Source organism: Oncorhynchus clarkii, chromosome 1 (genome assembly GCF_045791955.1).
Source record: "Oncorhynchus clarkii lewisi isolate Uvic-CL-2024 chromosome 1, UVic_Ocla_1.0, whole genome shotgun sequence".
In the NCBI taxonomy this organism is placed as follows: Eukaryota; Metazoa; Chordata; class Actinopteri; order Salmoniformes; family Salmonidae; genus Oncorhynchus; species Oncorhynchus clarkii.
The window spans coordinates 57688123-57741945 of record NC_092147.1 but is presented as its reverse complement, the minus strand read 5'-3'; the positions used below and the strand labels follow the sequence as shown (position 1 = coordinate 57741945).

The 53823-nt window shown below is 41.2% G+C and overlaps 2 protein-coding genes across 3 annotated transcripts; one reads left to right on the top strand and one right to left on the bottom strand.

The window, feature by feature from the left end:
* Positions 1 to 16145: 16145 nt before the first annotated feature.
* LOC139416627 (sperm flagellar 1) lies at positions 16146 to 23878 on the top strand. The gene is made up of 7 exons (XM_071165526.1): positions 16146 to 16310; positions 19945 to 20056; positions 21919 to 22066; positions 22233 to 22278; positions 22900 to 22960; positions 23170 to 23260; positions 23410 to 23878. The coding sequence occupies exons 1-7, from the start codon at positions 16202 to 16204 to the stop codon at positions 23521 to 23523; spliced, it is 681 nt and encodes a 226-aa protein (XP_071021627.1). The 5' UTR covers positions 16146 to 16201; the 3' UTR covers positions 23524 to 23878.
* A 12164-nt stretch (positions 23879 to 36042) lies between these two features.
* LOC139409167 (ER lipid raft associated 1) lies at positions 36043 to 53227 on the bottom strand. 2 transcript variants are annotated; one of them, XM_071153960.1, is made up of 13 exons: positions 53136 to 53227; positions 49954 to 50049; positions 44714 to 44842; positions 44534 to 44615; positions 44378 to 44424; positions 44206 to 44267; positions 43939 to 44064; positions 43769 to 43842; positions 40828 to 40886; positions 40599 to 40690; positions 40357 to 40446; positions 40199 to 40278; positions 36043 to 38485 (listed from the first exon to the last, which is right to left on the bottom strand). In XM_071153960.1, the coding sequence occupies exons 3-13, from the start codon at positions 44824 to 44826 to the stop codon at positions 38324 to 38326; spliced, it is 987 nt and encodes a 328-aa protein (XP_071010061.1). In that variant the 5' UTR covers positions 44827 to 44842; positions 49954 to 50049; positions 53136 to 53227; the 3' UTR covers positions 36043 to 38323. The 2 variants fall into 2 exon arrangements, with proteins under 2 accessions (XP_071010061.1, XP_071010054.1); XM_071153953.1 differs by lacking the exon at positions 49954 to 50049.
* Between the last annotated feature and the right edge of the window lie 596 nt (positions 53228 to 53823).

Below are 53823 nucleotides of genomic sequence, written 5' to 3'. Positions count from 1 at the left end.
TTATGGCAAGAACAGCTCAGATTAGCAAAGAGAAATGTAGGTCCATCATTACTTTAAGACATGAAGGTCAGTCAACACGGACATTTTCAAGAACTTTGAAAGTTTCTTTAAGTCCAGTCGCAAAAATGGCTCACATCAACACCATTATCCCAGAAACCCTACACCCACCCCAATTTGCATACTGCCCAAACAGATCCACAGATGATGCAATCTCTATTGCACTCCACACTGCCCTTTCCCACCTGGACAAAAGGAACACTTATGTGAGAATGCTATTCATTGACTTCAGCTCAGCGTTCAACACCATAGTACCCTCAAAGCTCATCACTAAGCTAAGGATCCTGGGACTAAACACCTCCCTCTGCAACTGGATCCTGGACTTCCTGACAGGCCGCCCCCAGGTGGTAAGGGTAGGTAGCAACACATCTGCCATGCTGATGCTCAACACTGGAGCTCCCCAGGGGTGCGTGCTCAGTCTCCTCCTGTACTCCCTGTTCAACCACGACTGCATGGCCAGGCACGACTCCAACACCATCATTAAGTTTGCAGACGACATAACAGTGGTAGGCCTGATCACCGACGAGACAGCCAATAGGGAGGAGGTCAGAGACCTGGCCGGGTGGTGCCAGAATAACAACCGCTCCCTCAACGTAACCAAGACTAAGGAGATGATTGTGGACTACAGGAAAAAGAGGACCGAGCATGCCCCCATTCTCATCGACGGGGCTGTAGTGGAGCAGGTTGAGAGCGTCCTGTTCCTTGGTGTCCACATCACCAACAAACTATCATGGTCCAAACACACCAAGACAGTCGTGAACAGGGCATGACAAAGCCTATTCCCCGACAGGAAACTAAAAAGATTTGGCATGGGTCATGAGATCCTCAAAAGGTTCAACAGCTGCAACATCGAGAGCATCCTAACTGGTTGCTTCTCTGCCTCTGACCGCAAGGCACTTCAGAGGGTAGTGCGTACGGCCCAGTACATCACTGGGGCTAAGCTGCCTGCCATCCAGGACCTCTACACCAGGCGGTGTCAGAGGAAGGCCCTAAAAATTGTCAAAGACCCCAGCCACCCCAGTCATAGACTGTTCTCTCTACTACCGCATGGCAAGCAGTACCGGAGTGCCAAGTCTCAGACAAATGGTTTCTCAACAGTTTTTACCCCCAAGCCATAGGACTCAGCGACAAGTAATCAAATGGCTACCTGGACTATTTGCATTGTGTGCCCCCCCAACCCCTCTTTTTACGCTGCTGCTACTCTCTGTTTATCATATATGCATAGTCACTTTAACTAAACATTCATGTACATACTATCTCAATTGGGCCGAACAACCAGTGCTCCCCCACATTGGCTAACCAGGCTATCTGCATTGTGTCCCGCCACCCGCCAACCCCCTCTTTTACGCTACTCTCTGTTCGTCATATAGGCATAGTCACTTTAACCATATCTACATGTACATACTACCTCAATCAGCCTCACTAACCGTTGTCTGTATGTAGCCTCGCTACTTTTGTAGCCTCGCTACTGTATATAGCCTGTCTTTTTACTGTTGTTTTATTTCTTTACTTACTGTACCTATTGTTCACCTAATACGTTTTTTGCACTATTGGTTAGAACCTGTTGTATTCGGTGCACGTGACAATAATACTTTTATTTGTTTTCATTTGAAAAACCATCAAGCGCTATAATGAAACTGGCTCTCATGAGGATCGCCACAGGAATGGAAGACCCAGAGTTACCTCTGCTGCAGAGGATAAGTTCATTCGAGTTACCAGGCCTTCATGGTCGATTTGCTGCAGAGAAACCACTACTAAAGGACACCAATAAGAAGAAGAGACTTGCTTGGGCCAAGAAACACGAGCAATAGACATTAGACCGGTGGAAATTTGTCCTTTGGTCTGGCGTCCAAATTGGAGATTTTTGATTGAAACCACCGTGTCTTTGTGAGACGTGGTGTGGGTAGACGGATGATCTCCGCATATGTATTTCCCACCATAAAGCATGGAGGAGGAGGTGTTATGGTGTGAGGGTGCTTTGCTGGTGACACTGTCTGTGATTTATTTACAATTCAAGGCACACTTAACCAGCATGGCTACCACAGCATTCTGCAGCGATATGCCATCCCATCTGGTTTGGGCTTAGTGGGACTATCATTTGTTTTTCAATAGGACAATGACCCAACACACCTCCAGGTTGTGTAAAGGCTATTTTACCAAGAAGGAGAGTGATGGAGTGCTGCATCAGATGACCTGGCCTCCACAATCCCCCAACCTCAACCAGATAGAGATGGTTTGGGATGAGTCGGATCACAGAGTGAAGGAAAAGCAGCCAACAAGTGCTCAGCATATGTGGGATCTCCTTCAACTGTTGGAAAAGCATTCCAGGTGAAGCTGGTTGAGAGAATCCCAAGAGTGTGCAAAGCTGTCATCAGGCAAAGGGTGGCAATTTGAAGAATCTCAAATATAAAATATATTTTGAATTGTTGAACACTTTTTTGGTTACTACATGATACCATATGTGTTATTTCATAGTTTTGATGTCTTCAATTATATTCTACTATGTAGAAAATAGTAGAAATAAAGAAAAACCCTTGAATGAGTACTGTAGTGTTTCTAAAACGTTTGACCGGTAGTGTATATGATTTGGCTGTATATATTTTTAGATATAGGCCGATTGTAAAAAAACAAGTACAAACATAACTTTAAGCTACACGTTCTTTTGACAGAGGTAATGAACTGTCCATTGAACAGCACAGCAATTGATAAAACAAGACCCGTAACATATACGCACGCACACAATGATTCCACATGGGATGAAACCCTTAATTATCTGCACAATACAAGTGTCACGAAAGCCAAAACAACACAGCACAGGTACTCACACGACCAATGCACATTGTAACAATAATCGACAGCCCAATGGTGAACCAAAGGGCACATTTTTACAATTACAATCAGGGATATGGGGACCAGGTGTGCGTAATGACAAAGTTCCGGAGGGATGCGTGACAGTATTCTGTACAAATCACATTGTAGTAGCTACTGTAGTAGGTCAACACTGTGTGCTGTAAAACCTTGGTAGAGCATGGGTGGAATAGGCGTTGTGGTGTTTTTGGGGTTCAGACCAATGCCTGTGCTTAGTTCTTTTCCATTTTTAGAAAAAAAAACTCCCTAGTCCTTGCCAATGACAAGCATACCCATAACATGATGTAGCCACCACCAAGTTTGAAAATATGAAGAGTTTTACTCAGTGATGTGTTGTGTTGGATTTACATTTGTTTTACTTCAGTCCCTTATTACAAACAAGATGCATGTTTTCGAATATCTTTATTCTGTACAGGCTTCCTTCTTTTCACTCTGTCATTTAGGTTCGTATTGTGGAGTAACTACAATGTTGTTGATCCATCCAAAGTTTTCTATCACAGCCATTAATAACCTCTTACAGCTACCCCCTACTTTTTTCTATTTCCGCCTGAAGACATACCCAAATCTAACTGCCTGTAGCTCAGGCCCAGAACCAAGGATATGCATATTCTTGGTTTCATTTGAAAGAAAAGTTTGTGTAAATGTGAATTGAATGTAGGAGAATATAACACAATAGATCTGGTTTAGATAATACCATACGTTTTTTATTTTTATTGTTGTATCATCATCTTTAAAATGAACAAGACAAAACAAACATTCAGATAGGATGATGGGGACAATTTCAGTGAAAAACATAAGAGGGCAACAGTACTTGTGCAACGTTTCAGAATGATAACTTCCAAAATGAGTGTGCTACATGACATTTATCATGAAGTCACCCAGGTGTCCCACACAAGTAGCCCAAATGTACCCAAGTGGACAAATTGGTGAAGTTATACATTTTGAATGGAATAACTATATACAAAATACCAAAATGGTATTCTAACACACCCCCCCAAAAAATTGAGAAAAAACATGAAAAAATATATACATATTTACAAAATAACACTTTCAATATTTGGAAGACCCTCAGTCCTCTACACAATATTGTGCTGCTAATGCCAGGTGCCATAGCAGTCTCTTTCTGCTGTAAAGCAGAGGGTCACCAAGCATGTGGTGCAGGTGATGGGGGACTTCATTTTGCAAAGAACACAGCGATGCCTCCATGCTGTGCCCTTTTGGCCCTGAGGCACATCCATGCCTGCAGAAATAAATTTGGGCAGATGAACACCTCTTGTGTCAGGAGCAGAAGGGGTAGAGGTAGAGGGGCCAGAACGTGCTGTGGTGCTGTAGCCAGCAAGCTCCTTGATGAGCAGCTCTCTGAAGGCTAGCTGTGAGTTGGGGGGCTTTCCACAGCTCTTAGCCATTTCCTTGTGTAGGATGAATGCATTCACCACAGCAATGTCGATGAAATGATAGAAGAAGGTCTTGTACCATTTCATCGTCTTATGGAGAACATTGTAATAGCCTATCAGCGCATCTGACAGGTCCACACCTCCCATGCTCTTTATTGCAGTTGGAATGGGGACATTATTTGCGGTCCATGCCCCAGTAGCGCTGAGACAACAGGTGTCCGGCTGGATGAACCAGCTTCAGTGGGGGATGGACACCTTGGCACTGGGGGCTCCCATTCAGAGTCAGTGTCACTGTGAAAGAAAACGTTCAGTTAGAATAGTTTCACATATGAGCAGGTATCAACAGGTATAATAAACAGATATATATATATATATATATATATAGAGTACAGGGAACATAAGGTTGAATATATTATTATAGACATGCTAGATCTACTGTCTCATTTATATTACGACAGACCAGCTAGATCTACTGTCTATTTTATATTATGACATTTCAGCTAGATCTACTGTCTTTATTATATTATGACAGACAAGCTAGATCTACTGTCTTTATTATATTACAACAGACCAGCTGTATCTACTGTCTCCATTTCACTTTGGCCATTGTTGTGGGCCCGCCCTCCCCTCAACAACCTCAAATAGGCTATTTCATGTGGGGGTGGAGTGGGGTGGAGCGACAGACAAACGCATCTCGGCCATGCTCCCTCTAATCCACAATATGTATATATACACACACACACAAACATAGGCTATGGGTCATACACATACATACAAACATAGGCTATGGGACATACACATACATACAAACATACCCTCACCCACAATGTATAGCCAACGTGTACTTTACACATTTCATTACATTTTTATATATTGCTACAAAAAAAATTCAATCACAAATAATATTTTATATTATTAATTTCAAACAACAGCATTAGTATGAGAAGAACTTACCAGTCCAAAACGATGTCCTCTCCATTCATATTCAATATTCCTCCATTTGGGAATCAAAGCTATGCTAGGTAAATTAATCGTCCTCCAACAATCTCTGTCTCACTTTCCCGATCAATTTCTTCTAAAATTGTGTGTACATCTTGATATCTAGACTTAGATTTAGCTTTCCCTGACTTAGTCGCCATACTGATTGATATATAAACAGCTGAAGATGCACTTTACCAAAATAGTGCTGTGTGTAACATGCGTGGCTCCTTCTAGTAGGAATCTTCAATGGCGAATGACCCTCTTTACGCCAGAGTTTACTACATGGGTTGGTCTTCCAACACATAACCATTACATATTGCCATTTACCTCAGCTCATTGGCTATCGACCAAGCTAGATTTCAAAATGATCAGTGGTCATTGGGTTAAAATACAGTCAATCAACAAAACAGCGGTCATATCATTGGTGTACAATGATGTCATTACTTGTCTTCAAATCGGTTTCTTTCAGTCAATACGTCCCGCAAAATGACCCATCAAGTTTGGTTGTGTTACAAACAACAAGTTGATTGCAATGAAACCAACTGGATAAAGTCCCGTTTAGTGTGTGTATTTACATCGAATGTGTCGTCGAAAATTGAATGAGACGGAATTCACGACACAAGTGGTTCACAAAATGTTTTGTGTTAGGCTATAAAAATTGATTTGATCAAACAAAAGACCATTCATTGTGTAACAATGAGCATTGGGATTGCAAACAGAGGAAGATCGTCAAAGGTAAATTATTTATTTTATTGCAATTTGTGATTTTGTTACACCTGTGCTGGTTGAAATAGTTTTGGGACTCTGTCCTCAGATAATGGCATCGTATTCTTTCAAAGTAAATCCTTTTTTAAATCGGACAACGCAGTTGGATTAGCAAGATTCTAGGCTTTCGAACCATGTGAGACACTTGTATTTTCATGAATGTTTAATACGACTATTTATGTAGCGATCACCGTATGTTGTCGAATTTAATCCCGCTAAGGGGTTTGGTGAGCAGAGAGGTTAATATATTGCAGAAATGCCCAATTGACTGACCCGTTGAACTCGGGATGGCCGGGCAGTGATAGTGGTTCCTCTCCATCGCTCGTTGGTGTTGATTTAAGCCTGTCCATTTGGTGATGGTTCATCACTGTTGAAACTTATTACAAACGGACAAAAGTCAGCCGTCAAGTCAGCATCCATCAGCCAATAAGATAGCATTCTGACACCAAATTGATACATACTGACACCAAACCCACTTTGTCCAACATATTTAAAAGCCAACTATCACATATTTCAGAGTAGGCCCAAAATTCACAGCGCCTTCTGTTTAAAACTTCTTACGGCTGAAATCCCGCTAACGGCATCGATATGACAACAGCCAGTGAAAGTGCAGGGCGCCAAATTCAAACAACAGAAATCTCATAATTAAAATTCCTCAAACATACAAGTATTTTACACCATTTTAAAGATACATTTGTTGTTAATCCCACCACAGTGTCCGATTTCACGGACGAAAGCGCACCAAACGATTATGTTAGGTCAGCACCTAGTCACAGAAAAACACAAGTTTTCCAGCCAAAGAGAGGAGTCACAAAAAGCAGAAATAGAGATAAAATTAATCACTAACCTTTGATGATCTTCATCAGATGACACTCATAGGACTTCATGCTACACAATACATTGATGATGTATGATAAAGTTCATATTTATATCCAAAAATCTCAGTTTACATTGGCGCGTTATGTTCAGTAATGTTTTGCTTCCAAAACATCCGGTGATTTTCAGAGAGCCACATCAATTTACAGAAATCATAATAAACATTGATAATGCATTGTTATGCGTGGAATTATAGATATACCTCTCCTTAATGCAACCGCTGTGTAAGATTTCAAAAAAACTTTACGGAAAAAGCAAACCATGCATAAAGATACCCGCCATGATGTGGAGTCAACAGAAGTCAGAAATAGCATTATAAATATTCACTTACCTTCATCAGACTGCACTCCCAGGAATCCCAGTTCCACAATAAATGTTTGTTTTGTTCGATAAAGTCCCTAATTTATGTCCAAATACCTCCTTTTTGTTCGCACGTTTAGTTCACAAATCCAAATTCATGAGGCGCGAGCACTAGGTCCAGACAAAAAGTCAAAAAGTACCATTACAGTTTGTAGAAACATGTCAAACGATGTATAGAATCAATCTTTAGGAAGTTAACATAAATCTTAAATAATGTTCCAACCGGAGAATTCCATTGTCTTTAGAATTGCAATGGAACACAGGTCGCTCTCACGGGCGCACGCGTGATCAGCTCATAGCCTTCTGCCAGACCTCTGGTTGAAACAGCTCTCATTCTCTCCTCCTTCACAATACAAGCCTCAAACAAGGTTCTAAAGACTGTTGACGTCTAGTGGAAGCCTTTAGGAAGTGCAATCGGACCAAATTTACACTGTATCTTGGATAGGCAAAGAGTTGAAAAACTACAAACCTCAGATTTCCCAGTTCCTGGTTGGATTTCTTCTCAGGTTTTTGTCTGCCATATGAGTTCTGTTATACTCACAGACGTCATTCAAACAGTTTTAGAAACTTCAGAGTATTTTCTATCCAAATCTACTAATAATATGCATATCTTAGCTTCTGGGCCTGAGTAGCAGGCAGTTTTCTCTGGGCACCTTATTCATCCAAGCTACTCAATACTGCCCCCCAGCCATATGAAGTTAAACCTTAATAAAAACTTAAAACACGTAGTAACGTTCTATCTGCAGGTCCAGTTCAGACATGTGTAGACCTAGCTGAGGCTACCCCAAATCCCGAGTTTCGGCTCGAAAGGAGCCCGAGCTGCGACCTTAGTGCTGAAAATGCACTTTTTCCGGGTGTTGCTACGGGGTCCCTGAAAGATCTATCGGACAGAAACTTTAGGGCCGAGCCGGTTTCAATGCACCTAGTCTTGTGATTCTGGGACTTTTCTAAATGTCTGCATTTTCGCGATGTTCAAAATGAATTGAATTCATTGCAAATGGACGGCCTGAGAACCTTCTAGAACCACATAACTCACCGTGCACTATTGACTTAAGCTCTAGAACATGTATGTAAAGTCTCAGAGCTCTAGGTCTGACGGTTCTTTGATCATTCGAACGCAGGTAACTATTGCAGGCTTTGTGTGTCTGTAAGCCTCACACTATGTCACTCCCCATTGACTATGTGTGTGAGTTCAGAAAATCACAGAAATCATGTAGAGCTCCAAAACCCGCCTTAAAGGATTCGTCTAAACACTCCACAACTGGATTTATAAATAAACAAATTTCTTTAACCATTACCAAAAGGACATTGAATTATTTCTCTTAAAGTACGATAGATAAATGGCTGATTCTTTTTCTCCTTACACCATAGGTTTATGTACTTTGACGTGAACTGGTCAAATTATAGCGCTGTATTACCATTTTTGACCTTTAATCCCAGAAAATGGGCCTTAACTCAGAAAGCGTTGAGTCGTTGACGTCATCTTGTTTCTGGGCTAAAAGCCCATTTGGCCAAACCTGTGGTCACCGAGTTTCGTCTTCGAAGTCTTTCCTTTTGGTGATGTTTTGTCCATTTGCAATAAGCAACCAGTTGCCATTTGGTGGAATTTTCAGAACAGCGGAAACCAAATGGAAACCAGATTTTAAAAATCTGGTCAAAAAGGTAAAGGTAAAAATTTACAAATCTGTCGTTCTGCCCATGAACGAGGCAGTTAACCCACTATTCATAGGCTGTCATTGAAAATAACCATTTGTTCTTACCTGACTTGCCTAGTTAAATACAATTTTAAAAAGTATTGGTTTCATGAGCTGAAATAAAAGATCCCAGAAATGTTCCATACGCACAAAAAAGCTTATTTCTCTCAAATGTTGTGCACAAATTTGTTTACAGCCCTGTTAGTGAGCATTTGTCCTTTGCCAAAAGAATCCATCCACCTGACAGGTGTGGCATATCTAGAAGCTTATTAAAAAGAATAAAGCAAACTGGATGGAATATGGAGAAAAATTCACAAAATTCTTCCTTAATCTCCAATACAGGAACGCTAACAAAAACAATTTGCAGAAGCTCGTTACTGAAGACGGAGTCATCTATGATTTTCCAAATGATATTTTAAAAGAGAAAGCTAATTATTTTAGGCAGATGTTCTCTTTTGCGTCTCGTCCTTTCCCACTGAATGAAGATTATGTTAAGGAATTCTTTCCAAATAATATAAAAAAAGGAGAATTAACAAATGTACAGAAAGATCAGTCCAAAGGCCAAATTACAGAGGAATAACTTTGAGGCTATTAAATCCTTTCAGTCTGGAAAAAACCCAGGGCTTAATGACATACCGGTAAAGGTATATTAAGTATTTTTTGATATACTAAAAGCTCCATTGTTAGATTGTTTTAACTACTCCTATAGAAAATGGTAGTCTGTCAGGTACTCAGCAGGAAGGTCTGATTTCTCTCTTATTAAAACAAGACCCAGAGGGCAAATATATAGACCCAGTCTATCTAAAAAACTGGAGACCCCTTACACCTCAATGTTGTCATACAAAAATACTAGCGAAATGCATAGCACTCAGAATTAAAAGGGTTTTAGGAGGTATTGTTCATCCTGATCAGACAGGTTTTTTACATGGACGATACATTGGAGATAATATACGACAACTACTAGAAATAATAGAACATTATGAAACATATAAAGAAGCCAGGAATGACATTTATAGCGGATTTTGAAAAGCCATTTGATAAAGTATGACTGGATTTTATTTATAAATGCCTGGATTTTTTTTTCCATTTCGATAATTCTCTTATAAAATGGGTAAAAATAATGTATAGCAATCCCAGGTGTAAAATAGTAAATAACGGCTACTTCTCAGAGAGTTTTGAATTGTCAAGAGGAGTTAAACAAGGGTGTCCGCTATTTGTTATAGCCATCAAAAGGCTAGCTATAAAAATCAGATCCAATAACAAATCCAAAGCTTAAAAACAAAGGTATGCTGATGACTCAAGTTTTATATTAAGTCCGCAAGCTAGATCACTGCAATGTCTCATTGAAGATCTGGATAACTTTTCTGTACTCTCTGGACTAAAACCTAATTTTGATAAGTGTACAGTATTACGTATTGGATCTTTAAAAAAGACAACTTTTACATTACCCTGCAGTTTACCTATAATATGGGCTGATGGTGAAGTAGACATACTCGGTATTCATATCACAAAATATATAAATAAGCTCTCCACAATGAATTTCAATAGAACACTTGTGAAAATAGACAAGCTCCTGCAACCATGGAGAGGTAAATACCTGTCTATTTATGGAAAAATTGCTCTGATTAACTCCTTAGTCATATCTCAGTTTACTCACTTACTTATGGCGCTGCCTACTCCTGATGATTCATTTTTCAAATTATATGAGCAAAAAATATTTAGCTTTATCTGGGACGCTAAACCAGACAAAATAAAACGTGCCTATCTATATCATGAATATGAATTGAGAGGTGTTACGATCTACTAGGTGTGGTGGGTGGAATCAGGCGCAGAGAGCAGGGTTCAGTCGTTTTCCTCAGATTTATTCCCCAGCGCAACAAAAACAGTCACGCCAACACACAGGGCGTAAATACGTTGCTAGTCCAAAACAACAACAGGACTAAACAGTCCGGAGAATAAATACAATAATAAATCACACCAACAAAACACAGAGTAACAACAACAAGCCCGCACAAATACCCAGCGGGCCTAGTGCCCCTAAATACCCTACAAACAAATCCTAATACAAAACAGGTGTACCCAATTAACCAATAACCCAAAACAAACGGAAAGGGAATCGATGGCAGCTAATAGGCCGGCGACGACGACCGCCGAGCACCGCCCGAACAGGAAGAGGCACCATCCTCGGCGAGGTTCGTGACAAGAGGGTTGAGATTATGAAATATAAAAGCACAAAACCTCTCTCTAAAAGCGTCACTCATTCAAAAGTTTTATTTGAACCCTATATGGTTCTCAAGTAGATTACTAAGAAAAGCTCATCCATTGTTTAAAAATGTCCTTTTTGCCTTTGTGCAGATTGTCATGTCTCATTTTCGATTAATTGAAAATTATACTTTTTTCAAAGTATCTGTCTTTTTCAAACAAGCATTGCAGAGCTGGCTACAATTTCAATTTAATCCCCCTGAAAATATAGAACAAATATTATGGCTGAACTTAAATGTGCTGGTTGATAAAATACCTGTATTTATGGGAAAGATGTTTGAAAAGGGTATTTTGTTCTTAAATTATATTGTAAATTGGAATGGTATGTCCTTCGTGGAGTTATCTGAATTGTATGGGAAGGTCTGCTCAATCTAACAGTACAACCAATTGATTGCAGCATTACCCCCAAGGCAGGTGGCAGTGGGAGGAGGTAGGGAACTGGTCTGTCTGCCCAATATAAAGGATCAAAATTGGCGGAGGAATAAAAATAGCATAAATAGGAAAGTATACCAGTTTCATTTGAGGACCAGGATGTTGACAACTGTGCCATACAGATTGCAAAATAGTTGGGAAGAGATTTTTGATGTACCGATTCCATGGTACAGGGTGTATGAGTTGATATATAAAATAACGCAAGATTCAAGACTTCGTGCTTTTCAGCTAAAATTATTATATTGAATTCTTGCCACCAACAAAATGTTGAATATTTGGGGCATAAATACATTGAGGCTCTGCAGATTTTGTTGTGAGAATACAGAATCAATAGACCATATATTTTGGTATTGCCCTCAGGTAGCCTCTTTCTGGTCTCAGGTTCAGGAATGACTGAAAATGCATAGCATTGATCTAAAATTGACCCTAAAAATAGTATTGTTAGGAGATCTGGAGAGACCGGGTCAGTCAATTACTAATATACTAATACTCTTAGTAAAAGTATTTATCTTCAACTTGTGGATTCTATTCGATTAGATAGATTGAAATTGTACGTTAAACATCACAGCATAGTTGAAAGATCTATGTTACGTAGAAACCCGAAGAGGGTGGCCAGCAGAGATAGATGGGATGGGCTGAGGGTTGGGATGAAGAATTAGAGACAGGTGGGAGTGGAGTTGCTGTGTGGGAGATAGAATGATGGTCAAATAAGTTTGAATGACACTGAGGGGCAGTGTTTTTACATCTAATGCCTGTTTGCCTGAGGCTGATGCCGTGCAGGTGTTTGTACGCATGCATATAAACACACATATAAAACACATATAAACACGCTCTCATTCAAATAAACACATACAAGAACACATACAGTGCCTTGCGAAAGTATTCGGCCCCCTTGAACTTTGCGACCTTTTGCCACATTTCAGGCTTCAAACATAAAGATATAAAACTGTATTTTTTTGTGAAGAATCAACAACAAGTGGGACACAATCATGAAGTGGAACGACATTTATTGGATATTTCAAACTTTTTTAACAAATCAAAAACTGAAAAATTGGGCGTGCAAAATTATTCATCCCCTTTACTTTCAGTGCAGCAACCTCTCTCCAGAAGTTCAGTGAGGATCTCTGAATGATCCAATGTTGACCTAAATGACTAATGATGATAAATACAATCCACCTGTGTGTAATCAAGTCTCCGTATAAATGCACCTGCACTGTGATAGTCTCAGAGGTCCGTTAAAAGCGCAGAGAGCATCATGAAGAACAAGGAACACACCAGGCAGGTCCGAGATACTGTTGTGAAGAAGTTTAAAGCCGGATTTGGATACAAAAATATTTCCCAAGCTTTAAACATCCCAAGGAGCACTGTGCAAGCGATAATATTGAAATGGAAGGAGTATCAGACCACTGCAAATCTACCAAGACCTGGCCGTCCCTCTAAACTTTCAGCTCATACAAGGAGAAGACTGATCAGAGATGCAGCCAAGAGGCCCATGATCACTCTGGATGAACTGCAGAGATCTACAGCTGAGGTGGGAGACTCTGTCCATAGGACAACAATCAGTCGTATATTGCACAAATCTGGCCTTTATGGAAGAGTGGCAAGAAGAAAGCCATTTCTTAAAGATATCCATAAAAAGTGTCGTTTAAAGTTTGCCACAAGCCACCTGGGAGACACACCAAACATGTGGAAGAAGGTGCTCTGGTCAGATGAAACCAAAATTGAACTTTTTGGCAACAATGCAAAACGTTATGTTTGGCGTAAAAGCAACACAGCTCATCACCCTGAACACACCATCACCACTGTCAAACATGGTGGTGGCAGCATCATGGTTTGGGCCTGCTTTTCTTCAGCAGGGACAGGGAAGATGGTTAAAATTGATTGGAAGATGGATGGAGCCAAATACAGGACCATTCTGGAAGAAAACCTGATGGAGTCTGCAAAAGACCTGAGACTGGGACGGAGATTTGTCTTCCAACAAGACAATGATCCAAAACATAAAGCAAAATCTACAATGGAATGGTTCAAAAATAAACATATCCAGGTGTTAGAATGGCCAAGTCAAAGTCCAGACCTGAATCCAATCGAGAATCTGTGGAAAGAACTGAAAACTGCTGTTCACAAATGCTCTCCATCCAACCTCACTGAGCTCGAGCTGTTTTGCAAGGAGGAATGGGAAAAAATGTCAGTCTCTCGATGTGCAAAACTGATAGAGACATACCCCAAGCGACTTACAGCTGTAATCGCAGCAAAAGGTGGCGCTACAAAGTATTAACTTAAGGGGGCTGAATAATTTTGCACGCCCAATTTCAGTTTTTGATTTGTTAAAAAAGTTTGAAATATCCAATAAATGTCGTTCCACTTCATGATTGTGTCCCACTTGTTGTTGATTCTTCACAAAAAAATACAGTTTCATATCTTTATGTTTGAAGCCTGAAATGTGGCAAAAAGGTCGCAAAGTTCAAGGGGGCCGAATACTTTCGCAAGGCACTGTACATACATGTAATAGTGCCAAACATGCACACAAACATATACAGTTGGCATTGCTGTTATAATGTTAGTTGTCCTTGATGTCCTTTGTTTTAAATGTATTATTTTGTTTTATTATTATTTTTGCATTGTTGTTTGCTGTTTTCTTCTGTCTTTTCCTTTTTTCTCTTTAGTTCATTCTCTTGGTTGTTGATGCATTGGAGGTTTCTTGGGGGTGGGGAATGGGATTAATTGTATTTTTTATTTTCCTCCCCTTGAGCAGGGCATTGACCCTGGATGCTTCTGTGTGTCACTCTGAATGGGAATCTGTTGAATGACTGGTATGATGTAGTTGTTGAGCGGCTTCACTGCAAGTATATTGTATGTTTCGGATATTCAATAATAAATTCAATTAAAAAAAACGTATTAAACAGCATGATCATTACACAGATGCACCCTGTGCTGTGGACAATAAAAGGCCACTCTAAAATGTGCAGTTGTGTCACACAACACAATGTCAAAGATGTCAAAAGTTTTGAGGGAGCATGCACTTGGCATGCTGACTGCAGGAATGTCCACCAGAGCTGTTGCCAGATAATTTAATGTTCATTGCTCTACCATAAACTGCCTCCGACATTGTTTTAGAACATTTGGCAGTACTTCCAACCGGCCTCACAAACGCAGACCACGTGTAACTACGCCAGCCCAGGACATCCACACCCAGCTTCTTCAACTGCGACTAGCCACCCGGGCAGCTGATGAAACTGAGGAGTATTTCTGTCTGTAATAAAGCCCTTTTGCGGGGAAAAACAAATGCTGATTGGCTGGGCCTGGCTCCCCAGTGGGTGGGCCTGGCTCCCAAATGGTTGAACCTATGCCCTCTCAGGCCCACCCATGGCTGCTCCCCTGCCCAGTCACGTGAAATCCATAGATTAGGGCCTAATGAATTTATTTCAATTGACTTATTTACTTAAATGAACTCTAATTCAATAATATCGTTGAAATTGTTGCATGTTACATTTATATTTTTGTTCAGTACAGTAACTGTAACAAATTACATTCGAAAGTAACCTAGCCAAACCTGCAGAGAGGCATGTTTGTTCTACATAGTGTATTTATATCTAAACGTGGCCCTTTGTAGCTCAGTTGGTAAGGCATGGCACCCGTAATGCCAGGGTAGTGGGTTTGATTCCTGCGACCACCCATATGTAAAATGTATGCATGCATGACTATAAGTCTCTTTGGATAAAATACATACTGTATATATTATTAAAATGTTGCATCCTGCTGAACGAACCCAGGGTGAAGGATAGGGAGGAATGGCTTGGGTCAGGTAGGGTCTAAGGGTCCATTTGGACCACTCTGGTTAATCTTGTCATTATTAAAATGTTCAACCTTATTTTACTGTTGGTGTATGATGACTGTATGTATGATGTTGATTGTAATGTTTTGAAGGGTCTATGCAGTCTGCTTTGCATCTCAGTGCACATTTTATACCATACAAAAACATGACAACGAATGTGTAGACATGCTATTTATTGGAAAATATGTTATTATAAAATAATAATATGTCTACACTTTTCAGTGTGTTGTTCTTTCTCTCCCCACTGTCTCTAGCTCACTCCCCCCACTGTCTCTAGCTCACTCATAATTATATTTCTATGGGCTCACTCATTACTGATGAGGTTTGTCTTTTCTCAGTTTCCATACTTGGATATTAGTTACCTAGCAACGAGTTAAACAAACAACCTGTTTCCACTAGATAGCACAGTCACAAAGTTAAAGTTGGCCATATCGTAAATATATATATATTTTTGCTTTTTGGTCTTAATTTTAGATTAGGGTTAGTGATACGGTTATCAGTGAGGTTACGGTTATGTTTAAAATCCGATTTTAAGAAGAGAAATTGTAGAAATGGGCGGGGTTTATGACTTTGTGGCTATGGTAACTAATGACGACCATCGTGGGACGCTAGCTAGCTAACGATACAGGCTAGCTGCAAATCGAAGTGCAAAGTTGTCCGATGAAGGACCGGTATACAGAATGGACAAAGAATTAAACGAAGAAATATTGCAAGACTTGTTTGCCTGGATAGACAAAATACCACTGTCCAGACCTAAGAGGAATATAACAAGAGACTTCAGCGACGGAGGTAGGGTATCTAAAGGAACGACGTCGTCAGGGAGGGGGAGACCCAGTAACAGGAAATTAATCTGCTCTGGCTCCTACTCTGATCTCTAGTTCAATGATGGAAGGCAGATGTAGCTGGGAGGTATGGGAGGATTCTACATGGGGGGGGGTAGTGATCACTCCCCAATCAAGTGTACTGTAAGAATGAGGGTGGAAGATACAGCAGGAAATGGGATGAGGATATATTTTTCAAATTATATTTTCAGGAGTTGAGGGCTGTTGCAGGTGAATTCAAATCAAATTGTATTTGTCACATGCCACTGAATACAACAGGTGTAGTAGACCTTACAGTAAATAAATAAATAAATAAATAAAATAAAATAAAAAAATACAAATAAAAAAAGTTAAAAATAGATAAGTAAAAAATGTAAAATAAAAATAACAACTAATTAAACAGCAGCAGTAAAATAACAAGCGAGGCTATATACAGGGGGTACCAGTATAGTGTCAATGTGCGGGGGCACCGGTTAGTTGAGGTAATTGTAGTAATATGTACATGTAGGTAGAGTCAAAGTGACTATGCATAGATTATAAACAGAGTTTCAGCAGCGTAAAAGAGGGGTCTGGGTAGCCCCTTGATAAGCTGTTCAGGAGTCTTATGGCTTTGAGGTAGAAGCTGTTAAGAAGCCTTTTGGACCTTGACTTTGTGCTCTGGTACCGCTTGAGGTACGGTAGCAGAAAGAACAGTCTATGACTAGGGTGGCTGGAGTCTTTGACAGTTTCCTCTGACACCGTCTGATGTAGAGGTCCTGGATGGCAGGAAGCTTGACCCCAGTGATGTACTGGGCCGTACGCACTACCCTTTGTAATGCCTTGCGGTTGGAGGCAGAGCAGTTGCCATACCAGGCAGTGATGCAACCAGGATGCTCTCGATGGTGCAGCTGTAGAACCTTTTGAGGAACTGGGGACCCATGCCAAATCTTTTCAGTCTTCTGAAGGGGAATAGGCTTTTTCTCTTCACGACTGTCTTAGTGTGTTTGGACCATAATAGTTTGTTGGTGATGTGGACACCAAGGAACTTGAAGCTCTCAACTTGTTCCACTACAGCCCCGTTGATGAGAATGGGGGTGTGCTCGGTCCTCCTTTTCCTGTAGTCCACAATAGAATTCAGTGCAGATATAGAAACAGTGAATGATGTAGGAAGAGGAGCAATAGTAGGGGCTGCAAGGCAGGTGATGGGTACAGGTGGGAGAAGGAGGAATGCAGTTCCCTGGTGGACTGAAGAGTGCAGAGAAGGAAGCTGTGAGTAGGAACGGTGCTTTAAGGATGTTTAAAGGGTCCTAAGCCTAAGCTGTCGTAAGTAGGACCATTAGGACAGTTAAGAGGGAGTATTGGCGTTGGTTTTGTGGAAACATAGGCAGGACTACTCCTCTGGGAGAGGTATGGGGGATGATTAAGAGGATGAGTGGGGTCAGACGAGAATGGGATCTCCCTGTGCTGAAAAGTGGGGAGACTGTTGCAGTGAAAGACATGGAGAATGTATAGATATTAGCCCAGGCATTTGTGAAGGTGCACAGTTTGGTTCCGCTTTAAATGATGTTCAGCTTTTAAAGGCTTCATAAAGCCTTCATAAGCACTACATAAATGTGTTACAAAGCATCTATAACTGTATGCCATGCTTTATAAAGGATTCATAAATGTGGCATAACTGTGTCACATAATCACCAATATGACACAACCCACTATGTCAAATATGATATAATCATGTGCTTTATAAAGGGTGAAATGTTGTGCTGAAGGATGGCATACGCTCTAAAGTGATGTCATGTTAGTCACATTACACCTAATATTGTTCCCAGACACTTCTGCCCAAATGCAAGGAAGGTCTGGTGGACCAACGCATCAAACTTGGCCATCATTAGTTAGGGTAAGGTTTAAAATCACATTTTAAGAAGATAAATTGTGGAAATGGGAGGGTTTAGAAATAATTAAGAATTTTTTACTGTGTTAGCAGGTTTGTTGTGGTGCCATATTCTTTCCATTTTTTAATAATGGATTTAATGGTGCTCCGTGGGATGTTCAAAGTTTCTGATATTTTTTTGTAACCCAACCTTGATCTGTGTTCTCCACAACTCTGTCCCTGACCTGTTTGGAGAGCTCCTTGGTCTTCATGGTGCCGCTTGCTTGGTGGTGTCCCTTGCTTAGTGGTGTTGCAGACTCTGGGGCCTTTCAGAACAGGTGTATATATACTGAGATCATGTGACAGATCATGTGACACTTAGATTGTACACAGGTGGACTTTATTTAACTAATTATGTGACTTGTGAAGGTAATTGGTTGCATCAGATCTTATTTAGGGGCTTCATAGCAAAGGGAGTGAATGCACGCACCACTTTTCCATTTTAAAAAAAAATGACGTTATTTTTTTCATTTCACTTCACCAATTTGGACTATTTTGTGTATGTCCATTACGTGAAATACAAATAAAAAATATATTTAAATTACAGGTTGTAATAAATAGAAAAACGCCAAGGGGGATGAATACTTTTGCAAGGCGCTGTAGTTTGAAGTGAGACAACTTTGGTCATTCATAACACATCCATAAAGACTCTATATTGCATGACCCTGTACTTACAAAAAAGTCTTGCTTCTCTTCCTGCTGGAGGCACTGCATGTTGGTTCCAACATTAAAGTAACTACAAAGAAAGTTAGCAACTCTGTTAGGAAAAGCATTTGTCACACCATCTGGATAAGGGCATTTCTGTGCTGCACCGGAAACTCTAAATGGGAAGATGGGAAACTCCGTTCAATTCATATTACTAAATTCCTCTGGGACACACAAGGCTCAACAGTACATTAAAATTGGTTGGAAAATGTCTGACTGGGAGGTGTGATCATGAGGAGATGGAGACCGTGGAGACACATGTTATTTCAGTGTCAGTAATATGGGAGGGAAAGGGAGAGATTGTTATCAGATTTGAGGAGTAATGGTGTTGAAAAGCCAAGCATAGGTGAACTATGTAGTTATTAGTATTTAGTTTCCTTAATTTCATTGAGGAGACGAGAATAATGGATAGGAGCTATACCTTCCCTGTTTCTGGTCCACACTCCAGTCCAGTTGGTGGCGGTAAAGCATCTTAAAGTTGGTTGCAAAATGCCATATAAAAACCACAGAAGAAGAAGCAGCAGCAGTGGAGCGAGATGGAGGCGGGGTGTGGCTAACAATGATTAGGCCTAGGGTAGAGTTTCCTAAACTCGGTCCTCTGGACTCCAAGGGATGCACGTTTTGTTTTTTGCCCTAACACTACACAGCTGATTCAAATTATCAAAGCTTGATCATTAGTTGATTATTTGAATCAGCTGTGTAGTGCTGGGGCAAAAAAAAACAATATATGCACCCCTTGGGGTTCTGAGGACAGAGGGAAACCCTGGCCTAGGGGATAACTTAGGTACTTGAGTTAACCAACAGCTTTGGTGCTGATCATTTATAAACGATTCATCTATTACAAATAAATGATTTATTCAATGTTTAAATGAATAACTTTTCTTTCTGTTGTCAGTTTCATTGAGCACTGTCCTGTGGTTGTCAACTAAGAAAAGTTAGTCCAGACAGAAACATGTCATTGTAGTGTTGTTTATATCGGCCCTTGTTCCAGTGATGGCTGCCGAGGTCGTCAAGTATTTCTTTCCCAAACTGGTGGAGCTTCACAACTACACCCCAGCCAACTCTATACAGCAAAAACTCAGCAACTGGGGCACTCTCAACAGGCAAGTGTGTGTGTGTGTGTGTGTGTGTGTGTGTGTGTGTGTGTGTGTGTGTGTGTGTGTGTGTGTGTGTGTGTGTGTCTGGGAATCGTAGAGAATTTGATGCTGTATTCTACTTCTAAGCAACTACACAGGGCCGTGAGAACTCCTACTCACTGACCACTGGGTTGGACCACAGCCATTTTGGATCCAGCCATATACAGTTGAAGGTGGAAGTTTACATACACTTAGGTTGAAGTCATTAAAACTTGTTTTTCAACCACTCCACAAATTTTTTTGTTAACAAACTGTAGTTTTGGCAAGTCGTTTAGGACATCTACTTTGTGCATAACACAAGTCATTTTTCCAACAATTGTTGACAGACAGATTATTTCTCTTTTAATTCACTGTATCACAATTCCAGTGGGTCAGAAGTTTACATACACTAAGTTGACTGTGCCTTTAAACAGCTTGGATAATTCCAGGAAATGATGTCATGGCTTTAGAAGCTGCTGATAGGCTAATTGACATCATTTGAGTCAATTTTGAGGTGTACCTATGGATGTATTTCAAGGCCTACCTTCAAACTCAGTGCCTCTTTGCTTGACATCATGGGAAAATCAAAAGAAATCAGCCAAGACCTCAACAACAACAAAAGATTGTAGACCTTCACAAGTCTGGTTCATCCTTGGGAGCAATTTCCAAACGCCTGAAGATACCACGTTCATCTGTACAAACAATAGTACGCAAGTATAAACACCATGGGACCACGCAGCTGTCATACCGCTCAGGAAGGAGGCGTGTTCTGTCTCCTAGACATTAACGTACTTTGGTGCAAAAGTGCAAATCAATCCCAGAACAACAGCAAGGGACCTTGTGAAGATGCTGGAGGAAACCGGTACAAAGATATCTATATCCACAGTAAAAATGAGTCCTATATCGACATAACCTGAAAGGCTGCTCAGCAAGGAAGAAGCCACTGCTCCAAAACCGCCATAAAAAATACAGACTACGGTTTGCAACTGCACATGGGGACAAAGATTTTAAGAAATGTCCTCTGGTCTGATGAAACAAAAATAAAACTGTTTGGCCATAATGACCATTGTTATGTTTGGAGGTAAAGGTGGGAGGCTTGCAAGCTGAAGAACACCATCCCAACCGTGAAGCATGGGGATGGCAGCATCATGTTGTGGGGATGCTTTGCTGCATTAGGGACTGGTGCACTTCACAAAATGGATGGCATCTTGAGGCAGGAAAATAATGTGGATATATTGAAGCAACATCTCAAGACATAAAGTTACAGCTTGGTCGTAAATGGGTCTTCCAAATGGACAATGACCCCAAGCATACTTCAAAAGTTGTGGCAAAATGGCTTAAAGACAACAAAGTCAAGGTATTGGAGTGGCCATCACAAAGCCCTGACATCAATCCTATAGAAACGAATTGACCCAAGTTAAACAATTTAAAGGCAATGCTACCAAATACTAATTGAGTGTATGTAAACTTCTGACCCACTGGGAATGTGATGAAAGAAAATAAAAGCTGAAATAAATCATTCTCTCTACTATTATTCTGACATTTACATTCTTAAAATAAAGTGGTGATGCTAACTGACCTAAGACAAGGAATTTTTTAAATGTCAGGAATTGTGGAAAAACTGAGTTTAAATGTACTTGGCTAAGGTGTATGTAAACTTCCGACTTCAACTGTAGATCCATAGCATGGCGCTAATTGCACACATTAACATATGTTTCCTCTACTCTCGTGCCAGGGGGGGTTCCCTAGCTACAGATCTAGGTACAGCTCCCCTCCCCCCAATCTAACTTTAACCATTAGTGGGAGAAATGCAAAACTGACCCCAAATCAGCGTGTTTCCATGTTGACAGGAAGGTGTTCTCCAAGCTGAACTTCCACATCCCAGAGGAGACTGTGAAGAGGATAGTGGTGAGCACTGCTGGAGTAATAGAGCCTGTCCTGTGTTCGCTCCGAGAAAGGATTGACGACAAGAGACAGCAATGCACTGAAGACACACTGGTGTGTGTGTGTGTGTGTGTGTGTGACCATCTAACATTCGATCAAACAACCTTTGCTGATCAAACATTTCATTCTCATCATGCACACATCCAGTCCCTGTTCATAGGGTAGAGAATAGAACAGAGGTGTAAAATAAAAACACACTAACTATTCTTCTGTCTCCTAGGATGTGGAATACTACAACAACAGAAACCGAGAGAAACCTCTCACAGGTACAGAAACCTGATCCCTGACCTAACCCCTGACTCAGGCAGTGTGTACAGAGCTGTTGGTTCTCTCTCTGCAGTGAAGACAAACACTTGTATAATGTGACACAGTTATACATAGGGTGACTCCTCTGCTGACCCAGATATACTCAGCACCTTCAGTTAGTTGGTATTTAGAGGAGGTGACTGAGTCAGAACTTGGTCAGCTGCACACGCACAGAGACAAAGACACACACACACACACACAAAAGTGGGTCAGGAGCCACTGCGGTCAGTAATGACCTTTAAAGGGCTGAGAATGTATGGGAGCATCCAACAACATCACTGTCTCCATTAGAAGTATCCATGTAACTCTGTCTGTTGTCTGTAAGCAAACCCTAACCCCCCAGACCTCCCATTCAGTCCATAGGATGCCCAGGCTGTGTCCTCTCAGCCCAAAGCCAGTAGTCTCACTGTTCTATCTACCTTCTCCTGCTGACGTACCGATAGACACACGGATAGAGAGGCATCCTTCTACTGCTGACGGACGGGCAGACAGACAGACAAGATAGACAGATTAGATTTGTGGTGCAAATGTAACATCACTCAGTGGATTGTCTCTGTTTCTCCATCTTCTGTGTCCCTCAGAGCCACCTCCCAAGAAGAAAGAGGAGAGGGCACACGTACACCAACACACAGACAAGACAAGGTACTACTAGCACTCACGGTGTGTCAGTCTTTAAATGTAATGGATGTGTTCCAGGTCATCCCACCGTAGTCATGCTGCACAGATTATCAGACCTCAGACATCTGGAGGAGGAACCATATTCATTTGTTATAGTAATCCTCTGAGATGTGCAGCACAACAGCAAAACATATTGTACAATCTGGACTTTTCTATAATGTGTGTGTGTGTAGCACTGTGCTAGGTTCTCAGGTGGACCCAACCATCCGTCTTGTGCTGGAGGAGAAGGAGCAAGCTCTACTTGCCCTACAGGAGACTGTGGAGGTACACACACACACACACACTCTTTGGGCGGCAGGGTTACAGGTGTAATCTGGCCTCTTGAGTGACACTTTCTGAGTGTAGTGTAGTGGGAATGTGTCACTATCCGTGTGTGTGTGTGTGTGTGTGTGTGTGTGTGTGTGTGTGTGTAGATCCTGCAGATCAAGGTGAACAGACTGGAACACTTGGTTCAGCTAAAGGACATGAGACTTGAAGACCTGACACGCCATCTGGAGAGATACAAGGCCAGGGCTAACGTGCCTTGATACACACCGAAGCGGACACACTCAGAAACACACAGAAACTCTCAGACACAACTAGAAACAACAAACACACCTCTCCTTTTTATAAACTAAATTTTTCTAACAACTAATGCTTGTTTTGCCATCAGCCTGTACTTTTCTATAAGCTAGCACTGAATGTTTTGTGAAGTATTTTTTAATTTGTTGCATTTATTAAATCATAACAGATGATATTGTATTGAGAATGTGTGTGTGTTTTCTATCTATAATGTGCTAGATTGAGTGGACTACTAGACTATAAGGTTTGTAGTGTGGATCTTATGTGTGTCTATTGCTGTGCCCTTATAACAGCCATGTGACCACTAACCTCTGAAGCTGTCTAAATAAAACACTGACACTAAATCTGTCCAGTCTCCTTTCTGATCCATGCGTATGCTGTGTTAACAGGAGAGAAGTTAGGAGACGAGAGGGGAAATAAAATAGAGGATATGATGGGAAACTAAACTCTATCACTCAGTCATCTGACATGTCCAAATGTCTCATGTGGATTTAAAATCAGATTAAATTCTCACTCAATTTAATGGGTCAAATCTTACAGCAGTTTTTAGTGCAGCAGATAAGTTATTTCATCAGAACGGTCGAACATCTACCCACATCCAGCCCTAACCACAGCCGCATACAAATTGTATCGGCTCTAGCAATTGAGCCTGGGGAAGACGTTAGTGTGTTTTTGTGACTGGGCTCTCATAGGATTATTCATGATTCTTTGAAACTCAGGTTTATTCTAATAATTATCAACAGTCTAAAACAGGAGAAGTGGTTGATGTGCTCCTGTAACATACAAGGAAGGACATGAGTGTAGGGGAGCCAGCAATCTCACTCCTACCAAAGGCTAATGCTGGGAACAAGGTTAGAGGGGAGTCAGTAGCATTGACCATCGTCATTGTCGTATAACTAACAAACTTATTCCTAGTTGAATTTTAGGGGGAGTGGAGGCAACATTGCTCATGTTCACTGTGGTGAATAACCTGGGGTGGCAGGGAAGCCTAGTGGTTAGAGCATTGGACTAGTAACCGGAAGGTTGCAAGTTCAAACCCCCAAGCTGGCAGGGTACAAATCTGTCGTTCTGCCCCTGAACAGGCAGTTAACCCACTGTTCCTAGGCCATCATTGAAAATAAGAATTTGTTCTTAACTGACTTGCCTAGTTAAATAAAGGTACAAATTAAATACAGGGGATTTTTAAATAAATTAAACTGAAATTGTTACCATTGTTCAAATGGATACAAACCGTAGTCCTCATATTTCTGAGTAATATTCCTTGAATTATGAATGGTGTAAGGGTAAATGTTATTCACACTACACATAGCATATATGCTTGGCCTTGAACTGTGGGAGAGAGACCTCAGAGGGGTTACTCCTTCCTTCCAGTAAGACTCCTGTGCTATGACTGAGTGTGTGATAATATGTCATTTTATTGGGTTTCTTTTTCTTTTCTTTTGTACTTTAGTTTATTTAGTAAATATTTTCTTAACTCTATTTCTTGAACTGCATTGTTGGTTAAGGGCTTGTAAGTAAGCATTTCACAGTCAGGTCTGCACCTGTTGTATTCGGCCCATGTGACAAATTCGGGCACATGTGACCGGCCAAATCGAGCCGGTTGGTCACAAATGTGGAACAAGTCAAGGGGCACTGTAGCTGTTGTTGGCAGAGAGGTTTGTAACTTTCTTTCTTAATGGCTTATAAACTGTCACCAGGCAGTCCAAAACTCCATTCCACCAAAAGAGGCTGAAATTTCAGGCGGCCTTTTCAAACAGTTCCTACACTAAAAGGGCATTATCAACATTTTCACAATTTCATGCTATTATTCCAACCTCGTAGTGTGTAAACATATATAAAACACAGGAAAACAGGGTTTTGACAAGCACAGACCAGTAGGTTTGTCGAGCGGCTGCCAGCCAAGAGTACTTAGCACCTCTGAACAGAGCGCCAGACGTAATTTGCAAACACACTGTGCAGACCAACAATCAGTCTGGTGAGCAGAGGATTAGGGAGAAGGGGCTGTACACACACGCCTAACTCTGAGATAGAAACACACTAACTCACTCTAGCAATCAAGAATTTTGCTGGTGCCGTTAACACAAAACATGAAAGCAGAGTGGCCGGCTGTGTGGGAAGTGGGGAGCAGTAAGAAAACGAAGGTCATCCACCCCACCCTACACACAAACCCTAACCATGACCCTAACCCATATCCTTCCTTCCTCTCTAAACAGCTGATGGTCCAACAGTGCAGAAGACTTACAAGTAGTGAGGGTCGTGTGTGTGTGTGTGTGTGTGTGTGTGTGTGTGTGTGTGTGTGTGTGTGTGTGTGTGTGTGTGTGTGTGTGTGTGTGTGTGTGTGTGTGTGTGTGTGTGTGTGTGTGTGTGTGTGTGTGTGTGTGCGTGCGTGCGTGCGTGCGTGCGTGCGTGCGTGCGTGCGTGCGTGCGTGCGTGCGTAGTCGTCAGATTCTTAAGCCTTGTTCACACTGCAGGCCTTGATCCTCCAATCAGTTTTGTTTTCAAATCCGTTTTGGAAAAGTGACTGTCTCTACAGTAAGTTACAAGTGACCAAATCAGATTTGTGTATGTTCAGACAGCATCCTTTGCTGACATGGCTACGCTAGTTGTCATAGTAACGACGGGTGTGTGCGCAGTGGTATACTGAAGCTAAGATGACAACCATGCCTGCCATGGACGTTTCCCAGTTGCTTTGAATGTTCAAAATCATAGTGTCAAAACCCTTTTAAAGCCTCAAAGGATAAGATGATCCAACTTTCAAAACAAGTCCTTTTTGGCTAGCCACCACAGTCAACTAGCTAGCTAGGTAGCTGTTTAATCTTTCTATCACATTCACAATTTTTTTGTGTTCTTGTCAGGCTACCACATATCTTGTCAAACTGTCAACAGATTAATAAATACTACTATTGTAGTGTGCTGTTTGTCTGTTCAGATTGCAGGAAAAAGAACAGAATCGGATTTGCAATAAACAATTATTTGAGTAATTTCAAACTGCCTGTGTGAACAAGGCTTTAGGGCAGATTTTCTTCATCATCCCAGTGTTGAGATTCTGACATTTCTAGCATTCAGACTCATGAAAAAGGCGTCTTATTTTGGTTGAAATCTAATTAAACTACTGACCAGTTATCTAAATGCTACTCAATTAATAGACACCAATCTATATAAACATGTGCATAGTGTCTTGGGCCATGCACCCATTGGATATACAGTGCCTTGCGAAAGAATTCGGCCCCCTTGAACTTTGCGACCTTTTGCCACATTTCAGGCTTCAAACATAAAGATATAAAACTGTATTTTTTTGTGAAGAATCAACAACAAGTGGGACACAATCATGAAGTGGAACGACATTTATTGGATATTTCAAACTTTTTTAACAAATCAAAAACTGAAAAATTGGGCATGCAAAATTATTCAGCCCCCTTAAGTTAATACTTTGTAGCGCCACCTTTTGCTGCGATTACAGCTGTAAGTCGCTTGGGGTATGTCTCTATCAGTTTTGCACATCGAGAGACTGACATTTTTTCCCACTCCTCCTTGCAAAACAGCTCGAGCTCAGTGAGGTTGGATGGAGAGCATTTGTGAACAGCAGTTTTCAGTTCTTTCCACAGATTCTCGATTGGATTCAGGTCTGGACTTTGACTTGGCCATATCCATTCTGGATATGTTTATTTTTGAACCATTGCATTGTAGATTTTGCTTTATGTTTTGGATCATTGTCTTGTTGGAAGACAAATCTCCGTCCCAGTCACAGGTCTTTTGCAGACTCCATCAGGTTTTCTTCCAGAATGGTCCTGTATTTGGCTCCATCCATCTTCCCATCAATTTTAACCATCTTCCCTGTCCCTGCTGAAGAAAAGCAGGCCCAAACCATGATTCTGCCACCACCATGTTTGACAGTGGGGATGGTGTGTTCAGGGTGATGAGCTGTGTTGCTTTTACGCCAAACATAACGTTTTGCATTGTTGCCAAAAAGTTCAATTTTGGTTTCATCTGACCAGAGCACCTTCTTCCACATGTTTGGTGTGTCTCCCAGGTGGCTTGTGGCAAACTTTAAACGACACATTTTATGGATATCTTTAAGAAATGGCTTTCTTCTTGCCACTCTTCCATAAAGGCCAGATTTGTGCAATATACGACGATTGTTGTCCTATGGACAGAGTCTCCCACCTCAGCTGTAGATCTCTGCAGTTCATCCAGAGTGATCATGGGCCTCTTGGCTGCATCTCTGATCAGTCTTCTCCTTGTATGAGCTGAAAGTTTAGAGGGACGGCCAGGTCTTGGTAGATTTGCAGTGGTCTGATACTCCTTCCATTTCAATATTATCGCTTGCACAGTGCTCCTTGGGATGTTTAAAGCTTGGGAAATCTTTTTGTATCCAAATCCGGCTTTAAACTTCTTCACAACAGTATCTCGGACCTGCCTGGTGTGTTCCTTGTTCTTCATGATGCTCTCTGCGCTTTTAACGGACCTCTGAGACTATCACAGTGCAGGTGCATTTATACGGAGACTTGATTACACACAGGTGGATTGTATTTATCATCATTAGTCATTTAGGTCAACATTGGATCATTCAGAGATCCTCACTGAACTTCTGGAGAGAGTTTGCTGCACTGAAAGTAAAGGGGATGAATAATTTTGCACGCCCAATTTTTCAGTTTTTGATTTGTTAAAAAAGTTTGAAATATCCAATAAATGTTGTTCCACTTCATGATTGTGTCCCACTTGTTGTTGATTCTTTACAAAAAAATACAGTTTTATATCTTTATGTTTGAAGCCTGAAATGTGGCAAAAGGTCGCAAAGTTCAAGGGGGCCGAATACTTTCGCAAGGCACTGTAAGTCACGAGAAACATTACAATGATACAAATTGGTGTTATGTTTTTTTTTCATCAGGGTTTGCATGATTCAGCTTAACACAGTTGGCAAACAACAGCTGGCAGAGCGCACCAAAAGGTGTTCGTACTGTACCCAGTCAACACGCTGAACTTGGGCCTATTCCGAGACTAGGGGCTCCAATGGACTCGGACTCAGGGGGGGCTTCATCCGGGCCGAGCTGTTCCCGAGTCAGTAAAATGAGTCCGGCAGAATCATATCACTCTGGGCCATGGCTAATGGTACTCAGGCCGAGTCCACCTCAGCTTATCTGGCTCGATTAACTATTTCAGGAGTAGGGCCATTTGAGAAATGTGATATATTTAACCTCCAAGTCATCGAATTTGCTATGTCATTACAAGCAGAAAATGACCTACAGCTATCATAGAGGGTCCCTAATTTAAAGAATCTCTGATGCTATTAATGTTTGGCTTTTATTACCCAGTTAGCAAAATTACTCCGGTGCAGCTGTGGGCCACATACTTTGTTGTTCTGACCTAGTACACGCCTGGGTCCTCGGCCCAAAGCTGCTGCACACCTAATCAAATTGCTACCCAGACTATTTGCATTGCCCCCCCCCCCCCCTCTCTTTTACACCGCTGCTCCTCTCTGTTGTTATCATCTATGCATACTCACTTTAATAACTCTACCCACATGTACATATTACCTCAGCTAACCGGTGCCCCCCTGTAAATAGCCCCGCTATTGTTATTTACTGCTCCTCTTTAATTATTTGTTTTTCTTATCTCTGACTTTTTTAAAAACTTTTCTAGGGGGGGGATTTTCTTAAAACTGCATCGTTGGCTAAGGGCTTGTAAAGTAAGCATTTCACCTGTTGTATTCGGCGCATGTGACAAATAACATTTGATTTGCTTTGATATAGCCTCTCTATTGTTATTTTACTGCAGCTCTTTAATTACTTGTTACTTTTATTTCTTATTCTTATCCGTGATTTTATTTTATTTTTTTATTTTTTTATTTTTTTTAACTGCATTGTTGGTTAGGGGCTCTCGTAAGTAAGTATTTCACTGTAAGGTCTACACTTGTTGTATTCGACGCATGTGACTAATACAATTTGATTTGATTTGATTTTATATATTTTATATACAGTATCATTCAAACATTTGGACACTCCTACATTTCTTCATTTTTACTATTTTCTACATTGTAAAATAATAGTGAAGACATCAAAACTATGAAATAACACACATAGAATCATGTAGTGTTAAACAAATCAAAATATATTTTATATTTGAGATTCTTCAAAGTAGCCACCCGTTGTCTTGATGACAGCTTTTCACACTCTTGGCATTCTCTCAACCAGCTTCATGAGGTAGTCACCTGGAATGCATTTCAATTAACAGGTGTGCCTTGTTAAAAGTTAATTTGAGGAATTTCTTTCCTTCTTATTGCGTGTTGTGTTGTGAAAAGGTAGGGGTGGTATACAAAAAAAAATACTTTTTTGGTAAATTACCAAGTCCATTTATGGCAAGAACAGCTCAAATAAGCAAAGAGAAACGACAGTCCTAAGACATGAAGGTCAGTCAATAGGAAAAATGTATTCAGTGTAGTCGCAAAAACCATCCAGCGCTATGATGGAACTGGCTCTCATGAGGACCGCCACAGGAAAGGAAGACCCAGAGTTACCTCTGCTGTAGAGGATAAGTTCATTAGAGTTACCAGCTTCAGATGTTGCCACATCTCAACATCAACTGTTCAGAGGAGACTGCATGAATCAGGCCTTTATGGTCGAATTGTGGCAATGAAACCACTACTAAAAGACACAAATAAGAGGAAGAGACTTGCTTGGGCCAAGAAACATGAGCAATGGACATTAGGCCGGTGGAAATGTGTCCTTTTTGGTTCCTACTGCCATGTCTTTATGAGACGCAAAGTAGGTGAACTCCGCAGAGTAGGAGGTGTGATGGTGTGTGGGTGCTTTGATTTTGACACTGTCAGTAAATAATTTAGAATTCAAGGCACACTTAACCAGCATTGCTACCACAGCGTTCTGCAGCGATACACCATCCCATCTGGTTTGCGCTTAGTTGGAAGATAATTTGTTTTTCAACAGGCCAATGGCCCAAAACACACCTCCAGGCTGTGTAAGGGCAATTTTACCAAGAAGGAGAGTGATGGAGTGCTGCATCAGATGACCTGGCCTCCACAATCACCCAACCTCAACCCAATTGAGATGGTTTGGAATGAGTTGGAACGCAGAGTGGAGGAAAAGCAGCCTACAAGTGCTCAGCATGTGTGGGAACTGCTTCAAGAATGTTGGAAAAACATTCCAGGTGAAGCTGGTTGAGAGAATGCCAACTAGAGCCCTACAGAATCAAGTTCATGTTAGCTAACTAGCTAGCTAGCTACCTTAAAATAGCTTGCAAATGAACTTTACCTAATCAATTTTGGTAGCTAGTATCAGACTACAACACAGGAGTTATAAACTCTTAATAACAATGACTTCCAAAAATATATTACAAAGAATAAAAAAGCTTGCTACTTAGCAATAAAGGAAAGACGAACTTTACAAGCCATGACAGCTAACAGCTGGGATCCATTGGGGAACATGTTTTTGTATTTAAAGAAAATATATATTATTATATATTTTTTGTACAATAATAAATAAATACAAAATAAGATGGGGAAGAATATACAAATGGGCCAGGGGGTACATTAACACATTACACAAAGACCTTAAGGGATATACACACACATTTATCATTCTTGGTCAGAGAATGCCAAGAGTATGCAAAGCTGTCATCCAGGCAAAAGGTGGCTACTTTGAAGAATCTCAATATAAAATTTGGATTTGTTCAACACATTTTTGGTTACTACATCATTCCGTATGTGTTATTTTATAGTTTTGATGTATTCACTATTATTCGGCAATGTAGAAAATAGTACAAAATTAAAAGAAAGACCCTTGAATGAGTAGTTGCGTACTGTATTGGCATGGTTCGCTGGCCCTTGACTTAATCTCGGGCCTAACACCCATCCCTAAATATTCTCCAAATACCAGCTTCGAGGGTATTATCACTTTTATACAAGGGTTACTAGCCCTTCTCTAAATAGCCCATCCAACTACCTCATCCCCATACTGTATTTATTTATTTTGCACCCCAGTATCTCTACTTGTACATTCATCTTCTGCACATCTATCGCTCCAGTGTTAAATTGCTATATTGTAATTATCTCCCACGATGGCCTATTTTATTGCCTTTACCTCCCCTATCTTACCTCATTTGCACACACTGTACATATACTTTTTTTTCTCTACTGTATTATTGACTGTATGTTTGTTTATTCCATGTGTAACTCTGTGTTGTTGTATGTGTCGAACTGCTTTGCTTTATCTTGGCCAGGTTCCATGAGAACTTGTTGTCAAGTAGCCTACCTGGTTAATTAAAGGTGAAAAAAATGAAAACATTTACTTAATATTAGGATAGTTGATAAATAAAATGTTGGAAGCCTATAGAAAGCTGATGGAATCCTCCTATTTTTAATAGAGGCCATCAAAACTCACAATTGCATAGCCTATAGAAATATTGCTCAACATGAGCTTATGGACACTTTATTCGATTTTTGATTACACTTGCATTGATGTCAGAGTGATTAGAGGGACAACACAGTGCTGAGTACCAGGCAGTTAGCAAGTTTGGTAGGCTACTAATGACCAGCAGCAGCATCAGAGCTTGGAGAAGCCTAATTACCGTGAATAAATGGTCACATGGAATTTGACTGCCATCATCAAATCAAATCAAATTTTATTGGTCACATACACATAGTTAGCAGATGTTAATGTGAGTGTAGCGAAATGCTTGTGCTTCTAGTTCTGACCATGCAGTAATATCTAACAAGCAATCTAACAATTTCACAACAACTACCGTTTACAAACAAGTGTAAAGGAATGAATATGACTATGTATATATAAATATATGGATGAGCGATGGCAGAACGGCATAGGCAAGATGCAGTAGATGGTATAGAGTACAGTATATACATATGAGATGAGTAATGTAGGGTATGTAAACATTATATAAAGTGGCATTGTTTAAAGTGTCTAGTGATACGTTTATTACATCAAATGTTTAATTATTAAAGTGGCTAGAGATTTGAGTTGGCAGCAGCCACTCAATGTTAGTGATAGCTGTTTAACAGTCTGATGGCCTTGAGATAGAAGCTGTTTTTCAGTCTCTCGGTCCCAGCTTTGATGCACCTGTACTGAACTTGCCTTCTGGATGATAGCGGGGTGAACAGGCAGTGGCTCGGGTGGTTGTTGTCCTTCATGATCTTTTTGGCCTTCCTGTGACATCGGGTGGTGTAGGTGTCCTGGAGGGCAGGTAGTTTTCCCCCGGTGATGCGTTGTGCGGACCTCATTACCCTCTGGAGAGCCTTACGGTTGTGTGCGGAGCAGTTGCCGTACCAGGCGGTGATACAGCCCGACAGGATGCTCTCGATTGTGCATCTGTAAAAGTTTGTGAGTGTTTTTGGTGACAAGCCAAATTTCTTCAGCCTCCTTCTTCACCACGCTGTCTGTGTGGGTGGACCATTTCAGTTTGTCCGTGATGTGTGCGCCGAGGAACTTTCCACCTTCTCCACTACTGTCCCGTCAATGGGATAGGGGGGTGCTCCCTCTGCTGTTTCCTGAAGTCTGATCATTTGTTTTGTTGACGTTAAGTGTGAGGTTATTTTCCTGACACCACACTCCGAGGGCCCTCACCTCCTCCCTGTAGGCCCTCTCGTCATTGTTGGTAATCAAGCCTACCACTGTAGTGTCATCTGCAAACTTGATTGAGTTGGAGGCGTGCATGGCCACGCAGTCATGACCCCGTGACCTCCGGTGTAGCAGTAATATGGTCACCGTAACAGCCCTAGCAGTGACATACCCATGGGTTGGACGATACTTTCTCGTCAATCATCTTGAAAAAAAATGTACACTTAAAAACGTAAAATAAACCAATCCTCCATTGTTAACACAATGGAAAGGTCAAATGCTTAATTATCTAAATGTTGAACGTTTGTGCATGATAGAGAGAAACAGCAAGAGTGATGTGGGCGCTGGGTGTGAGCAGGTGGGTCTGGGCAGGGGCAATGTTGTGGATGTTTGTGTCTCTGTAGATTGTTGTTTGAATGTGTATGTTTTGTATTGTTAAAATAAAATACAAAAATCTTATAATTTTGTGGGGGATTTTATCATGCAAAAAAAATGACAAAATTATTATTAATCAAAATCAAAACTGCCGTCATCATTGCTTTGCACAAAAAGGGCTTCACAGGCAAGGATATTGCTGCCAGTAAGATTGCACCTAAATCAACCATTTATCGGATCATCAAGAACTTCAAGGATAGCGGTTCAATTGTTGTGAAGAAGGCTCCAGGGCGCCCAAGAAAGTCCAGGAAGCGCCAGGACCATCTCCCAAAGTTGATTCAGCAGCGGGATCGGGGCACCACCAGTACAGAGCTTGCTCAGGAATGGCAACAGGCAGGTGTGAGTGCATCTGCACGCACAGTGAGGCGAAGACTTTGAGGATGGCCTGGTGGGCACCAAAGAAGCCACTTCTCGCCAGGAAAACCATCAGGGACAGACTGATGATATTCTGCAAAAGGTACAGGGATTGGACTGGGGTAAAGTCATTTTCTCTGATGAATCCCCTTTCCAATTGTTTGGCGCATCCGGAAAAAAGCTTGTCCGGAGAAAACAAGGTGAGAGCTACAGGACTGATGTCCTGTGTCATGCCAACAGTAAAGCATCCTGAGACCATTCAGGTTGCTTCTCAGCCAAGTGAGTGGGCTCACTCACAATTTTGCCTCAGAACACAGCCATGAATAAAGATTGGTACCAACACATCCTCCGAGAGCAACTTCTGCCAACCATCCAGGAACAGTTTGGTGACGAACAATGCCTTTTCCAGCATGATGGAGCACCTTGCCATAAGGCAAAAGTGATAACTAAGGCTCGGGAAACAAAACGTTGATATTTTGGAAACTCCCCAGACCTTAATCCAATTGAGAACTTGTGGCCAATCATCAAGAGGCAGGTGGACAAAAAAATAAAAAATCTGACAAACTCCAAGCATTGATTATGCAAGAATGGGCTGCCATCAGTCAGGATGTGGCCCAGAAGTCAATTGACAGCATGTCAGGGCAGATTGCAGAGGTCTTGAAAAAGAAGGGTCAACACTGCAAATATTGACTCTTTGCATCAACTTCATGTAATTGTCAATAAAAGCCTTTGACACTTATGAAATGCTTGTAATTATACTTCAGTATTCCATAGTAACATCTGACAAAAATATCTAGAGACTGAAGCAGCAAACTTTGTGGGAATTAATATTTGTGTCATTCTCAAAACTTTTGTCCACGACTGTATATAAAAAGGTCCCACAGTTGACAGTGCATGTCAGAGCAAAAAACAAGCCCGGAGGCCGAAGGAATTGTCCGTAGAGCTCAGAGAGAGGATTGTGTCACGGCACAGATCTGGGGAAGAAGCATTGAAGGTCCCCAAGAAAACAGTGGCCTCCATCAATTCTTAAATGGAAGAAGTTTGGAACCACCCAAACTCATTCTAGAACCGAGCAGGTTCAGGGAGGTGACCAAGAACCCGATGGTCAATCTGACAGCGCTCCATAGTTCCTCTGTGGAGATGGGAGAACCTTCCAGAAAGACAACCATCTCTGCAGCACTCCACCAATCAGGCCTTTATGGTAGACTGGCCAGACAGAAGTCACTACTCAGTAAATGGCACGACAGCCACTTGGAGTTTGCCTTAAAAAAGGCACCTAAAGGACTCTCAGACCATGAGAAACAAGATTCTCTGGTCCGATGAAACCAAGATTGAACTCTTTGGCCTGAATGCCAAGTGTCATGTCTGGAGGAAACATGGCACTATCCCTACGGTGAAGCATGGTGGTGGCAGCATGATGCTGTGGGGGATGTTTCACAGCGGCAGGGACTGGGAGACTAGTCAGGATCGAGTCAAAGATGAACGGAGCAAAGTACAGTGTTCCTTGATGAAAACCTTCTCCAGAGGACCCCAGACTGGGGCTAAGGTTCACCTTCCAACGGGACAACGACCCTAAGCACACAGCCAAGACAATGCAGAAGTGGCTTCGGGATAAGTCTCTGAATGTTCGAAAGTGGCCCAGCCAGAGCCCGGACTTTAACATCTCTGGAGAGACCTGAAAATTGCTGTGCAGCAACGCTCCCTATCCAACCTGACAAAGCTTGAGAAGATCTGTAAAAAAATTGGAGAAACTCCCCAAATACAGGTTGTCCAAGCTAGTAGCGTCATACCAAAAGAAGACTCGAGGCTGTAATAGCTGACAAAGGTGCTTCAACAAAGTACTGAATAAAGGGTCTGAATACTTATGTAAATGTTTTATTTGAATATAATTGCAAAAATGTCTAAAAACCCACGTTTCCTTTATAATTATGGGGTATTGTTTGTAGATTTATGGGAGAAAAAAATTATTAAATCCAAATTAGAATAAAGCTGTAACAAAGTGTGGAAAGTCAAGAGGTCTGAATACTTTCATAATGAACTGTAATTTATAAACGAAGCATTCGTGTTTAGTGAGTCCACCAGATCAGTTTTAAAATCACACACAGACACACATTGTGGTATCAAAATAGGTTTTATTTTACATATTCGAACATTGTCAAAACTTGAACTTTTTTTTTTGCATATAAATCTTTTAAAATAAGACAGTTCAAATTATGAAAATTGTACAAAAGTAACATTCACAAAAACGTGTTAATTATTTCCATGACAAATTTAATTCCATCCTTTTCTGCATTTTCTAATTTAAACCCACCACCAATGCCATAGGAGAAAGACGATTGGTGAGATCAAGTACAGTAAACAGCAGCCCGGTAGCGTGACGTCACAGGGCAGGATTGAAGGAGTTCGCCAGCTAACTTTCCTAAATATTCTGGATTCATATGTTCAAGTTTATATACACTTGAAATTGGCACAGTAACTGACTCACTCAACATTCCAAACGACTGATAAAGAGTTTCTTTCTTAACAAACCGGAAATTCAAGAGCTAGCCTACATCTGAGCGTTTCTCAAAGTTCGCTGGCTAACTCTGTGAACCCACTGTGTTACACTCCTCCAGAGTAGTTTCCCTGTTAGTGGTGGTTAATCTACTGAAGTGCCCGAGTAGCTTTACTGAACTGAAGTCTATCTCTGTAAGCCTGTCAATTCCTACACCTGTAATTTCTGAGCCTGAAGGTGGCACTACAGCCATTCTGTATAAAGAACCATATAGGGATATACAAGCCATATAGATATACACGTATATGAGATACACGTGTACATATATATATATAAAAAAATACAGTATGACGCTGTCTGCCCAAGTCACTAGTCACCTCAAGCTCTTTCCTGAGAGTTAACACTAACGCTACCTCTCTACCTACTAAATACAAACTAAAAACTACTGAGCTGAACTGAGTGAAGTAAAATCAAGATGTACTGAGCTGGCCTGGTTACACAACCATAGTTGTTGGCCTGGAATTATGCTGAAAACTTTGAAATGGACCATGTGAGAATAAAATATTAGAGCCAGCTCAGTTTGAACGGAACGATGGCGCAAGAAAAGCATCGGCTTTCCGCTCTACCTGTGTCAATGTAGTCGGAGCCGGTTTGTCTGGTTTTGCATTCAATAGCCACACATGGCCGACATACAGTGTAGTGGTTCCAGGCAAACCGTCAACAGCCCTTGTATTAGTAGTCCTGTATTCTCTACTGGAGGTGTTTCACAGTAAACAGAAAGAAAATAAAGGGCAAGTCTGACTTCAGTGTCCTTCTGCCAGCCAGTTTAACTGATCCTAGATCATTTGTTTAACCTCAGCCTCAAACAGAGAATCAACTACATCTAACTACAACTATTCCACTGACACTATATTCCCGACTGAAAATACACACCAAGACTACACTACCCAGAAGCCCTTTAGCTTAGAATGGCAATACAAGCCAGTCCTCTCGCAGCCCTCTACAGAAAAACTATTTTTAATCAGTCTCCCCCCCATACATAGGTTCTAAGAAGAGTTCTAAGGAGTTCCACCGGGTGTTTCTGCGCTTACGAGAAGTCCAACCCATGTGTGCCGACAGACAGACTGAAGGTTTGTAGTGTCTCATTGTCCTGGCTCAGATCTGCTCTGGGGTAAGAATGGAGTATGGGCTCACACACAATTTCTCATTTCCTTTCGCTCTCCCTCAGTCTCACACACACATACCCCTTTCTTGCTCTCTCACACGTGCAAACACACAAACTGTGGATGACTAGAAAGAGACCGGAGTACCAATACACCCAACCCCATTTAGAATCAGAACCAGAAACCCTTTAGTTCAGAATTAGTGTTGCCTTCTTTACATTCTAGTTAAGCTAAAAACAAATTAGACAGTAAGGCTGAACTTAATGTTCAAGTTCAATTTAAATTCATTATTTTGCATAAAGCATCAAACAACAACAAAAATTATACAATTCCAAAAAACAAAGCCAAGAGTTGCATCCGATGCAAAGCTGCACATGTAGAGCAGGGCGACTGAGAGCCACCTGCCTAACACTCAACCCAGGCCAGATATCAGCATTAATGCCTCTTACTGATCCTTCCCACCGACTGCCTGCTCAACACAGGTGTAGACAGACCCGCTCGCTCTCTCCCTGCGACCCCCACCCCCCCTCACTTTTTTCTGAATTTCTCTTTCCATGTTTCTCGCTAACTCCTTCCTCTCCCCATCCTTCTTTCCCAATCCCCCTTCTCCCTCCCTCTCTCTGGCCGATAGAATTAAAACTAAAGCCTTTACGCACCCCAATTAGGGGAATGACTCCTCAAACTCCCTTTGTCCCTCAAACCCTTCAACTGACAGACAGACAGCTAGTCTCGGATCTTAGTGTCTGGCCTGTTCAGAGGCTTTCGGGGGCTCAGGGTCCTGGGTAGGGCTGTGTCCCTCGACAAACATGTTAGGGATGTCCTGGCCGAAGTAGATCTTACTGTTGGCTGCTATCGCCTGGTACTTCATCAACTCAAGGTACTCGGGTGTTAACTTCAACTGGAAAGATGGGAGAGAGATGATGTCAGAGAGTGAGTGTGTGTGTATATATACATATATATACAGTGCCTTGCGAAAGTATTCGGCCCCCTTGAACTTTGCGACCTTTTGCCACATTTCAGGCTTCAAACATAAAGATATAAAACTGTTTTTTTTTGTGAAGAATCAACAACAAGTGGGACACAATCATGAAGTGGAACGACATTTATTGGATATTTCAAACTTTTTTAACAAATCAAAAACTGAAAAATTGGGCGTGCAAAATTATTCAGCCCCTTTACTTTCAGTGCAGCAAACTCTCTCCAGAAGTTCAGTGAGGATCTCTGAATGATCCAATGTTGACCTAAATGACTAATGATGATAAATACAATCCACCTGTGTGTAATCAAGTCTCCGTATAAATGCACCTGCACTGTGATAGTCTCAGAGGTCCGTTAAAAGCGCAGAGAGCATCATGAAGAACAAGGAACACACCAGGCAGGTCCGAGATACTGTTGTGAAGAAGTTTAAAGCCGGATTTGGATACAAAAATATTTCCCAAGCTTTAAACATCCCAAGGAGCACTGTGCAAGCGATAATATTGAAATGGAAGGAGTATCAGACCACTGCAAATCTACCAAGACCTGGCCGTCCCTCTAAACTTTCAGCTCATACAAGGAGAAGACTGATCAGAGATGCAGCCAAGAGGCCCATGATCACTCTGGATGAACTGCAGAGATCTACAGCTGAGGTGGGAGACTCTGTCCATAGGACAACAATCAGTCGTATATTGCACAAATCTGGCCTTTATGGAAGAGTGGCAAGAAGAAAGCCATTTCTTAAAGATATCCATAAAAAGTGTTGTTTAAAGTTTGCCACAAGCCACCTGGGAGACACACCAAACATGTGGAAGAAGGTGCTCTGGTCAGATGAAACCAAAATTGAACTTTTTGGCAACAATGCAAAACGTTATGTTTGGCGTAAAAGCAACACAGCTCATCACCCTGAACGCACCATCCCCACTGTCAAACATGGTGGTGGCAGCATCATGGTTTGGGCCTGCTTTTCTTCAGCAGGGACAGGGAAGATGGTTAAAATTGATGGGAAGATGGATGGAGCCAAATACAGGACCATTCTGGAAGAAAACCTGATGGAGTCTGCAAAAGACCTGAGACTGGGACGGAGATTTGTCTTCCAACAAGACAATGATCCAAAACATAAAGCAAAATCTACAATGGACTGGTTCAAAAATAAACATATCCAGGTGTTAGAATGGCCAAGTCAAAGTCCAGACCTGAATCCAATCGAGAATCTGTGGAAAGAACTGAAAACTGCTGTTCACAAATGCTCTCCATCCAACCTCACTGAGCTCGAGCTGTTTTGCAAGGAGGAATGGGAAAAAAATTCAGTCTCTCGATGTGCAAAACTGATAGAGACATACCCCAAGCGACTTACAGCTGTAATCGCAGCAAAAGGTGGCGCTACAAAGTATTAACTTAAGGGGGCTGAATAATTTTGCACGCCCAATTTTTCAGTTTTTGATTTGTTAAAAAAGTTTGAAATATCCAATAAATGTCGTTCCACTTCATGATTGTGTCCCACTTGTTGTTGATTCTTCACAAAAAAATAGAGTTTTATATCTTTATGTTTGAAGCCTGAAATGTGGCAAAAGGTTGCAAAGTTCAAGGGGGCCGAATACTTTCGCAAGGCACTGTATATATAGACATGCCTTACCCTGTTAGCTTCAGCAAACTTAGCGGCTGTATAATACTCTGCATCAGCCCTGGCCTTCATTTTTGCCAAGAACGCAGTGTCTGAAATAGACAGAGTTCATTAATATGCACACACACACACACACCACATACCCCCCACACACACACACACACACCCACCCTCTATTTCAGAGATCCTCTTCTCAGTCTCTTTCTCCATCACCTTCTGTTGGAAATGAATCTGTGCTACTTCAGCCACCTTCTGAGCCTCTGAGAGAAAGACAGCGGTGTGCGGTGGGGAAAAGGAGAGTATATAGTGTTACGGTTTATTAGCTCCACTTAGCTCTCCAGTTTTTTCAGATACACAACTGGTTGTGTACTGTAAGTGTGTATACTAATGAGATGGAGTGTTGCTACGTTACCGATGACGGCTTTCTTCCTCTCAGTCTCAGCTTCTTTCTCCACAACCTTCTGAGTCTGAACCGTTACCAACAGACGAGTCTTCTCCCCCTCCCTACACACACAGTGAGAGAGAGAGAGAGAAAGGTTACACACACACAAAGTGAGGTTTATAGAAATAACTAAAAAATAGAGTGAGACACTGGACAAATGAGAGAACAGAAGAGAAAAATAAAGAGTAAGAACACTCACATGAGCTCAAAGTTTCTCCTGATGGCCTCTGGGATTTTGGGCTTGGTGACTCGGACAGCCTGGGACATAAGAGAGAGACACACTCAGTATATACAAACCAGAGCTCCGTTCAGTAGCCGAACGCAGGGCATAACATTACATTTTTGGTCCACCAGCCACTCAGATTTTTAACCAGCCCAACATCCCTCCCCCCACAATTACACTAACAAAACAGGAAAGAACATGCTTTGTAATGTTTCTAAAACAATACATGTATTACTAGTAAGAAGAATTGTGGTATACTGTTTAATTTCATTTTTTGTGACCCGAGTCTTTTAACCAAAAGAACACAGAAGAGACGAAACATGGCACCTGCCCCTTTAAGGGTGGGAGATTACCATGGTAACGTGACTTGAGTCATGTCTATGCAATCTGGTTTCAGAGCTGGTCATGGGTGCACCTCAGCCACGCTCAAGGTCCTAAATGAAATCATAACCGCCATCGATAAGAGACATTACTGTGCAGCCGTATTCATCGACCTGGCCAAGGCTTTTGACTCTGTCAATCACCACATTCTTATTGGCAGACAGCCTTGGTTTCTCAAATGATTGCCTCGCCTGGTTTACCAACTACTTCTCTGATAGAATTCAGTGTGTGAAATCGGAGGGCCTGTTGTCCGGACCTCTGGCAGTCTCTATGGGGGTGCCAATGGGTTCAATTCTCGGGCCGACTCTCTTTTCTGTATACGTCAATGATGTCGCTCTTGCTGCTGGTGATTCTCTGATCCACCTCTACGCAGATGACACCATTCTGTATACTTCTGGCCCCGCTTTGGACAGTGTTAACTAACCTCCAGACGAACTTCAATGCCATACAACTCTCCTTCCGTGGCCTCCAACTGCTCTTAAACGCAAGTAAAACTAAATGCATGCTACTCAAATCGATCACTGCCCGCACCTGTCTATCACAGTGCCATCCGTTTTGTCACCAAAGCCCCATACACTAACCACCATTGCGACCTGTACACTCTCGTTGGTTGGCCCTCGCTTCATACTCGTCGCCAAACCCACTGGCTACAGGTTATATACAAGTCTCTGCTAGGTAAAGCCCCGCCTTATCTCAACTCACTGGCCACCATAGCAGCACCCACTCATAGCACGCGCTCCAGCAGGTATATCTCACTGGTCACCCCCAAAGCCAATTCCTCCTTTAGTCATCTTTCCTTCCAGTTCTCTGCTGCCAATGACTGGAACGAACTGCAAAAATCTCTGAAGCTGGAGACTCACATCTCCCTCACTTGCTTTAAGCACGAGCTGTCAGAGCAGCTCACAGATCACTGCACCTGTACATAGCCCATCTGTAAACAGCCCATCTACCTACCTACCTCATCCCCATACTGTATTTATTTATTTATCTTGCCCATATGCAGCCCAGTATCTCTACTTGCACATTCATCTTCTGCACATCTACCATTCCAGTGTTTAATTGCTATATTGTAATTACTTCGCAATCATGGCCTATTTATTGCCTTAACTCCCTTATCTTACTTCATTTGCACTCCCTGTATATAGACTTTTTGTTCTACTGTATTATTGACTATGTTTTGTTTAATCCATGTGTAACTCTGTGTTGTTGTATGTGTCGAACTGCTTTGCTTCATCTTAGCCAGGTCGCAGTTGCAAATGAGAACTTGTTCTCAACTAGCCTACCTGGTTAAATACATGCACACAGCCCCAAGCCAGGCAGTGTTGCAGTGCGAGGTGGCATAGGCCATTGTAAAATTCGTACACTGAACAAAAATAAACATTCAACAATTTCTAATATTTTACTGATATACAGTTCATATAAAGCAACTAAGCCAATTGAAATAAATTCACTAGACCCTAATCTATGGATTTCACATGACAGGGCGGGGGTGCAGCCATGGGTGTCATGGTTACACGTGGTCTGCGGTTGTGAGGTTGGTTGGATGTACTGCCAAATTCGTTGAAGGCAGTTTACGGTAGATAAATTAACATTCATTAAATTCTCTGGCAACAGCGCTTGTGGACATTCCTGCAGTCAGCGTGCCAATTCCACATTCCCCCTCAAAACGAGACATCTGTGGCATTATTTTGTGTGACAAAACTGCACCTTTTAACGTGGCCTTTTATTGTCCCCAGCACATGGTGCACCTGTGTAATGAGCATGCTGTTTAATAAGCTTCTTGATATGCCACACCTGCCAGGTGGCTGGATTATCTTGGCAAAGGAGAATTGCTCACGAACAGGGTTGTAAACAAATTTGTGCACAACATTTTAGAGTATTGACCACCTCTATATGGTCAAAGTAGATTATATTTTTGTTCAGTGTAGAGCTTTGACTTTGTGTGATTAATATACCAGCTATGAAACTAAAACGCCAGATACTTTGAAAACAGGTACTGCAGCATTTATTTTTGCTATAAATGTGATCATACTTGGGCACTGTGGAACACAGACCAACCGCCAACGTGGCTGGTGAAATAGACATATTACCTGCCAATGCCAAAATCTACCCGCATTTGGCAGGTGTTAATTTTAGGCCCCGATTGTCAAATGCTGCAGATAGAAGTGCCACAAATAGCACTGATGCGATTCCTTATTCTACATGTCAGAGAGGCATTATTGTTCTACATAACATATTATTAACTGAATGTTCCAAAACATTGCTTCCTGCTGAATGCACCCAACCACCCAGGTGAGTGTGTGTTTGTGTCAGGGTTGGGGTCAATTCCCATTTAATTCAGTCAATTCAGGAAGTAAACTTGGCGCAAAGTGGTAATTTCACTTTACTTCCTGAATTGACTGAATTAAATGGGAATTGACCCCAACCCTGACACAAACACACACTCACCTGAGTTGGAATGGAATCAACCCCAATCCTGGTGTGTGTGTGTGTGTGTGTGTGTGAGATTGACCCCAACCCTGGTGTGTGTGTGTACCTGTATCGTTAGTCCAGGCGCCATAGAGTTTAGGTCTTTCTGCAGAGCGATTTTCAGGTTCTCATCAATGATATCTGACAAACCAAGACGCAGGAGAGGGAAAAAAAAGAGTTAGACTGATGTATAGAAAGTGTCTCAGCAGATATACAAGTGAGCGAGTGAATGCTCACCAAACAGCTCGATGTAGACCTCCTGTAAAGTGTGTACGCTGCAGAATTGGTTGAGTTCGTGGTGAATCTTGTTGAAAATGAGAGTTTTGTCATAATCAGCTGTATAGTTCTTCACTGTGTCCACCACTGTGAAGAGAGAGAGAGAGGTTAGTATACACTAGGAAAGTAGAAACGTCACCCCCCCCCCCTTTCCAACTACATAGCAACAGGGACAACGTAGGTGTCCTAGGGATCCACTCTGTTAGCTAGTAGTTCTAAAGGTCTTACCAGATGAGGGCACCAGCATGTTGACCACCTCTATACGGTCAAAGTAGATCATCACTCCCCCACTGTGGAGAGAACATATCAGAAACATGGTCACGAACATGGTCAACGTCCTCCGCCACACAAGCACACACAAACACCTTTCAGAAACACCATGCAACGGTTCTAGATTTACCTAGTTCCACAAGGCACGTTCTTTATCTCATCAGTTTGAAGAGTCGTCTGGAAGAGAAAGTTTTTTTAGAACTGATCTGTAGATGTAATAAAGGCCAGCATGATGTGGTATCCAGAGTTAGAAGTCAGGGGTCAGGGTTTAGGGGTCAGATAGTACCTGTACTGATCTGTAGGTGGTAAGAAAGGGCATCATAATGTGGTATCCAGGGCCGTTGGGTGCAGTTAGCAAAGCTCCTCCTCTAAAACACAGAAATGAACCAATAATATGAATCTACTTTTCACAGTACTTCACTACCTGGTGAATGGATGACAGAGGGTTGGGGGTCATGGATCATACCTGTAGTAAACAGCTAGGTGCCCCTCCTCTATCTTGTGAATGGAGGAGTGCAGCAAGATGGCCATCACTGCAGTTACTGCACCAACTACTGCCCCCACGTGAGTCATCGTCATCCTCACCCAAACTCACCTACAACACACACACACACACAGTTACAGAGTGAGAGAACAAAAGATGAAGCAGTGCTTTCCATATATTAATTTACCAGCGGTGGGCTGCCAAATCGTTGCCACCACTACAAAAAAAAAAATATTACAATTTGTATTTAATTTAAAAACACAATTATCGGGTGGTAAAACGTTTTCAGTGCAAACTGTATAAAGATGGAGCTATATTTTTTTTATACAAGATCATCTGAGAACTAACAATCACCTAAATAAAACTAAGAGTCAGGGAAAATCTAAAATTCAAGTAACGTCGCAATGAATTTAAAAAAAATGTTTTAGTCACTCAGAATTGGAACACAGCATAAGGCATGGCAAAATGTGTAGGAAATTAGCTTCAAAGCCACAAAAATTCTCTCTCAACCCCATGACAAAATGTGTAGAAATGCAGGAAATTCACTTTAAAACTGTAAAATGTTGTCTCTACCCATGGCAAAATGTGTAGAATTGTCTTAAATTAGCTTTAGCTTTTTTAGGCTAGGGAGCAGTATTCGGAAGTTTGGATGAATGAGGTGCACAAAGTAAACTGCCAGTTACTAAAGCCCAGAAGCTAGGATATGCATATAATTGGTAGATTTGGACAGAAAACTCTAGTTTCTAAAACTGTTAAAATTATGTCTGAGTATAACAGAACTGATATGGCAGGCGAAACCGAGGACAAACCATCCCCCCAAAAAATCTAAACAAAAAAATCAGCCTACCTCTATTTTCAATGGCTATCACTTTGATAATAAGGCAAAGTCCTCCCAGATTTCAGTTCCTAGGGCTTTCACTAGATGTCAAAAGTCTTTAGAAAGAGTTTCAGGCTGGTTTTTGGAAAAATGAGCCAGAAATTGTAGTTTTTCTAGGTGGCTCCCATTTTGGCTGTAGTGTTTCCAAGCACGTGGAAGAGAGCGCATTCTTTGGTATTTTTCTCCGGTAAAGACAATAACAATTCACCGACCTTAAATTGAATCATTTATTTACGTATTAGGGTAACTAAGGTTTGATTATAAACGTTGTTTGACTTCTTTGGAATAGTTTATTAGTAACGTTTGGGATTCATTTTGTATACATTTTGATGGAGGGAAACTGGGTGGATTATTGACTGAAGCAAGCCAGCTTAACTGAGTTTTTATAGATATAAAGAAGGACATTATCGAACAAAAGGACCATTTGTGATGCAACTGGGACCTTTTGGAGTGCCAACAGAAGAAGATCAAAGGTAAGGCACTTTTAATATCGCTATTTCTGACTTTCCAGGCACCTGCCTGGTTGAAATATGTTTTTCATGTGTTTGTATGCGCGGCACTGTCCTCAGATAATCGCATGGTTTGCTTTCGCCTTAAAGCCTTTTTGAAACACGGCGGTTGGCTTAACAAGAAGTTAAGCTTTATTTTGATGTATTACACTTGTGATTTTATGAAAGTTAAATATTTATAATACCGTAGTTTGAATTGCGCCCCCTGCAATTTCACCGGATGTTGGGCAGGTGGGATGGTAGAACGATGTATAACACTTGTATTTTTATGAAATGTTTTTTATGAATTTGGCGCTCTGCAATTTCACTGGATGTTGTCGAGGTCGGTCGCTATTGGCACGCCTGCGCCAAACAGGTTTAAAAACTTTGGCCAAGAGCCAGGCCTTTAAAATTGTCTGAGACCATGCCATTGGCTACACCCACTATGCCTTGTCTGGATAGAATCTAAGTATTCTGCATGCGCCAAATCCATCTCTTCTACACCTCCTGCAGTATAAAAAAATTGAATGAAAACACACTAAATAAAGCCATCTAGAAACATACAACTGTAAAAAAGTACCTTATATGGTCTACTTAATCTACTTGCATGAAATATTGCATTCCGTGTAGCACGGGTGAAACAATAGATCGATATGACATTCACACACTGCTGTAGGTGATAATCAATGACCTTTCCTGCTGCTGGACCAGCCGACCTGTGTGTGGCAGTAATGAGTGATTTTACTGGAGGTGGATTTTGGCATGCGTACTAGGTCAAAAACAATACTTTTTCCAGAAAAGGCATTTTTTCAGTTGCATGTAACTGTTTAATTTTGACCTTTTGAGAATGGATACCTTTTGTTTTTAACCCCCCAGAAAAAAAGTATAGATTCTTCTCTATCCTCTATTCTAATTCAGAATACAAAGTTTAAGAGCTATTGAAGGTTGAAATCAAAATCAGAAAAAAAAAGGCATGGACTTTTCTCTATCCTCCCGATTCAGAATATATAATTTTCATAGTCATGGAAAACTTGGAGCTATTGGAGAATGAAATCCCCCCCACTACCACAAATGTTGTTTATAACAAATTCGCACACCAAAATGGCATGTATTTTTCTCCATCCTCCCGATTTAGAATCTATAACAGTCAGAGTCACGTCACACTTTTTTGAAGAGCTATTGAAGATTTACATTTTCTTCAGGAGTTCAAACAAACAAAAAAGGTGTGGATTTTTCTCCATCCTCCCAATTCAGAATATATCATTTTCATAGTCATGGCACGCTTTGTTTAAGAGCTATAAATATTGAAATCTGAAATCATATTTTTTATTTGACAAAAAACAAGTGTAGATTCTTCTCCATCCACCCCTTCAAATGAGTGTATTTAGCTATTTCAGCAACACTAGTTGCTGACAGGTTTATAAAATTGAGCACACAACCATGCAATCTCCGTAGACAAACATTGGTAGTAGAATGGCCTTCCTGAAGAACTCAGTGACTTTCAACGTGCCATCATCATAGGATGCCACCTTTCCAACAAGTCAGTGTGTCAAATTTCTGCCCTCCTCGAGATGCCCCGGTCAACTGTAAATGCCGTTATTGTGAAGTGGAAACATCTAGGAGCAACAAAGGCTCAGCCGCGAAGTGTAGGCCACACAAGATCACAGAACAGGACCAGTGAGAGCTGAAGGGCGTAGCGAGTAAAAATAGTCTGTTCTCGGTTGCAACACTCACTAAAGAGTTCCAAACTGCTTCTGCAAGCAACGTCAGCACAGAACTGTTCGTCGGAAGCTTCATGAACATTTTCCATGGTCGAGCAGCCTGCACACGAACCTAAGATCAACATGCGCAATACCAAGCATCGGCTGGAGTGGTGTAAAGCTCGCCGCTATTGAACTCTGGAGCAGTGGTCGCGAAAGAAACTCTGAAAAAATAAATAAATAAATAAAAAAATTACATGCTTGGTTCATTGAACCGGGGTTACGCGTTTCGCGTTTTCTGGAGTGATGAGTCACACGTCACCATCTGGCAGTCTGACGGACAAATTTGGGTTTGGCAGATGCCAGGAGAACGCTACCTGCCCCAATGCAGTAACAATTGTAACGTTTGGTTGAGGAGGAATAACAGTCTGGGGCTGTTTTTCATGGTTCTGGCTAGGCCCATGATCATTTACACAAAACCCACTCTCTTCCACTCTTCCTATTCAAGGCTTCTTCTTCTCTATCATTTATCTAATATCTCAATGTCCAAAGTTTAGCCGATTCCAAGACGCACAGCCAGCGAGGCTTGCTGACTGTGTCAGCCGCTCCATCTGTACGCGTCGGCACACAGACAGGCCTAGACTACTACTCGTCTTTCAGGCCACAACTCCACCAGTGGAATAGGCTGATCGAAAAAGATTTGGCTCCTCTCGTCCCTCCCGTAGCATGCCAGCCAAATCCGTAACAGTCAAAAACAATTGGCATGGACGCTACAGGGTGATAACATATAATTTTCAGTCACCCATTTGGTTGATGGTGTTACAGAGCTTTTTCTGGGGGGGTCCGAAAGACAAATGGCAAAAAAGTTAATGTCAAGCCCTGTAAACAACATTGGACACATGAATGTTCTTGCAACATTCCCATGAAATGTGTCTACAAAAAAAAAATAATATATATTCTGAGAACACGGCAACCATGTTCTGTGTTTGTTTGGTATGATGTTGATGGGCGATTCTCCCAACTCTCAGAAAACTAACCTGGAATATTCTTGCACCGTTGCAATAAAAATGTCAGAGCTTAACATTCACTTTTTTTTTTGCCACTTTTACATTGGACAAGACTCATGTTTTTATTGTCCAAAAAAACAAGACAATTTTTTTACTTGTGTATGATGCAAGGAACCAATACAAAATCAAATGCATTACTATCTTTTTTTTAACCATAATTTTTCTAAGGTTACCCTCTGCCTATTGGCTTCTTCGCATATTCAAGCCTGTCTCAAAATACAACACTGCCCCTTTAAGGCTCTCCTGGAGAATGGTTGGCAACCCTTGGTAGCATATAAAATATTCCAACATTACAATAACAGCCAAATACTTGTAATGGCTTTATAAAATAATTCCCTCCAGGGCTCGAAATTACCCATTGCCCTTTGGACGATGAAAACATGTCTACGGTTCAAAACCAACTCTGGGACAGTTCTGAGATAACAGATCTAAAATTCATAAAATCACTGTACATAAAAACAATGTTGGAAAGCAATGAGGATCATGCAACAGAGCAGACCGTTGGCTAAAAATGTCTAGTTTTATTTATTCATATTACACTGAACAAAAATATAAAATGCAACATGTAAAGTGCCATGTTTCATGAGAAAAAAAATTAAATAAAGCCCTTTCCTGGGGAGAAACTAATTCTGATTGGCCGGGCCTGGCTCCGCAGTATGTGGGCCTATGCCCTCCAAGGCCCACCCATGGCTGCACCCTGCCCACTCATGTGAAATCCTTAGATTAGGGCCTAATGAATTTATTTAAATTGACTGATTTCCATATATTAAGAGTAACTCAGTCAATTATTTTTGAAATTGTTGCATGTTGCGTTTATTTTTGTTCAATATATATATATATATATACACAGTGTATTCGGAAAGTATTCAGATCCCTTGACTTTTTCCACCTTTTATTACGTTACAGCCAAAATTGTTTACAAATATATGAAAATAAAAAAATAAATCACAGAAGTATTCAGACCCTTTGCTATGAGACTCAAAATGTAACTCAGGTGCATCCTGTTTCCATGGAGCCTTGATGTTTTCACAACTTGGAGTCTACCTGTGGTAAATTCAATTGATTGTACACAATTTGGAAAGGCACCCACCTGTCTGCATAAGGTCCCACAGTTGCAAAAATCAAGCCATGAGGTCAAAGGAATTGTCCGTTGAGCGCCGAGAAAGGATTGTGTCGAGGCACAGATCTGGGGAAAGGTAACAAAAAAACAGTCTGCAGCATTGAAGGCCCCCAAGAACACAGTGGCCTCCATCATTCTTAAATGGAAGAAGTTTGGTACAAGCAAGACTCCCTCCTAAAGCTGGCAGCCCGGCCAAACTGAGCAATCAGGGTCACTCTGACAGAGCTCCAAAGTTCCTCTGTGGAGATAGTTGTCTTTCTGGAAGGTTCTCCCATCTCTGCAGCACTCCACCAATTAGGCCTTTATGGTAGAGTGGCCAGGTGGAAGTCACATGACAGTCTGCTTTGAGTTTGCCAAAAGGCACTTAGACTCTCAGACCATGAGAAACAAGATTCTCTGGTCTGATGAAACCAAGATTGAACACTTTGGCCCGAATGCCAAGTCTGGAGGAAACCTGGCACCATCTCTACGGTGAAGCTGTGGGGATGTTTTTCAGGGGCAGGGACTAGGAGACTAGTCAGGATCAAGGCAAAGATGAACGGAGCAAAGTACAGAGAGATCCTTGATGAAAACCTGCTCCAGAGCACACAGGACCTCAAATTGAGGTGAGTGTCATATCAGGTACAATAAGACAACAACCCCAAGCACAAAGCCAAGACAACGCAGGAGTGGCTTTGGGACAAGTCTCTGAATGTCCTTGAGTGGCCAAGCCAGAGCCCAGACTTGAACTTGATCGAACATCTCTGGAGAGACCTGAAAATAGCCGTGCAGCAACGCTTCTCATCCAACTTGACAGAGCTTGAAAGGATCTGCAGAGAAGAATGGTAGAAACTCCCCAAATACAGGTGTGCCAGGCTTGTATCGTCATACCCAAGACCTCACATTAACACAAAATGATTCATTTTTCACACAGGGGAAATATCATGCTGTGTTTAGTAAATGCAGATCTAAAATTTTAATTTCTGCTGTGCATCAGACTAATTGTGCTTCAGTTGCACTTCTCCACTCAGATGAGAATTCACAAAACGGCCATTCCAACAGCAGACAGCACTCTGACTGACATGTAGCTTTTGTCTCCAGCACTTTTGTTGGTGTAGCCAGCCTACATTTCTCCAGTAAAAAACTCAAGATTAACTTTAAGCAAAACATTAGGAAATATTGCTGGCTACATTTTTTCTATGATAAACATTAGAAATACGATGGCCAAGCAACTAATTTTGTGAGGCTTGCCAGCCAAACAGCGTTTCATTTCTGTTCATGAAAATTAAGCTATTTTCAGCAGAATGTGTTGCACTGATGTATTTTCTGTGAAGTTAAAATATGGTTGTAAGTCCCTGATCACAATATTGAAGCAAAAAAATCCTTACCTTTCAATATAAAACGCAACCCCTGTCAATACACAGCTGGACTCACCTTCTCCTGTTTTCTCCAGTAGTGGAATTTACAAACAAGCACTCAAAACCTCAACTGTTCTGGGGAAGTATAAAGCTCCATAATGTGAAAGGTGAAATGAAGAACATGCTTTATCTCCTTACACATTGCACAAGTTGGCTGCAGGTATTTACTTAAAAATAATCTACAAATATTAACATTTCTTTAAAAACTAAAGTAATAGTAAACAGTGTTGAAAAACCACCCTGTGGCTATTTCCAAATACCCCGGTATAAGGTATACCGCCCAAGCCTAATAGATACGCTAGCCTATTAGCCACATTATAACTGACTTGTGATCCTTGCTAGTTTGATGATTTTGACATTCCCAACCTGAGTTACATTCGTCCGTTTATGTCAAAAATATTGAGTCATTGAAACAAACAGTGCATCCTGAATGGAGGCTGCAAATAAATGTACCAGGCCAGCTGTGATTTACAACCTGATAGCTATATTTTTTGGACTACCAAGAAAGTTATTGGCGAATTATATTAATCATGCATTGAACAGCATCCATCTATTCTGACAATGCCTTAGTGTACATCATGCAATGTTTATTCAAACATAACCTATTTTTAAAACCTCTTATAAAGTTGGTTTTGCAGCATAAACTGGGAAATTTATATTTCACTGATTTAAGTGTGTTTCATATCAAATAAAATATTTAGCAGGTTATTGCGGGTGTTGCGAAATGCTTGTGTTCCTCGATGCAAAGTAATTAAAACGTTGTCAGTTTCCACTTTAAGGGAAAATTCTAAAGTTGTGGGAATATTTGTTGTTGGCTGGGAAATGCTCATCAGGATGGACTCTCTGCACGACGTATAGCCTCCCTCGATTTTCATAGTCATCGCATGCTTGGCTCAATAGCTATCGATGATAGAAAAAACGAATATCAAATATAAAACTTATTGTACCTGATTTGACATTAAACAAAAGCCACGGGTTTAATGGAGAATCGCCATATTCAACATCCCCTGTAAACCCAGATTCTGGTTCAGACATGTAACCAAAGTCAGGCAGAAACTGATTCTCCATTAGGAATTCCCAATCACACTTGTAGGCGATGTCATGGCGACGTTGAATAGCTAAACGCATGCGCACAAACACGTCATCGGATCGGCCGTCTCACGCCAAACAGCGCATGCGCACGCAGTCAAATCAAAGGCACTCCTTTGATCTAAAGTTGTTCTTGACGAAAACGTGCCAGTTTGTCACTTTCACAAGGTTGGAGTAATAACATGTTAAACTACTTAAGACATTGGCTCGAATCTAGGGTTGCGTCTTTAGTTTTCGGAAAAAAATGAAGGAAGAATTATTTTCACTTCTCTCATTGCTTTCTCAAACCCAGGCCTGGTCTGTTTCGCGAACGTTCCCGGAAGTCTCGCAATTTGCGCCTCTGGATTTAGAAACTCTGATGTAATATATTATGTGTGTATAATACCGTTATAGGTTAGAAATACTGCCTCGTCACAGCTAACGCTAACTATCAAGCCTACTCTATCAATTTAAAAACAGCCAATAATCACTGCAATAAAAGCTATTAACCAAGTTGGCTAGCTAGGTAATTTATTATCTGATATGATTCGTGTTAGCTAGCTAGCTAGTTCAGTCCTGCTAACTTGGCAAATCGCACGTCATGCCTGAAAATAATACATACGCCAAAACTAGCTACTAGTTCCAATTTAGTTCATGTGCAGACTGAAGGGCTTCATACAACCTTACCAGTGTATTGAAGCGATAGATCTTGTATTTTCATCCAGTTGACATCGACCCATCAGCACCTCGTCAGCAACACTGAAGTACTTCCGGGTCACGGAATTTATAAAGTGTTCAAATTAAAGTCCTCCACGTAATAGAAAAGTGTCATTAACCTATAGTATTTTAAACCTGTATTTATGAATAATGTATGAAAAATATTTGTCTAAACATTAACAATGATATTTGTTCATATCTAATTTACATTTGCATTAAATGTTGGTTTTAAAACATGTTCCAATGTCAAATAAATGCCCCCAATGCAAATCACTGTATATGCATTACATATTGGCTTAATCTTCAAGCCTCATATCCACTATGAATTGTCAATGAAGTAGTCCGCAACGCAAGGTTGTGGTGCGTTCTGTGTAACACGTGTTCAATATTTTCAACTCGTGCATTGCTTGACTGTGGTGGTCCAAACGGAAGTTCATAAACAGTCAAGCCAGTTAGCTTGCTATCTAACAAAAAAGCTAACCACTTTTCTAGATAGTTTTCTAGATAGCGAAAATAACCTTATCCATGCTGCAAACCTTTTTGCAGCCTTGCAAAGCACATGTGCATCAAGTACTGAAAATGCAGACTAGACATCAGGCAAAAACAACATATGGCAAAGTGTGCATCTGGTGTACATATGGCATTATTTTAATTTCAC

Excerpts from the sequence above, each read along its gene's own strand:
- LOC139409167 (XM_071153960.1), bottom strand. The coding sequence starts at position 44,826 with ATGACGATGACTCACGTGGGGGCAGTAGTTGGTGCAGTAACTGCAGTG. Across the intron at positions 43,843-43,938 it reads GGTCTACATCGAGCTGTTTG|ATATCATTGATGAGAACCTG; the intron begins GTGAGCATTCAC and ends TTGGTTTGTCAG. Across the intron at positions 40,887-43,768 it reads CGCCTGGACTAACGATACAG|GCTGTCCGAGTCACCAAGCC; the intron begins GTACACACACAC and ends CTTATGTCCCAG.
- LOC139416627 (XM_071165526.1), top strand. The coding sequence starts at position 16,202 with ATGGACAAAGAATTAAACGAAGAAATATTGCAAGACTTGTTTGCCTGG. Across the intron at positions 20,057-21,918 it reads AACTGGGGCACTCTCAACAG|GAAGGTGTTCTCCAAGCTGA; the intron begins GCAAGTGTGTGT and ends CCATGTTGACAG. Across the intron at positions 22,067-22,232 it reads AATGCACTGAAGACACACTG|GATGTGGAATACTACAACAA; the intron begins GTGTGTGTGTGT and ends TCTGTCTCCTAG.